The sequence below is a fragment of the Lissotriton helveticus genome, chromosome 5_1, assembly GCF_964261635.1.
Source record: "Lissotriton helveticus chromosome 5_1, aLisHel1.1, whole genome shotgun sequence".
Taxonomy (NCBI): domain Eukaryota; kingdom Metazoa; phylum Chordata; class Amphibia; order Caudata; family Salamandridae; genus Lissotriton; species Lissotriton helveticus.
This window is the reverse complement of record NC_136065.1, coordinates 1,318,811,618-1,318,883,706: the sequence shown is the minus strand read 5'-3', so window position 1 is coordinate 1,318,883,706 and position 72,089 is coordinate 1,318,811,618.

Below are 72,089 nucleotides of genomic sequence, written 5' to 3'. Positions count from 1 at the left end.
TCACGAAAGCAAGTGTACCAAATTCAAAGGCTTTGCACCCTCGGTGGATTCAGTGGGCTGCGTCATTGTCATCCACGGATGTCATGTTTATTTTTGACGCTTCCTTACGGTCGCAGGAGTACTTGCAGTATGAATTCGTTCACCCTGCTCCTCTGGCGATGCGACCTTTGGAGGACTTCCATTGCATCATTTACACTGATGGGTCGGCGCAGGTTGCGCATGGCTCTAAACATGCCTACGTTTCCGCATGCGCCATTGTGGTCGGTGCTATGTTGAATGATGAGTTCATTTCCAGGGAGGTACACACGTTGCCCCTGGGCGATTGCACCGCACAATTGGCAGAGCTTCGTGCTCTCTTACTAGCTTTGGAGTACGCAGATCCAAGTGTTACTACTCTAATTGTAAGTGATTCTTACTACTGTGTCCAGTCTTACAATGAAAACTTGTTCTTTTGGATTCAAAATGATTTTCATGATTCCAAGGGTAGCACAATAAAACATAAAATGATCTGGGTTCGAGTGGCAGAGCTTAAGGCTATGTTGCCACTCGTTTATGTGATTCATACTCTCGGTCATCAGCGCGTGGGAGTACACGCTGTTGGCAACTCGCTTGCTGATGAAGCGGCGAAATCAGCAGTATCTACATACTTAGTTGCAGCAGTTACTAGGTCTAAAACCAAGATTGATAGCGACATCTTGGCAGCGATTGCTGCCTCTGAGAAGGGAAGTAAACATCCTTCGGGATTCCCTTCGAAGTATAAATACCACTTAAGTCCCGAAAAGGTTCCTTTTGTGACAATTCCTGATGTTGGGGAACGGCTGATTCCCAACTCGGATCGCAGAACAGACTTGATTACAGCGGCTCATGAAGGTGTGGCGTCTGCGCATGCGGGCGTCTCAGCCACTGTAACGCAACTACAACAACGTTTCTGGTGGCGGGGACTGTACAAACAGACGCGTGATTATGTCCTTCTTTGTGACATATGCCAGCAGATTAAACCTTCAACTGCTACGCGTCCGCCTCAGACTCAGTTGTACATTTCTAATAAACCACTAGGCTGTGTTTATTTAGATCACTGCGGTCCATTTTCATCTGATACTGCGTATAAATACATCTTAGTAGCAGTTGACTCATGCACACGCTTTGTGTGGGTATGGCCACATCGCAGCGCTGATTCCCGGACTGTCATCAGAGATTTGCGTATCTTTATAGGGATTTTTGCCTGTGGTGCCTTCCATTCGGATCAGGGTCCGGCTTTCGCCTCTAAGGCGTATAAGGATGCCATGACTTCGATGGGGGTCCAAGTCAAGTTTTCGTCACCCTACAGACCTGAGGGTAATAGTGTAGTTGAACGAATGAACCGTGATTTAAAGCAATCTTTGACAGCCCGAGTTATAGGCACTGGCAGAAACTGGCTGGCTCACCTCTATGGCGTGCAGCGTGCTCTTAATAATCTCCCTAGAAGGTCTCTGGGTGGGCGAACCCCATACGAAATGCTCTTTGGCATCAAGATGTTCGTCCCTGACCTTGACGGTCTAGACTCAGTGGTTCGCGCCACTTCCTTTGACGCAGATGAACATTGCAATGTTTTACAGAATCTACAAAAGACCAGAGACACTCTTGCAAAGGAACATTTGCCCTCCGCTTCGGATGATGCGTTGCAGATCCCGGTAGTTGGCTGGCTACCCCAAGTTGGAGAACTGGTTCGAGAGAAGATCGACAACAAGAAAGAGTTTGGTCCCTCCTATCGAGCTCCAGTCCCAGTGCTTGGAGTGAAGGGCACAAGAACAGTCATTTTACCACCACTCCCAGGTCGTAAGGAAAACAGGTTTATTTCTATTGACAATGTCAAGATACACAGAGTGGCCGATTCTTCTTAGCATGACACCGGCTGTTTCCTGTCCTTCCATTGTGAGAAATTCAATTATGCCCACTGCTTCTAATAATGAACCTGAGGTGGCCATCGAATTACCTGCTGTTTCCAGTCCATTATTGAATAATTTACCAGGAACTAACCTTGATGAGACAGACTATACATACCCCACTGATTTGTCCATGCCTGACCTGCAAGCTCGTTTAGCCACGGAATCCAGATTTTCATTTGACTCTGCTTCCCTTGCCTCGAAAAAACCCTCTAAAATTGCAGTATATGCTAGCCTGTTTAAAAAACATTTTTTGATATCTCCGTGGATATACATTTGGCTGGTCCTTTTTTCAGTTTACCTTTTTATGTCAATTGGTTTTGTGTTTTATTTTTTTCGAATTATGAATGGACACTATGTCGAGGAGAGAACTTGCATTACTCATTTAAATGGAACATTGGCCCCACTTTCCTCTTCACATTCTACACACAGATTAAAAAGAGATTTGACTTTGGTTAACATCACAGCATGGCCTGTTCTGGATGGAATCGCGTGGGATGCAGTTCGTTTTCAAATTCATGGTCCAACGGAAGTCGTTAATGTTCCTAATGTACTGAGAGTTAATATGGGGGATGTGGTGAAACAAAACATTCGTTCTGATGATTGGGATGTTAATGCTGTGGAAAGTTTGTTTTCTGATTTGAAATACTATGCTGCCTTTGATGCTGAGGATTTATATTTAGAATCTGCTAATTATGGTGAATTGTTCTGTTACCAACATTATGGCAATCACTTCTTACACAAGACATCTTCCCGAAGGGATGCGGTTAATTTTACTCAGTGGGAACATTGCCCAGCACCTACACAAGGGAGTTCAGAAACGTTTCTTAAAAAGTATACCTATTTCACTGACTTTAATCAGTCCAATCCCGAGTCCTTTTATTTTAAATTTCAAAAACAGCCACTGTCCAAGGTTCGACTTACAAATACAAAATTGTTGTATTCGAAGGCCTTCCTAGATCAATTAGTTACTGGGGGGTATGAGTTATGGAAGGATGCCATAGACCTTAAATCAGTTTGGGGCTCAAGGGCCTGGCAGGTACGAGGCACTGAGGCTTTGCACCGTGCATGTCTCATCCCACATCATATGTGGTTTTTAAATGAAACCATTTCCCAGACAACATGCTTTGGATTGGCTACATCTAAAAGGTTAAACACCCCGTCTTTCCCGGAGTTGGAGGAATATGAGAATTGGAGTAATTTTACTAAATTGTCCATTAGAGATATACAGGCTCTGCTTCTGAATTCCTCCTTTAACATTTCCAGTATGAATCCCAAGGGTTGGCTGCTTTGGCACCGTAGTGCTGATTCTTGCCAAAAGAGATTTTTAAATATAACTGACGGTTTTAAGGCTGTTAGATCTGATCCCCGTTTTGATTTGAGTCATACTGTCACCTCTTACTCTGTGGGCAAGTTGTGTCAAGCTTGGCTGAAACATTCAACTTTACCTGCGGTTAAGTATCACCTTTCTAAACTGAATGCAGACGTGGATTTGAATGATTTCATTAAAGGCCCAGCTAGTGGCAGGTCGAAAAGGTGGTTATATGGTGTTTACAATGAAATTTGGAAACTCTCACAGATTGAGGCTGCTTCACACCTTAGGGCTATTGATCAGGCAAATCTTGAGAAAGTGCTTGCAGTGGTTGACAATAGCATTAACGTGCTTTCCTCTAGAATTTACACATTAGATAATATTGTGTCGTCTGTTGTTGATATTGTGCATGATGAAGTGTCTGTATTATACCATGGTCAAAATCAATTACGTTCAATCATGCAGTTTGCATGGACACTTCAGACTCTGAAAATGGGTAAAGTTCCCTGGGGATACATGAATGTTTCTTCTTTATTTGCACCGTTTAATTTGACAGACAAACAACGCTTGCTTTCAATGCGTGATGCTTCCTTTTCTATGCTCCATATTGAAAGGTTGGAATCTTTACCTTTTTCTGTGGCAGAAGCCACTGCTGCTACGTGGCTTATCCACGGTTTAATAACGCTGCCTTTTGCTTTATATAAGTTTTCAAATTGTATGAAGTATGTGCCAATAGGTCGTTTTGAACCCTTAGGTAGCGGTTTTCTTCATGAAGTCTGGTCACTCCCATACACATACAGATGTTTCAAGGATGAACAAGAGGTTTATCTAACAGGGGATGAGTGTACTGAGACGCCAGATCATTCTTTAATGTGCAGACACATACAGTTACACGGTTCATGTAACAAGGACCGACCGAATATGGCTTGCGTTTTACAGGGCACGCCAGTTCCTGCTATCATCCCCACGTTTAAATTGTTAGAGAATGGTAGTTATTTAATGCTCAATAATGAAAACTGCTGTGGTTTAATTAAAGGTATAGCTTTCATAGTAACGGTTAGTGAGCGAGTTATTTGCTGCAGAAATGTTCTTTATCCTCCCACACGTGAACATAGGGAGTCTTCCATTTGGCCACAGATACCGACCTTGGGAGCAGAATTCAGCGGCATGGCTAGAATAAGAGCTCAATTGTCCCAGAAAGAGGTGGCCTTGAGCTCGGCCCGTGAAACTTTCGTGCTTCACATTGCTAACACCCGTACGGAGGTTCAGGCTCTATTAAACACTGATTTGCCTTTGCATTTCGGAGCCATGGTCCGTTCTATCTTTAACGCATCCTCCACAACGGGCCTAGCACATTTTTTTAAAGTTGTTAGCGGTGGTCTCGTGACTTCCTTTGAGAAGATATTTGGAGTCATCCCTGCCTTCTTCCATTCTATTTTTTCATCCTTATTTGGAGGGTTCCCGTTTTTGCTTGCATTAGCGGCTGGCGCGTTGGTGGTTTTCTGCCTTTTTAAATATGGATGCCCTTCCTGTGCAAGACCACGCACAGCTACTACTGACGCGGTTTCGCAACCGCATGCTTGATTACTATAGCACACTGCCGTTAGCGACTCTAAGCACGGCGTTTGGATTATCTTTTCGGTTCTCCTATTTCACCTGTGTCCAGCCTGTATTTCGCTGTCTGACCTGCGATTTCCTTTGGGCCATTGATTTGTGTCTCTGCGGACCAGCATCTTCTGACGTCGATTTTGATCAACTGATGAGTCCTATCATTGCTCACGAGTTGGTTTGTTCTGACGAAAGGATTATGGCCTTGGCGGTGGCACATGGACTAATGGGTCCCTGGGATGTGTTGTCGGCAGCGCAAAATTTCTTGGAACTAAGTTTTCTTGAGAACCCACCGAGCTGTCCTCTGATGGTTATAGAGGATCCGGTGCTGGAAGATCACGTATGTTCCTTTCATCTTTTAAATTGGATGGCTGAACTGTTTTCTGATGAGGACAGTGACTTCCTCCTGGAGGCTGTTGCGGCTTACTTTTCATATACTGTCTTATCATAGACACTGCCTCAAATTGACATGCTGATTGATAGCATTTCCTTGATTTTATTGACTTTTTGGTCAAGACATTTTATTTTTTGCTTGCCTATTGGCTTGAGCCACATTATACTTGTGGGCTATTTTTTAGCATTAGTTTTTATAATTGAATTTTTATTCATGCTCGTTTATATTTGGATTCTGCTCTCATGTGATGGCACTTCTGTTATCTTATTTAGTCCGTTCTCGGATCATGGGGGGGTGTTGTATAGCTCCTATATATCCTTATATCGTGTTAAGTTAGCATAGGTACATTTGAGATTTAAACGCCATTTTTCCTTTCTTGCAACTTCTGCACACGACCCTTAATTGTTGACTTAGCTTTCAACCTAGTGGTTTGCCGTGGTGTATGTGAGAATAATATGTTATTGCTCTGATATCAGTCTTGTTTAATAAACCATGTCTGCACGGAGAGTGCTGAAGTTTCAGGAGCAACACGATATGGAATTGTTATGAGGTCTGATCTCCACGCTTTCATAGTCATAACACAAGTGCAGCCTTTGCCAACTTGGGCTTGAGGCGGGATTGATATTGCTTTGCACGAGAATTGTTAACACACTTGATGCGGTGCACATGCAGAGAGAGCTGGTGTATGCTGATGTGATTCCTTCATGCTAGGACACTAAGGTATGGGCCCGCCCTAAAACAACCCAAAGAGACCTTCTTAGCTAATAATATAATATATGTGTTAGGGAGGGTGAGATATAAGTGTTGTTAACTCTTATTCATTACAGCATGTTAACATGCTGTCACCATTCGCTTTTTATGTCTTAGTAACTATGCTGATAATTTTGCTACTGATAATAAGTATACTTGTATTATCTAAGATACTGCGCCTGAGAAGACGGCATTAGTAAATAAACATTTCAAATGCACATGTGTCTTCTTTACTCCATGTTCTGGTTTGTAATGATAATATAACGAAAGAGTGTTCATGAGTCCCACGTACCCTGAGGTACTGTAAGTTCATGTTCTGGTTTGTCTAAACATTGGGTGTTTGATATGTCCAATGAGACACTGTAGCTAGCTCGGTAAGGGGTGAGTTGGTTGCTAAGGTAAGTTTTGGGACATCCTAATTTGCCGAGGTTCCACTCCTCTGTGCACAGTTCTGTGTGAGTACAGAAACCCTGCAACAGAACTGTAATACTGTATCTGTATCTGCTCTATCAACAATCCTTACAAAAGGCCATCTAGAGAAAAGATCCATCAATACCAGAATATACTTTTGATCATTTCCAATGGGACCCATTATATCAATAGCTGTGTGCTCCCATGGTGAGTTAGGTTCTACCATAGTGCCCATAGGAGGTTTACACAAAACCAAGGATTTATCAGCAGCTTGACATGATTTACAATTCCTCACAAATTTATCTATATCTGCATCCATTCTAGGCCACCAAAATGAAGTTTTCACAGTGCATTTGGAACGTACTATGCCAAAATGACCTTCATGGCATAAAGCCATGATAGATGAACGCAACGTTTTGGGAGGAATGACCCTTTCACCAAACCAAATATTACTTTCCCTGATACTTAGATCAAATCTGACCTCCCAAAAAGACTTCAAAGGATGTTCGCTATCCACTTTCTTTGGCCAGGAACCAGCTAGATATGATCTGACAGATGTTAATTCATCATCTTTAAGATATTCTTCATCCCACTTATCTTTCACTATACCAGTACCTTCCAGGTCTTGCACATATGCAACTTGAAAAGAATTCCACAACTCATCTTCACATTCTACAAGTTGTTTGGGCATTCTAGACAAAAAATCAGCTATGCAATTCTCTTTCCCAGGTACAAATTCCATCTTATAACAGAAATCTTGTAACTTGATGGCAAGTCTGGCTACCCTTGCAGAAGTATTAATGGTTCCTTCAGTGGTTAAGACTCTGAGTAACGGCTTGTGATCACATCGTAAAATAAATTTTGTCCCCCACACAAAAGCTCTAAAATGATTCACAGCCCACACACATGCTAAGGTTTCTTTTTCGATGGTCGAATACTTTTCCTCAGTAGGTGATAAAGACCTAGACGCATAAGCTACTATTTGTTCTTTTCCATTCACTCCAACTTGAGACAAGACAGAACCCAAACCCTTGATGCTGGCATCAGTAGTAATAAAGGTTTGTGCTTCAGGATTAAAACTTTTCAAAGAAGCAATGTTTGTTATGCAGCTCTTTATGTCCTCAAAATCCTGTTCACACTCCACAGACCATACAAACTTAGTCTTATTTTTTAAAAGTTGTCTAATATTATACGTTCTGGTCGCAACATTTGGAATGTATTTAGAACAAAATTCAGCTAAACCAATGAAAGATCTAACATCATCTTTCCCTTTAGGAGATGGAGCGCATTTGATAGCATCAATGAGATTAGGCTTAGGTTTAATCCCTTCACAGTTAATAACATGACCTAAATATGTAACATGATCACTGGCAAATGTACATTTTGAAAACTCAATTGTCAGACCCTTTTCCTCCAAAATGCTCATAACGTCTTCTAGAGTTTTATCATGCTCCTCCTTGTGTTTCCCAAAAATAAGAATATCATCTTGGAAAAATGTTGTGTTCTTTACAGTGGAGAAAAACCTGTGCATTAAACCCTGAAAAACAGCAGCTGCTGAAGCTAAGCCGAAAGGCATTCTCTTAAACTGAAAACAACCTTGTGGAGTTATAAAAGTGGTGTATTGCTTGCTGTCTTTAAATAAAGGAATCTGGTGGTATGCGGCAGATAAATCAATTGTGGTGAACCACTTAGCCCAATCGAGCAAAGCTAACATCTCATTTATTTTTGGTAAGGGAAACTGATCCACCACTATATTATCATTCAAATGGCGCAAATCTACACAGAGTCTCAATTTTTCGTTTGCATGTTTCACTACAACCAAAGGAGAAATCCAAGCAGATGTCTCAATAGGCTCAATGATGTCAGAGGAGACTAATTTGTCGAGTTCAGATGCCACATCTTGTCTTAAAGCAATGGGGACACTTCTGACCTTATGAATTTTTGGAACAGCTTTATCCTTTAAAATTATTTTATGTTCAAAATCCTTTAATTTGCCAATTGCCTTCTGAAAGACAGAAGGGAATTTCTTTAGCAGTACATCACCAGTTTTGGTCCCTTCATCCATTACAAGAACCTTTTCTACAGAATTTGGATCAAGGATTATGTGTAAATCACCTTGATCTTTCCATCCTAAAACTGATGGTCCTTTTTTTTAAATGTATAATTTACCATACGATTTGTGATTCTTGAATTCAAATTTCAACCAACGATGACCTATGATATCAATCTTCCCCCCATTATAACCTTCTGGGTCAATATCAGGAGATGATTTAGGTCAACAAAATTGCTACGCCAAAAAATCCTCATTTATGATTGCGTAAGGCGAGCCAGAGTCCGCGTAAACTTTAACATTCACACCTCCTATGTGCATCCAACATTCAGGTTTATTGTCAACTAATAAACATCCATCCCGAATATTGAGAAGGAGTTTCTTTTTTAGGACTACTGCACGTTCAGAGGCTTGATCATCACCACTGGAAGAGCTGTTATCAGAGTCAACATCCTCTTAAATACATTTGACAGTCTTAGTCCTTCTTCTAAATGCCTTGGTATAATGGCCATACAGACCACACGCACCACATTTACTCTTCTTAGCCGGACACGATTTAGCGAAAGATAAATGTTCAGAACTCCCACACCTGTAACATTTAGGAGTCTTGCCACTCATTTTAGGTTTTGTCCAAGTTTCATTCTTTTGTTTGAAATTATTGAATTTTTTATAATTGGAGCTAACTTTGGCAACTATATCTTTTGTAGTGCTATCGGATTTCAAGGCACTGGCACACCTGCTAGAGGTTTCAGCTTTACGAACTAAAGCTAAAATGTCATCTAGACAGGCGTCACCATTCATCCATAAACGTTCCTGAATTGCAGGATTGTTTGCGTGCATGACTACCTGATCACGAATTAAATCATCAAGTAACACACCAAACGCACAATCATTCCCCATCTTTTTTAACTCACCCACATAGTCATCAACACTTTCATTCTTGGATTGCTTCCTCTGAAAAAATGTATACCGCGTAATGCCTATACAAACCTTGGGGGCAAAATACTTATCTAAATTTGACAGAGCAATAGTAAAAACATTACTGTCTCCAGCCCCAACAATAGGTTTGTTCATCTGATTATAGCACTTAAGACCTTGTGGACCTAAAGAGTGCAAAAGGATGCGTTTCTTCTGTTCTGCTGACATTTTGCCATCTGAGTCCACAGTCTCCATGTAATTCAGAAAGTAGTCTTTCCACTCCAACCATTTCAAATCTGGTGAAGAACCTTTGGACCAAAAGTCTTGTGGATTACTCAAAGAGAAAGTTTGTTGACTCATTTCCAAAAATTAAATGTAAAAATGTTGATGAATTTCCGGTGGAATTGTTCAGTGAAAGAAATAGTTAATAATTATTTACTTGAGAAACAAGAAAAATTGAATAGTCTTTCCTTCACTGTCCTTTCTTCACCACCAGTGAGTTTAAAATCCAGGAAATGTAACTGTTTGTAAAAACCAAAAGAAAAGCCAAGAGCTAAAAGTAGAATTTCTTAAATTATATAAGAAATACTTGTAAATACCTTAAAACGTTTCCAATAGCCACTTCCCAGTGTGACTGAATCAGCTGAATTCACTCGTGTCAGTAATACAGTTTTCTGACTACGAGTAGGCTAGCCCAATCCAAAATGGCCGCCGCGTATGACGCACACGTTCACGTTCACGTTGAACGTCTGACGTAGGAGCAACAACGCTGGAGATAGCCGGAAAACTTGTGAGCGTGCAGATGAGAAGAGCATCAGAGGCAGCCACGCGCGGAGACTTCTATCTGCATCATTCAAAGTGTAACGGTAAGGGCTCTGAATGATGATGCGTGTTTGCTCCAACAAGTTTTATAACCAAATAATTTCTATGTTAGTAGTGCCACAAAACACTAAAAACGTGCTCACCACTAATCGACTCGAAGTATTTTTCGGTTTCTCCAAAGGCGCTTCCAAATGCTCCGTAACGTCGTCTCTGCTTGCTATTTCACAAGGAAGAAAATTCTTCTCTCTTTTTTTTTTTTTTTTAATTTTCGAAGAGTAGAGGTAGAGTATCCCGATCGTCGCCACTTGTGTATTGAAGACAGACACTTCAATATAAGTTAAAGTAGGTTTATTCCTCAAGCAAGCAGGTACACAGCTGACAGATAGTCAGTCAGTGTCAACTGAATCAAAGTGGAACATACAGAGGATAGTGGAATACTGTACACTACATTCTAAAGAATGTGGAATGTGTAAGGTTAAAGATACATTATGAATTACACAACATAACAAGAAGTTATCAGCTTGAAGCCACATTTAAAAGAGGCAGATCTATCTAGCCTTGTTGGCATTGTAACATTTGAGTATTCTATTCTAGAGCTTTGCTTTGTGATGTATTAACTTTAAGATGGCGGCTTGAAGTTGCATTATTATACGAATAATGCATAATGGTAGCCTCCGATCTTGTAATGAAATCCCAGGACTGTCCCTGCTTGTCAGATTCCTGAAACTGAATTTTAGCACAGACACTGCACAAACATAATGCTGTACTACGATCCAGTGAGAATATAACTCCGGACCACAGTGAACAGCACTCCTTCATTAAACATATACTTATCAGGCAACTTCTACCCAAAGGCAGTTTCATTGCCATCTTTTTACAAAGGACCCGGCAGCTGCAGACTAAGGGCCTGATTACAAATTTAGGTGTCATTTATTGCAACAGATAAATAACGATCCCATGTCATATTTATTTATCGGGTGCCATAAATTACACCCAGTTACGAGTTGTTGGGGAATAACATTCAGATTTTGGTGATTAATGCACCGAAATCCACATGATAGAATAAATATTGTATGCTTTTTCCAATTAAATTTCAGCAGGTTTGACCTGTCAAAATTTAACAAAAGTTGAGGATTTTAATGCCCCTGATAACGATCAGATGCCTTAATCTTATATTAGTACTGCAATAAGTCGTGTGTCACCACGTGACTTATGATGTTATGTCCGCCACTCATGCATTGTTATTGTTATTGTTAATTTAGATTTATATCGCGCCAATCACCTACAGGTCTCTAGGCGCTCGGAAATCGATGGATTCATACAATACCTATGTGTCCCACTAGAAGGTGATACAGCAGCCAGACTACATTGTACACAGAGCCCTCCCAAACAGTAATGTCTTTAGACATTTTCTGAATCGCAGGAGATTCCCCTCTCTGCGTAGTTCCTCAGGCAACTTATTCCATAATTGAGGAGCCAACACGGAGAAAGTTCTCCCTCCTTTGGTTACAAGCCTAAACCGAGGGCAGGTCAACAGCTGAGATTCAGAAGATCTAAGATTTCTTTTTGGACAATATACCTCCAGCCGATCTCTGATATATGCCGGGGCATTGCCATAAATAGCTTTATGAGTCGTACACATGCTCTTAAACTCTACTCTCTCCTTTATAGGGAGCCAATGTAGGTTCCGTAACAAAGGAGATGCTCTAGTCCTTCTGGGGAGTCTAAAAATCAATCGCGCTGCGTCATTCATGAGGACCTGCAGTCGGTTCATAAACGTTTTTGGAAGGCCCAAAAAGAGGACATTTCCATAGTCTATTCTTGACATAATTGTTGCTGCCACAACTGTTCGCAACATAGACTGGGAAAGGATGGGCGCTAATTTACGTAGCTGCCTGATAATATTTGTGCAGCTCCCGACAACGGCAGAAATTTGACTGCCCATTGACAAGTCGCAGTCCAATTTGATCCCCAGACTCTTTACATTTGCCTTTGGAATCGGAGTTGGGCCTAACTCCTGAGGCCAGTAGAGATCATTCCAAGGTGAGGTGGCTGAAGAAATTACCAAAACCTCAGTCTTGTCTGGATTGATCTTTAACAGATTTCTCGTCATCCAGCCAACCGTGAACCTCAAGATCTTCTGCGCTTGCTGCTGCGCCGCCTCGGTATTATCGATGCTCAGCAAAAGCTGAGTATCGTCCGCGTAGTTATTAACTCTACAGCCCATATTAGCCAAAGATGCAATCAGGGGTTGAAGATACAGGTTGAACAATAGTGGAGACAGTGCGGAGCCTTGGGGCACCCCACATTTTAAAGTCCCCACATCTGATATCAAATCCCCCAACTATGTCCTCTGAGTTCTTCCCAGAAGAAAGGACCTCAGCCAGTCAAAGGCCTCGCCTTTGACCCCGATGTTATCTAGTTTTCCCAGGAGCAGGTCATGGCTGACCGTGTCGAACGCCGCCGACAGATCTAAAAGAATCAGGGGGCTCGGTTTCTTAATGTCAGCCAAGCCTCTTAACTCGTCCAACACCGATAGCATCACCATCTCAGTACTATGGTGTGCTCGAAACCCTGCCTGTCGCTCATGGAGTAAAGAGTGGGACTCCACATAAAGGGACAAATACTTCAGAACATGCTGTTCTAAAATTTTCGCGAGAAAGGGCAATTGAGAAATCGGTCTATAGTTCTTCAAGACGGCGGGGTCCGCGCTGGGTTTCTTCAGCAGGGGCCTGACTCGCGCTTCTTTAAACTCGACAGGGAGAAAGCCCGTTTCTAGGGACCTATTTAAAAGAGAGATAAAACGCTCCTCCAGAATAGGGCGGGCCATGCGGAATACACTGGGGGGGCATGGGTCTGCAGGGGAACCAGACTTAGTTCTACCCATCAGATGCTCCAGGCTCAGTGCATCAATCTCAGGGAACTTCATGATAGTACAATCTGTGGAGTTATGGGAGTCAGTATATAAAGCGGATCCGTTTAATGTATTATTTTTTATCTCCAAGATGATATTCTCCACCTTTTCCAAGAAGTACCCTTGAAAGGTGTTACAATCTATGGTGATTCCTGAGCATTCTGATTTTTTGCTCAGTTCGGATAGGATTTTAAAAGTCTCCTTCTGAACATTCCCTGCCTTATTTAGCCGGTCCTCATAATATACTGCCTTTGCTTGCAATATAAACTTTTTATAGATATGAAGGGAAGCTTTATACTGATCCCTAGCTGTATCACTTTTTGTTTCCCTCCAGGATCTCTCCATGGTCCGGAGTTTCCGTTTATGCTCTCTCAAGAGTGAGGTGAACCAAGGAGCACCTTTACCTAAACCCTTGATGGGTTTAATCTTTTCAGGCGCTATTTGGTCAATAGCTTGACGCAGGCTCCACATTAAGTCAGTGTGTTCACGATCCAAATTGCATCCAGCATCAAGAGGTCGAATCACTTCAGGAAGAGTCTCAGCCAGAGATTTTAAATCAACCTTGTCCCAATTACGGGTTTTCCTGACTTCCCTAGATAGAGCCTTTAAATGTCCATTTATATGAACCTCACAATTCACCAAATAGTGATCAGTCCATATACATGGTAGAACCCCACTAAAGATAACATTTGGATCTGAAGTCCATGCAAGGTCAAGAATATGACCCTTAATATGCGTGGGTACTTCCACAAGCTGTCTAAAGTTCAATGAAGACAATATAGAGTTCAGTTGACGTGAAGCCGGGTCTTTGTAAGGGTTCTCCCAGTGTAAATTAAAGTCTCCAACTACCGCAATTCTTTTATATCTCGTGCAGAGGTCGGATATAATAGGAGCAACGAGATCATTGAATAACGGCGTGGAGTTCGGTGGGCGATAAACCGACAAAACAACCAAACAAGAGTCATTCAAGGTGATTTTTACCCCCAATAGATCAGAAAGGTCTACGGTTTCTGACAATAGTTTTACTACCGACAGATTCTTTTTATACAGGATCGCAACCCCCCCTCCCCGTGCGCCTCCAGCACGGTTTTGCCATATTGCATCATAATTAGCAGGGAGAGCTGCAATTATATCTGGCATGGAATTATCATTCATCCAGGTCTCTGATAGATTCAGGATGTCGATATCATTGTCCTGAAGCAAGGTAAAGATCTCCACCTGATGTTTATGGAGTGACCTCGTATTTAAGCTGGCTAGTTTTAACAAGGAGGACTTAATGGCGGGATTATTCCAGAGCGTGGTCATTCAGTTGTGGAGAATTCCAATCAACGCCATTCCTGGCATTGGTTTCGACACAGCTGGATGGCTCCAGTCGTGGGTGCAAGTTTCTTGAAATAAACTTGCTTTCTACATCATCATCTTTCTCGTACCTCATTTAACAACTTGGCAATGAGTGGGAAACCCTCCACACCCACCGCCAAGAGCCGAAATCACTAAGTTACAACGATTGTAGAGAAACATTGACCGTCTGCGGGCAAAATCAACTGTCAATCTACAGGTTCCAGATCCTGTACAACGTCTATGCACCTACAAAGAAGCTGTAATAAGGTCGTACATTTATTTACCTTATTTCTCTTTTAATTATACTTTGGCAGTTTGTTCCCAACGCCATTCCTGTTCTCCCAGCGCGTCATTTGAATGCCAATGCACAAGATTCTGCGTGTCGCAGTACGTGCTCACGCTTAAAGCACAACATCCAAACAAGCCAATTTCCTTTGAAAAACTACGCTCAACCGTAACCTTGGTTACAGCATCAGGTGGCCATCTTGAAGAAGGAGTCTTCACGTCCACAGCGATCGGCACGATTCATCTCAAGCCTTTGCCTGTTGTGTGTAGATTTCTCAGCGATAGGCACGCTTTCTTTAATATTTATTCAAGGCACTTATGTTCATATTTGCAGTGATAGGCACACTTTCATTCATTTTTTATTTATTTATTTACTTGTATAGCGCCTGAATCACCCCCATAGGAGTATCTCTGCGCTTGCGGACGAATAAGAAAGTGCTGATACTGTATGAGACGTCTAGAACAAGAATGTTTTCAAGGACTTTCTAAATTGGAAATGGTCCGTACACTGCCTGATGAGTGTAAGCGGGAGCGAATACCAGTTCCGTGGGGCAAGGTAGGAAAAAGCCTTCCCCCCTGTCCTTGTTAATGCACAGGACTTTAAGAAGGGATTTCGAGCTAGATCGCAAGTCTCTAAGGGGAGGGTATTGACTAAGCTTCTCCGCCAGATATGTTGGCCCAATGTCATGCACTGCCTTATGGGTGATGCAGCAAATCTTGAATGGTATTCGTTTGTGCACCGGGAGCCAGTGCAGCTGCCGCAATAGCGGGTTCGACGGGGGTCTATAGGGAGCATTCAGTACCAGACACGCTGCTGTGTTTTGCACCACCTGCAAGCGATCCAATATGGCCTCATTGGTAGATATTAGTAAAGCATTGTAGTAGTCAAAACGACTAAAGACTAATGTCTGAATGAGAGTCTTCCATGTGTGGTCTGGAAGGAATGGAAATACTCGTCTCAGCAGACTTTATACATGAAAGCATGAACTTACCGTTTGAGACGGTGTACAACCTTTACAACGCAACTTTTACCACGCAGTGCCTTTACGACGCAACTTTTACAACGCAAACCATTACAACGCATTGCGCTGGGGGGCGCTCTAGGATAGGGAATGTATTTAATTTACTATCCAACACCTTCCCTACCATCCACGGGGACTGGAGTTGGAATAGTAAATTAAATAAATCACTATCCAGCGCCTAAAAGCACTATGCGTTGTAATGGTATTCATTGTAAATACCGCGTTGTAAAGGCATGCGATGTAAAAGTATGCGTTGTAACGTCATACATCCGTTTGAGACACCTGCTCCTTCATGTTTATACTCTGCTCAATGCACACCCCCAGATTCTTTAAAGATGCCTTTGAGGCGGGGGGCACACAACTCCCCAGGCCACCACTTTGGTGTCTACAGCAGAGTGGCTTCTCCAAAGAGCAAAATCTCTGTTTTCCCGGATTTTAATTGGAGATAGTTGGTACACATCCATTGAGATGTTGCTAGCATGCTGGTCGAGAAGTTGGTCTGGGCTGTTGTGGAGTGTTTATCTAAGGAGAAGCTGAGCTGGGTATCATCGGCATAGGATATTGGTACAAATCCGTATGTCCTCATAAGAGTTGCCAAGGGAGCTATATAGATGTTGAATAAGGTAGGGCTTAAAAAGAATCCCTGCGGGACTACCTTGGACAACTTGCTGGACTTAGACATATCAGGACCCAGACTGACTGTCTGGGAGCGGTCAGAAAGGAAGCTGGTCATCCACTGCAAGGCCTTTCCTTTTAACCCAGATTCCTCTAATCTTCTAAGCAGAATTTGATGGTTGACGGTGTCGAATGCCGCCGAAAGATCTAATAGTACCAGTAGAGTGATTGACTTCTGTCTAGTGCTAGCCTAATATTGTCCGTGACTACCACTAGGGCTGTCTCCGTACTATATTTCGGTCTGAAGCCTGATTGTGACACATCCAGGCAGTCTGACGCTTCGACATGAGCTGATAAATGCTTGTTGATAAGTTTTTACAACAATTTGCTCAGGAGCGGAAGGAGGGATATTGGTCGCAAATTAGAGGAAAGTGTTGAAGACTACATTGCTTAGCTTAGAATACTAGCATCTACATGTGAATTTGGCTCAAGTACAGACGCTTCCATAAGAGATCAATGTATTTTTTCATTGTATTAAAAAAAAATTCAATACAACTTGTTGAGTTGCAAAAATCTCAGTTTGGCAGAAACTATAGACATTGCCAAAAGCATTGAACGAGCAACAATATCTTCAAAATTTTTATTACAGGAAAGTCTCTCACAACCTAGTGTTCATAAGGTTGATGAAGGATCTTCCTCTGCTTGTTCCGTAAATTTGATGAATAAGCCATCTAGACAATTTTCCAAGAAACCAACCATCTGCTACAGATGCGGTTCAAAAAGTCATAATGGCCATTCCCCTAATTGGCCTACCTCTGGTAAAAGATGGTCTTTTTGCAAAAAAATCGGACATCTTCAAACTGTATGCAGAGGTGGCAAAAGGTTCACCACGGTTAAAAACATTGAATTTAACGATAACTTGGAGTCGTGCTCTACAAAGCTCAATGATGTATTGTTATCCATCAAATATGATTCTGTGTATATTTGTAAAGTCAAGGCTCCTTGATGTGAACTTTTGTTTGGAACAATACCATTACAAGAGAACGCCGACTCAGGTTCTCCAATCACCATTTTGTCAGACTCAACATTTGATGCAAATTGGGATTGCAAGGTGACGCTTATCAAATCTCATGTCAACCCTAAGGCTCACGGTGAAAAGTATATAGAAATTTTAGGGTACTTTTATTCCAGGATTGAATGCCTTGGCAGATGCACCTTCACCAAAGTTTACATCGCTTTAAAGGGTAGAGACATTTTTGGGTGGTTGGATCTAGCCAAAATGGGCTTGCTCCTCAAACCTGGTTCAAATCAACATGTTACTCTAGTAGATATTCCAAATGTGTGCCTACTTGCGCTCTTTGAATTACAACATCATTGTGGATTGCCATCCATTACCCAAAATACATGATCTGTTAGCTAATGTGGGTGGGGCAAAGATTTTCTCTCTATTAGACCTTACGTCTGCATACCACCAGATCCCACTTTCTCCCAAGTCTCAAGAGTTAATCACATTTGTTACCCCATTAGGGGCTTACAAATATCTGAGACTTCCCTTTGGCCTAGCCTCTGCAGCTAGTGTTTTCCAGAAGTTAATGGACACCCTGTTAAAGGAGATTGCAGGCGTACAAGCCTATCAGAGAGATATACTAATATTTGCTGGTGACACTCCTGAGCATGATAAAATTCTGTTTAAGTTATTAGGAGTCCCGGAGAAGGCTGGAATTACTCTTTTTAACATGATAAATTCAAATTTGCAGTTAAAGAATTCGACTACTTAGAGCAGACTCTTTCACCCAATGGCATAGAACCCAAGTTCTCCCTCATAAAAGCCATTAAAGATGCCACTCCTCCCAATGATAGAGATTCCTTGCGCTCATTTCTTGGTTTAGCGGAATACTACGGCAGATTTGTGCAAAGCTATCCTCAAATTGTTGAGCCACTAAGAGCTCTATTAAGGAAGGGAGTAACGTTTGTCTGGTCAGACAACCTACAAAAAGTCTTTGAGCAAGTTACAAAAAAAACGTATTGAAGACTCTCCAGCCTTACACCCTTTCTTGGATGGTTTTAAGTGCTTTATTACTGTTGATGCAAGCCTTACTGGTTTACGAGCTGTCCTGGGACAATGGGTGGCAGGAAAAGAACACACCGTTGCTTTTGCATATAGAACTCTTCAATGCACTGAAACTAGGTATAACACTATCGAGAGAGAGGCCGTAGCCTGCATTTGGGCTATTCGGAAATTTAAGTCATGTCGTGTCGTGAATTTGAAATTTACATGGATCACAAACCACATGCACATGTTGTCCAATCAAACTTGGAAACAAAGCCTTTGCCAGAATTGTTCGATTACTTTCGAAGCTTCATGAATTTCACTTCATCATCAAACACATTTCTGGGGGAATTTTTTTAGGGCTGATGATGATGTTGAATCGGTAGTTGCTGTTATTGATGCTATTACTGAATGTCCACCTATTTATGAAGGTGAGTGGAGTGCAGCATATAACATGGATGACACACTTACCAAGGTTAAATCTTTTATTTCAAACAAATGGCCTGAGTGTAGAGTGTTATCCCCTGCTTTGAGATCATTTGCAAATGTCTCCGAAGAACTTTCTATAGTCAGTGAGATGGTCATGCGCCATGACTTATTTGTTTGACCCAAATCTTTACGTGATCTCATCATTAGGACAGCACATCAAGAACATTTAGACATAACCAAAACATGTCAATGGATCAAACAATTTTACTGGTGACCTTCCATGGATGCCCAAATGAGAAAAATGATTGACAATTGCACAGAATTACTTCTATCCGACAAACATTGCAAGACTCTTTCCACTCCTTTACATCCTGTACCACTGTACCACTTCCAGAGGGCCCCTGGGATAAATTGGGGCTAGAGTTTTCAGGTCATATGACGTTTTATCCAGTGAAAATAAATATCCTATTTTATAAGCTGATTACCACGCTAAGTGGCTGTACTATTGTTTCTGCAATGGAGCTACAACTGATAATGCTATCAATTTTTTGCAAACTGTATTTGATGTGGAAAGTTTTCCAAAAATTATTGTGACTGATAACGGGGCACATTTTGTTTCACCAAAGATGTGTTCCTTTCTCAAGATGCATGACATTTCTCACTTTAAAGTTGCTTTGTATTCCCCCTCCTCTAATGGTCTGGTTGAGAGAGGAAACTGGATCATTAAGGAGGGTATACAAACTGCAATTTCAAGAAGACTTGACCCTTAGCTTTTGTACATGACAAAGTTTGGGCATACAACACCACTCCACATGCTACCACTGGTATTGCACCATTTACTCTTCTCAGGAAAAGAAAAGTCCATACACACCTGATTCCCAGTTGATTGCATAAAAATTGTAGCTCAACTGACAGGTCTACACCTCTTCAAGAATGTGTAAAATCTAAGCAAAATTCCATGAAAGCATGTTTTGATGCTGGTAAACTTTTCTGGACCAACCTTTACAAAAAGGGGATTGGGTTCTCATTAAAAACCAGAGAAAGGTGCCTGAAGGCAATTCAAAGCTTTCTTCTCCAACTTTAGTAACACAGGTGAGTAGAGGTTTTGTTCTTCTTGATAACAAGGGATGGTGGAACAAGAGGGCACTCGTCAAGGTTCTCCTTTTTAGGCCAATATTATCAATGATCATTCCACATTGGAAACAGAACATTGTGACTGGTTTGATTTGTGTCATGAGGAAGAGTCAACCTCTAGCTGTGTTTCATATCCAGTTGTTTTGCAAACTACTCAACCCATTATTACTGATAAAAGTGATTTGTCTGAGGCGTCTGTAAAGAGGGCCTCACATCTTAGACAAATTTCTTGTAAGTTGAGAGATTATGTATTAGAATAGTAGCACGTTTTCTTTTCTTTTCTTTCCATTGAATTGTAATTGCAGTTCCCTGCTCTTTCACTCAAAATGTTTATCTAACTATATTTGTGTTTCATTCACTCATTTATTATTTCTTTGCTGCCCTTCTATGAGGGGAAGATGTTGTTATATTAGTACTGCAATAAGTCGCGTGTCACCACCGACTTATGATGTTATGGCCTCCACTCATGCATTCCAGAGCATGGTCATTCAGTTGTGGAGAAATCCAATCAATGCTATTCCTGTATACAAGAGCACCACTTGCGTTACAGATGGACACATTAATTTTTAGATCGAGCTGGCGTAAGCAGCGCAAAGCGCTGCTGTCTCCAGCAAGCTCTATTGTTAGGGACTTGCTTTGGAAGTGGGACAGGAGATGGACACGGGCAGAGCGCAAGTGCATTGGCGGCCCTCCTTACGTCTGCCGCCACCGTGGGGCTCTCTTTCAGGCATGGGAGCCCCGCGTCACCAATGCTCCTCTCGGCCATAGGCTCGGGCTTCCCGCAGAAGACGGAAGTCCCGCCCCACAACAGGCGTGACGCTGCCAAACTTCCGCTTTTCAGGCCGTCTCTTGTTTATTTTACTACCTGTTTTAGCCTTGTCCGTATGTTCAGTCCCAAATTACCCTACTGACTTCAGTGAAGTAGGCTTTGTAAGGATTTTTATTATTTAAAAAGCCAAACCTGTGGTCTCTCTACACGATTTCCTTCTTTTTGCTGCCAGCATGGAGTTCTTACCTCAACACTGTCTGCTCTTCGGCGAGAGTGAGCGGGTTCGTCCGAACGGATGGTGTCTTTGCGCACCTTGGCCATTAGACTGCAGTTAGGTGGCATCACCGCCATCATCTCCAGGGAGGTGAAAACCAAGGGGTTGGTTCTTTGATGGCGCAATGAGCCCAGATGCTCCTAAAGTTCATTTTACCATATCGTGTTGTTGATTCTCTGTTACACTCCAGGCTCTTGGAGTCCAAATGTACCATGATACCGCGCGTCAGTCGTTTCACATTTAGACCACTGTGTGGTAATCTTTCTATCTAGCATGTAAGAAGATTTTGGGCTGCCTACAGAAGATTCAAAATTATGCGGTTAGAGTAGAGACCGGACACAGAGCCCCCATGCCCACCTAAATCGATCCACCGAAAATCCATTGGTTGATATTTGTCAATTTCGGTGAATGTTAACTTACAAGTCCATCTAGTCGGATGGCCGGGTTCAGTGGAAGTGAATGCCCAGGGTCCACCTTCCTAGCAGAGCACCAAGGACATCGGAGACAGGCCAGTTAAAGATGCATGTTCTGTTTTCAGTCTGATTAAGATGTGAACATTTGGAATTCCCAGGCGCTAGGCTGAGGTGTTTGAGGGCAGGTCTGAAATCTCATTTGAGGGGTGTTGATTAAGCAGTTTTCGCCCCTCCTGTAGGCTCTGAAAGGACTGCGACCCCCCCATAAAATACTATGAAGTGGGTGTGCAAAGTAACTTGTGCGTGGGGGTAGGGACCCCCCCCCCGACGTTCTCACAGTCATCCTGGCATCTCTAAACACTTGCAGCCCGCTTTGTTTGAAGTGAGGAAGGTGGTGTATGCAGTATCGATTGGGGCAGGGGTCTCGATGCAGATCCCCCTGTGAACCTTCAGGGCCATAAATCTACTCACTGGGGCATTTTATTTCCTGAAAAGTTCGCCCCCAAGTGTGATTGCTGTGGCAACCTGAGCCCAATGTCTGAGCCGAAAAGTAAATCAACCCCCCCTCCCCCGTTTGTGTACGCCCATTCATAAATCTGCGAACTGGAGCCCCCTCTTGCTAAGGAGATGCACAGTTAGTAATGCGTTTAATTGCACTGCTCACCGAAACTCATTTATGGGGCCGCTTTTAGGGCGATTGTCATTCCCTTTCTCAACCTTCACAGTGCTAATGGGATGTGCCACGGGTAAAGCTCCTTTGTCACTTCCACTGTTCATCAGCACCCCCTACATTGCGTGATGTTCCAGGAAGTGCAGGTAAGAGCAGTTTAACCCCTTCCTAGCAGCTTACCATGGACGCCTAGTTTAGGTTATGTTTTATTATCCTGCGGAAAAGCTTTGTTATAACAATGGCTGTGTGCTTATGTTCTTCTATGTCTTATGTTTCATGTCTTTGTTTATTATTAAATTACCTGAATTCTTCCACGTACACTCAATAGTGAATGCATTTTCTGCTCTAGGTCTGACTAGTCAAAACATTAAATCTAATCTCGGCCTTTTGGGCCCTGGAGCCTCATTGAGACGCGTCGTTCTCGTGTGAATTTTTGTGTTGGTTATCTATTGCATTTTATGTTCACAACAGTTTACACTATTTGGGTAGGTTTTCAAATGAAACCAGCGTAATGTATTTCTGCAGTGTTCCGCTAATCCGTTTATTACATTTTTGCTGTTATTTCAACTCAAAATATTGAGTGTATAGCACACACCACAAACCCAGGTGTTGCCTTAGGTAGAAAGTGCAAGATACCTTGGTGGGTTAAACGCTTGCTGCTGACATCTGCTGCTGCCTACACGTCTTAAGTTTGCATCTTAATTTGGTCAGATAACCCATCCGTCCAAATGAAATATTTGATTTGGTAATAGTAACACCAGTTATTTATAATGCTTCAAGGTGATCAGTGTGTAGTTCAGAGCGCTATATAAAAGTTATTGATGCTGTCTTTCAATGTGCACCCAATCTGACCTTTGTTTCCTTTTTTCCTTGCTCATAGATAACGTGACATGGTCACCCTCACCCTGTCACCCTCACCCCCACACCCCCTCACCCTCACCCTTACCCCCCTCACACACCCTCACTCCCCCTCCACCTCACATCCCCTCACCCTCACACCCCCCTCACCCTCACACCCCCCTCACCCTCACACCCCTTCACCCTCACACCTCCTAACACACCCTCACACATCCTCACCTCCTCACCCTCACCCCCTTCAGCCTCACACCCCCCTCGCCCTCACACCCCTTCACCCTCACACACCCTCACACCCCCCTCACCCTCACACCCCCTCACCCTCACACCCCTTCACCCTCACACCCCCTCACACACCCTCACACCCCCTCACCTCCTCACCCTCATCCTCACACGCCCTCACCCTCACACACCCTCACTCACCCTCACACACCCTCACTCACCCTCACACCCCCTCACCCTCACTCCCCCTCACCCTCATACACCCTCATCAGCATAGAATAACAAAACATAGAATAGCATAACAAAACATAGCATAGCATAACAAAATACAGCATAGCATAACAAAAAAGCATAGAATAGCAAAACATAGCATAACAAAAGAAAGCATAGGATATACAAACAAAACATAGCATAACAAAACATAGCATAGCAGAAACTCAACAAAGCATAGCATAGCATAACAAAACACAACAAAACATAGCATAGCATAACTAAACAAAGCATAGCATAACATGACAAAGCATAGCAACACAAAACATAGCATAGTATAACAAAACCTAGCATAGCATGACAAAACACAACAAAACATAGGAGAACAAAACATAGCATAACATAACAAAACATAGCATAGCATAACACAACATAGCATAACAAAAATAGCAAAACACAACAAAACATAGCATAACATAACAAAACACAACAAAACATAGCATACATAGCAAAACAGCATCGCAAAGCATAGCAAAACATAGCATAGCATAACAAAACACAACAAAACATAGCATAGCAAAGCATAGAAAAACATAGCATAACATAACAAAACACAACAAAACATAGGAACCCATAGCATAGCATTACAAAACACAACAAAACATAGCATAACAAAACACAACATAGCATAACATAACCAAACAAAGCTTAGCATAGCATAACAAAACATAGCATAACAAAGCATAGCATAGCATAACAAAGCATAGCAAAACAAAGCATAGCATAATAAAACACAACAAAGCATAGCATAGCATAACAAAGCATAGCATAGCATAACAAAACACAACAAAACAAAGCATGGGATAGCAAAACTAAACAAACCATAGGATAGCAAAACACAAAAACACATAGCATAACAAAACATAGCAAAACACAACAAAACATAGCATAGCTTAACAAAACACAACAGAACATAGCAAAACAAAACATATAATAGCATAGCAAAACATAGCATAGCATACCAAACACAACAAAACATAGCATAGCATAACAAAACATAGCATAGCAAAACAAAGCATAGCATAATAAAACACAACAAAACATAGCATATCATAACAAAGCATAGCATAGCAAAATATAGCATAACAAAACATAGCATAGCATAACAAAGCATAGCATAGCACAACAAATCAAAATATAGGATAGCAAAACATAGCATAGCATAACATAACAAAACAAAACATAGGATAGCAAAACATAGCATAGCATACAGCAGCACTCAGCCCCACCACAGCACAACCTAGGGGCACCACAACCTCAATATGCCCTACCACAGCATCACTGAATGCCACAGCATCACTCGTTCGCCATCACATCACTCAGCGCCACCACTGCATCAATCTGTGCAACTATTCAACAACAACTGGTTCAAATATGTTCTCTCAATGTTTCAAGCTTTATTACAAATGTAACAAAAAGATGTTAATTTTTCACTTCTGTTCTTGGATTTTCGTCACAATAAAATACACTGAACATAATCTTCACAAAAGTTATTTACAAAAGTTTAGGCTATTGCCATTACAAATTACAATAACTTTTATTTAAGTATTAATTACAAAAAAAATTAAAAGCCATTTGTAATATCAATACATGTAAGTCACGTAAATACATCACATATTGCATTACAAATGCTATAGGTGTCACATTTGCGAAAGTTATAACTATTGGCATTGTAAATGACAAAGCTATTAATTTCGCTATTTTCAAAAACAAAATATAAATAAAACATTTGTCATTTACAATACCAATAGCTCAAACTTTCCAGTAGGCAGAATAATCGTGTCCAAGATGGCGGAGTGAGGACACCGTAGAGCAGCAGCCCGCTCAAGCTCCATCGACCCACCTCACCTGATGACTCTATCGTCGGAGAGAATAGGGAGATTGACCAAGATACCAGCATTGTAATACCGGGCGCGAAAAGTAAAAACTGAACCGATTACCTGGCGGTCCTGATCACCGTTGCAGTTCTCCACCCGGGCTTCACCGGCTCACCGGCTTCACCGGCTCTGTTTTCTCTCTTTTCCCTTGTCCCTAGGCTGTTCCCGGTCCTGTTGTCACGGCGGCCCAGAGTATTGGAGAGACAACGGGAAAGTTCGCGGCGTAGCGAATGCTGTGGTTTCTACTATATCAGCGCCCCTTCCAGCTCGCGCAGCTTGTGAGATACGCGATACCGCGCTTGGTCCGTGGATCGGCGCGCAGCTGGTCAGGGCTGAGAGCAGGGTTGGGTCAGCCGACTCCCTCCCCGACACAAGACTCCAGGCATTTGGAACCGGGATCTACAGGGAGAATGGCTCGAAAAAATGTGCCTAGATCTACGCGAGCAGCTAAGGCAGCAGTGGTAGAGTCTGGGATGATTACCACTGCACCAGGCGCCCCTGCTGTACCTGCATCCGTCCTAGTAGTTTCACCTGCCGGGGCTTTACCTACTGCCTCCATTACCGTCACTACTTCTGTTATAGCCCCAGTAGTGACCCCAGCAAAATCACCTGCGGGGGACCCAGCAGTAAACAGGCAAATTCTTCGCCCCTCTAATTTTACCATAACGGAGATAACTGATTCACTTAATACTTTGAAGTTTTTAAAAAAAAAGGGCGTTGTGGACAGCACCGGGACCAATACAAAACTGCCTGTTGGGAACAATGTTAACCCTACCGAAGCTGAGGATAACGCTGATATCCCGGTTAATAATAGTGGTATTAGCAGTAATGATGGCACCGTTGACTCTGGGACCCTTGTCACAGGTATGGCTGCTGTATCTAAAGATCCACCTATGGAACATGCGGATGAAGGGAGTCTTAATGCGGATAAAGATGCAGAGGCACAGGCCATTGAGTCTGGGTGTCTCGAGAGCATGATGATTGGGGACTGTGTAGCTGCTCCTATTCCCCTCGATGGGGGGATTGAAGAACTAGAAAGGGACTGCTCAAATGAGGAATACGAGGAGACAGATGAGGCTGAGGAGGGAGAAATGGGCAATAACGCTACTGGGATTCCTCCAGACGAGGCAAAACTTCAGATTAGCCGAAAAGCTAAATTGAGAGTCAAAATGAAGACGAAGACGAAGAGTAAGAAAGGGAAAGTGGGTATAGCAGAGGGCCTGCCGGGCAACATCACTGCTCCCGCCCCCAGAAAAACTCTCCTCACTGACAAAAGTCCTCTAAGGAAATGGATACAGGCTAAAGGACTTGTTAAGAGCATGACCTTACAGTTATCAGGTACTAGTCCCCCAATATCTGAAACTGAAAAAAGCTGCTCCGAACCCAGCCTGCTCCCACCAGCTTTGGGGGTCGATCCAGTGCTTCCTTCTGATGACTTTAACCTTGCTTCCCAGAAGTTGCCAGCAGTATCTTTAGATCCAACCCCAACAGCTATTACGGATTCTGCCACTCCTTCGGATTTATCTGGTCACCCAGCTGTTCCACCAGTATTGGTAACCTCGGATTTAACAACATCAATCTGCCCAACTCCACCTCAAATTGATATCCGCGGAGAGCAAGATTCTATCTCTTCGCCTTTTGATATTATCTTGCAAACCTTAACTAATCATAGAGTGGAAGCGCAAGGGCACTTTCTGCAACTTCGTGAGGACAATATAAGGCTACATAATTCACTATCGGAGATGGCTTCCAAACTAGGAGGGATCTCTCAGGACATTGAGGACCTTCAACAAAGGGTGGTTAACGTTGGAGAGGGATCTGCCCGGGTTGAATCTTCTTTGACCCAGCATGATGAACAGATAATCGCCCTGCAACTTAAGGTGGAAGATTTAGAAAATCGCCAAAGGCGATCTAACCTAAGACTTTTTGGCATTCCTGAGGGCTCAGAAGGATCAGACGCTAGGGCGTATATAGTTAAGTTATTACAGAAAGCTTTCCCTGACCTGGCTGACTGGGACTGGGATTCTCAGGTTCAAAGAGCCCACCGTCTCCCTTTAGTTCAAAGAAATAAGGAGGGTACATTTCCTAGACCCTTTTTAATTTGTTTTGCCAACTTTCTCTTAAGACAGGCCGTTTCTTTGAAAGCACGCCCCAACTCTCCCGTAGTTTTTGAGAATCTGTCTTTATTCGTACGCTCTGATTTGAGCAAAGCTACCATGGACAGGAGATTTATTGATCCCTTTAAATCTACTGGAGCGCAAGCATTCTTGCAGGAACCAGCCCGCCTTAAAATTATCAAAGGAGGTCACACCTACTTTTTTTCTGATTAGAAGGAAGCCGAAAGTGTGCTCTCTAAGTTCGGTTAGGGGCTATGTCTGTAATATTGAGAAGCCAGGTTAGGTTCTGGTTTTTTTTTTTTCTGCACCTCTGCTTTTATTATCTATCTCTGGCTGGTCTCTCCTTTTATTTGATTCTTTTCTCTTTCACTTCTCTCTTCTTTTTCCTCCTTTCTTTTCAGGAAAGAAGTGGGGTGGTTAGGTGGTCCTTGAACTGCTCCTCTCTGAGCTGCCTCTCCAGCGGCAGCAGTTGCTGGGGGGGTTTTCCTTCGCTTGGGGGTGAGGGAGAGGGGGTGGTGGGTGGGTGTAGCTTCTCCAAAATTGGGTAGGTGTGGGGGGGATGTACATGATAAAAGTAACAGCACAAGTGGGGTATTGTGGTTAATGGATCAAGATGAAGGGAAGAAATTGTTTTGGTTCTTTTTGTGTGCAGAATGGTAGAATTGTTGTAATCTATGTGCCTAAATGTACAAATTAAAAAGTCTAGCTTGGAATGTTTCGGGTCTTAATAGTAGGAACAAAAGACGTTTAGTTTCTGAAGAACTTAGACTTTATGACCCTCAGCTTGTCTTTTTATCAGAGACACATATCGCTTATAAAGACAGGAAGTTATTAAGTCATCTGGGTTATAATACTATAGTGTGTTCTACTCAACAAACACTAATCAGAGGAGTTGCTATTCTTAGGGATAAACGATTTATAATTGAAACACATAAAACTGCTACAGATAAAAATGGTCGGTGGGCCATTGCACAAGTATCTATAGGGAATAGTAAATATTTGCTTTGTGTCATTTATGGATCAAATTTCGATGATGATTCTGTTTTTGATCAATTGAACGCTTTTGGCGTGGGAAGGGGAACTGATCATCATGGGGGATTTTAACTGTATTAGGAACTACCAACAGGACACTACTAGGCAGGGCACCTTTCAGCATATGCATAAAGTCCGTGCTGCAATTCTTGACATTAGTCGGATACACAATGTTAAAGATGTATGGCGTACTCTTTATCCGAACATACTGGTATTATTCGGCGCCCCACAAACTTTGTTCTCACATTAATATGGCTTGGGCCACTGAAAATATAATACAATCTAGCTCTATGGGGATCGGCCCTCAGATCTCCTCGGACCATAATCCAATCCTATTGATATTTAATAATCCCTAAATTCAAACTGCCCCAAGAAGTTTCTCCTGCCCCCGCTATCTTTTCTCTGACACAGATTATATTTTACAGCTTAAATCACACCTTATGGAATTCATTAAAATTAATCTTCATTCTGCATCTCATATAAATGTTCGGGATACTCTGAAAGCTAGTATGAGGGGGTTCACCCAGCAATATATCTTCAAACAGAATTCGGAGCGACGAAACATTAATGCAAAACTGATTTCTAACATTTCAGCTCAAGAACTACTTTTGGCAAATTCGGTACGAACTGGCTCCCCCAATGTGGTAGAATTGGGATTGACACTTGGAACTTAAAAATAATATTTATTAAAAAAAGCAGTGCCAAATTACATAAATTAAATATTTCTCAATATGAAGGGGGGGATACAATCGGGAAAATCTTTGCCTATAAAGTGGCGGATGATAGAGCTCAGACTTTAATAAAGAACATTAGTGGCCTTAATAACGTTAAATATAATCAGCCAGCGCAGATTTTGGCTCAATTCGTTGAATTTTCCAAAACCTTATACACTCCTGAGAATAAACCTAGCTCACTGGATATCTCAGAATATTTGTATAATAACATTAAGGATAAATATAACACTTAAGGATTGGATTGGAGCAATTATCGGAAGAGATCACTCTGCTCGAGATTAGACAAGCTATATTATCTTTACCATCTGGCAAAGCAGTAGGGGAAGATACTCTTCCAATTGAACTTTACAAAATATGCATTGAGGAACTAATTCCCCTTTTCTCCCAAGTAGTTCAATCTATTGGGGCTACAGGGCAGGCCCCTAAATCATGGAATATAGCAAAAATTGTCTTTTTTTTAAAAAGGGCAAACCAGGAGATGAGTGTGGGTCCTATAGACCCATCTCACTTATTAATACTGATGCCAAGGTTTTTGCAAAAATCTTGACAAACAGACTTGCTCCGTTTATCCCTGAGATTGTCAACCCACAACAGCATGAATTCGTATTGGGTAGGGACACAACGACCCACATTAATACAGCTATTACCGTTTTTGATATGGCTGAGAGAGAGTCCATCCCACTCGGCATGATTTTATTAGATGCTGAAAAAGCTTTTGGCCGAGTGGGGTGGGACTATCTCTGGTCAGTAATGTCCTTACTAGGATTTAAGGGTCAATTGGTTAGGTGGATAAGAGCCTTATATGATAGACCTACTGCTAGTATTAGTTATGCTGGCCTGTCTTCATCTATTTTTTCTATCTCTCGGGGCACCAGGCAGGGGTGCCCGCTTTCACCCCTATTGTTTGCCCTGTCAATGGAACCTTTTCTATCTGCTCTTCAGTCTCAGGCTCGAATAATCTTATTTAGATCTGGACCGCATACTTTGAAAATTACTGCTTATGCGGATGCCATAGCCATATATTCTACTAATGTCATAGAAGCGTTGGCGGGTATAGCTGATGAAGCCGAAGGATTTAGCATTGTCTCAGGCTATAAGCTTAACATTAACAAAACACAAATAGTGGTTAATTATAAACTACTGACCTCGGTTTCTGGAATTTGTAAAGCCGCCAACTATTTGGGGTTAAAATTTCCGCCAAAATTGGTGATATCATTACAATAAATGATGATGCTTGAGTGAAATCAACAGCTCTGTTATTCAAAAAATGGCACAAACTACCTTAAACATTATAAGCAGAATTAACCTGATAAAATGAAAGTACTACCAAAGTTCCTCTATCTTTTTCGATCTATACCTCTGGCTCTAAATAATTCTTTTTTTAAGAAGCTTGAAGGAATGTTCAGCAGCTTCATCTGGGGCTATAGGAAGGCACATAGATCTTTAACGCTACTTAAAAGCTCTTTAGATACAGGAGGTCTTAATTTTCCAGACTTTAAATTATACTTTTGGGCTACTTTTATTGGCCGTTTGCGCTCTTTGCTAAATCCAGAAATGCATCTTTTCTATCATACTATTATGTTGAAATCAGACGCCAGAACTTTTTTGCTAAGATTGAACGACCCTAACTATTTTAAAAGGGTCAAATTTAAGACCGCAAGGGATATTGCGAAAATATGGTTTAATATTCTCTCCTTCTGTAAAACCTCTTTTTTTCACTCTAAATTAGCGCTTTTTTAATGATGGTCAACCAAAATTATGGTCTGTTTTTGGAGGATTAGGGGATCTCTACGGTGTTCAGGGCTTTCTAGACTTTGTCGCACTTAAAAATTTATACAATTTGACCGAGGAAATGAGGTTTAAATATATGCAAATCTATGACTTTCTGATATGCAAGATGAAAATCTTCCAGGTTGTAGATTCGGATATATGGAACCATATATACTCATCTAAAACAAAATCTTTGATCAGTGAAGGGTATAGGTGTTTTGTCTCATACAAGATTGATGACTGCTCCAAACTGGCTGAGAAATGGAGCTTGAAGTTGAGACTTCCGATTAATTCCGATCAGATCGCTCATTCTCTCTCAAATTTAAATAACTTGGTGCAGTCAACAAGTCTTAGATTGCAACAATTCAAAACACCCTGTATGCTATACTATACTCCCGAAGTGATCCTCAAATGGTCGGCAAATATCTCATTTAGTGATCGTACGAGATGCCCAAAATGTGATCTAGTAGGTGCTAATATAGAGCATATGTTGTTTTCTTGCTCCGTGCTTAATGAGTTTTGGCTTGCTTTTGATCAAGTTTTGAAACTGAAATTGGCTAGACCACCCTCCCTCTCGTCTCCTTCAATCTTATTAGACATACATGATGTCTCTCTTCCTCAACAGGCCTTAATTACCATCTTATTATCCTGTGCGAAATTACCCATTGCTCGTGCTTGGATCTCCCCTCAGCCTCCACATATAATGGAGTGGTGGGCCTTGGTCAACGAAATTCATAACACGGAGGCGGCCCTGGCTAGGCTTAGAGGGGCTCGATCTATATCTAAATATGAAAACATTTGGGGAAACTCTATTTAGAATATCAAGGTATTGTTAATTTATCTCAGATCGACAATGCAATAAGTTAATCTGGCATCTTCTGTAATGTTCTTCCTCTCTGATTGTCTCTAATGAATGTAATATGATTTTGAAATAATTGTTAACATACTCATTCTGCCATATTATGTTTAAGATGACGCTTTCCTTCTGTGATATGATGTGTTTTATATTTGTTTATTATTATTTTTTTCTTCCTCTCTTGCTGTTAATAAAAAAATATTTAAAAAAAAAATCAAAACTAAACAAACCATAGGATAGCAAAACACAACAACACATAGCATAACAAAACATAGCAAAACACAACAAAACATAGCATAGCTTGACAAAACATAGCAAAACAAAACATATAATAGCATAGCAAAACATAGCATAGCATACCAAACACAACAAAACATACCATAGCATAGCATAACAAAACATAGCATAGCAAAATAAAGCATAGCATAATAAAACACAACAAAACATAGCATATCATAACAAAGCATAGCATAGCAAAACATAGCATAACAAAACATAGCATAGCATAACAAAGTATAGAATAGCATAACAAATCAAAATATAGGATAGCAAAACATAGCATAACATAACAAAACAAAACATAGGATAGCAAAACAAAACATAGCATAGCATACAGCATCACTCAGCACCACCACAGCATCACTCAGGGGCACCACATCATCAATATGCCCTACCACAGCATCACTGAACGCCACAGCATCACTCGTTTGCCATCACATCACTCAGCGCCACCACAGCATCAATCTGTGCAACCATTCAACAACAACTGGTTCAAATATGTTCTCTCAATGTTTCAAGCTTTATTACAAATGTAACAAAAAGAGGTTAATATTTCACTTCTGTTCTTGGATTTTCGTCACATTAAAATACACTGAACATAATCTTCACAAAAGTTATTTACAAAAGTTTAGGCTATTGCCATTATAAATTACAATAATTTTTATTTAAGTATTAATTATTAAAAAAAATTAAAAGCCATTGTTATTTGTAATATCAATACATGTAAGTCACGTAAATACATCACATATTGCATTACAAATGCTATAGGTGTCACATTTGTGAAAGTTAAAACTATTGGCATTGTAAATGACAAAGCTATTAATTTCGCTATTTTCAAAAACAAAATATAAATAAAAAATGTGTCATTTACAATACCAATAGCTCAAACTTTCCTAATGCGAGACCTATTGTATTCCAAATAATTGTTTTATTGGGCACGGGGAGATTAAGTGATCTGCTCAGAATCACAGGATGTTGAGCTGTTGCTGCCGAGACTCGAACTCGGTTCCCTAGGTTTGAGACCGACTGCGCCACGCATAAGGCCACATCCTCTCCCTAAATGCTTAATGACTGGCAATTCTGACCTGTGTCTAAACAGGGATTTACATACGGGTCCGACTTTAGAGACCAAGTCATAATCAAAGCCTATGTGGGACCTGCCACATCTTGTCATACTGACTTCGCCATGTTTTTGAGAGCCCCATGTACACTAGTGAAGGACGAAGGGGCACTCTATAATTCATGCACCCTAACTTCTTATGGGTATTCCCAGTAAGCGCAATGAATGGCGTACTTTGAAAATAATGGGCCAATTTTTTGCAAATACGATATGTATTCATTATAGGAATACCGAAGGAACTTAGCGCCCACAGAACTTTGCGGTATCTCTAAACTTTGCAATGGGCGCATTCATCCATTTTGAAATCAAATTATTTAGATGTGAAAGCCTTTTTTTCTCTTTCTTCTTGTAAGTGTATGTAATCTGTTTCATTTTGCAGTAATGCGTGTGTTTAGTAGCATTCTTTCACAGTGGCGGCTGGTGACTTTTGAAAGTAGTAGGGCGTAAAAGTTGGGGTGAGTGTTGTGCTGCGAGCGAGCCTGACTCTCATAAGGGATCTTTGGAGGGGTTCTCACCCCAGGAAAATATTGACAAAAGCGTGGGCAAATCGTGCATTTTAAAGCTAATGTATGAAAGCAAGAACGGATGTCGCCTCCCCCAGGCCCCTGTCCATGGCCCTATTTGCCCCTGCGGGTCGGCCCTGGGCGGAAGTGAATACTGTGGAGACTATGCGCTGGGCATGGTCACAGCTGCGCTACCTTGCGGGTCTTTCTCTTTTGTCCACCAACGCCGTACCCATTGTTGACCACCCGGATTTTCCGGCCCTGCAGTCCTCTGCTATGTCTCGTCACGGGGCATCACGGGACCTTAAGACCATCGCGGATCTGTACCCGGATGACTCCTTCTACTCCCTCCCGGAGTCCCCGTCCCTGATGGCCACTCTCCTGTGCTATCAGCTGCATGCCACCTGCCGGAAACTACACCCGACCTTCCCGCACCCCCCGCCAACCTTCCCGGCATTGGATTACGTGTACACCTCGGCATCCCCACGCAAACTTGTCACCAGATTGTACGCCCTTACTCTGCTGGCCTCTCCTATCTCCTCAAACCATGCGCGCGACGCTTGGAGCGTGGATCTCCGCGTGGAGATTTCGGACGCCGATTGGCTTTACTGTTGCAACCAAACTACCAAACTTTCCCTGAACTATCGGCTTCGCTTGATCCACTTCAAGTTTGTACATAGGTTTTATCGCACTTCGGTGCATCTTCTCCGCTTGGGGCTTAGCCCCGAGGACTCCTGCAGGCGCTGTTCGGCGCCGGCCGCGAACTTTGCTCACCTGTCCCGGCTCTGTCCTAGGGTGCAGGGGTTCTGGATAGAGGTCTGTTCCATTATTTCTGCCATTACCGATGCGGACGTACGCCCGGACCCCTCCGTTTGTCTTCTTGGTTTCGTGAAGCCTTGTCCCGATGCCTCCCGCTGGCTGATCGCCATGCTCCTGGTGCTGGCGAGGTGCAGGATAGCTATGTGCTGGGGCCATCGTCCCGCTCCTGAGCTTGCGGCCTGGCTGGAGGATGCCTCCCGTTGTCAAACGCTCCTCTCTGAGTTTTGGGACCTGATGCCGGCCAGATCGCGGCCAGTTGATATTTGGGGCCCTCTGGTTGCCTATCTTCTTTCCTGTGCCCCTCCTGGTGGAGCTGCCTCCCCTGCGCTCCCCACTGGCCCTGGGTCCGCAGCGGCCGCTGCTGTGGACGATGCCTGATCGCCTTTTCCTACCCCACCCTTTGACGTGCTGCCAGCTGATTCCTCCCCGGGTTGCCTCTCCCGCGCTCCCCGCCGGCCCCGGGTCTGCGGCGGTCGCTGTTGGGGTCGATGCCTGATCATCTTTCCAAACCCCACCCTCTGTATGCGCTGTATGTAGACTCCTCTCGGGGTTGCCTCTCCTGCGCTCCCCGCCGGCCCCTGGTCCGCAGAGGCCGCTGGTGCTGGTTCCCTTCTGACCCCCGTCGGTCGTAGCCATGACCGTCCCTATGCCTTTGTCGCTGGAGTTCCTGCCCTTCTTGCTATTAGTCCAGGTGGTTTTTCCTTTTTTTACTTACCAGGGAGCACCGCACTGTTAAGCCAAGGATTCAAGATTTGATTGCTGAGTATTCGCTATCTACTGTAATGGACATGGTTCTGTTAATCTGTGATCTGCCGCCCTGCATGATGTAATGATATGGAGCTTTCTCTTGCACTGTGTTGTTGTACTGAGTCTGCATTAAGAAAATGATAAATACAAAATAAAAAATAAAAAATAAAAATGTATGAAAGCAAGAAGATTCATAAAGCAATTGTTAAAGTGCAGACTTGAAATATTTAAAGAAAAAAATGCTCCATATTTTACAGAATTCATATTGTTCAGCAGTTACTAAAGTGTGCAAATTGAACAGTTGAACAAGCAAGGTTTTCAATCTTCTTACCTGCACATAGGGCTGTCTCTGCACTGCATTTGGTTGCTAAAGCTGAAAATCTTCATGAAAAATCACTATGAGGTTAGTATACCACGTTATTTTATTAACCTCGGATACTGACTTGTGAGACGGAAGTATGCAGGGCTGGCTGCTAGCTAAGTGGGGGGCCCACAGCCAGGACCTAGAGCTTGTTGTCAGCTACTAATGTACCCACCGAGTAAGCCATGTCCCATGAGTAAGAAAGGTGCCTCGCCTGCTACGGGGGAACAAAACCAGCACATCACCAAGAGGCCCTTTGACTCCTTGGAGCACACTGCCTGTGCAACCCCTTTGAAAGCACTACTGTTAAGCAGAGCAGGTTCAATGTGCACCAGCCCTGTTCACACACCTTAGAATAGACCACTTGAAGGATTACAGCTAAAGGAACACCTATTGCCACGTAATAAAATATAGACAATGCTAAAACCCCTCGCAGTTCAGGAGGCACAGAGAAAGGGCAGAGCGATTGTTCGAGAAGTGTCTGTGCCGACAGAAATGAGATTTAAGAAGCAGCGAGCTGCCAAAGTCACTGACAGATCCAACCAACAGCCTGCACTGCCTCATACACGTGCCAGGGACCCCAAACAACTACTACTGCACCTCTAGTCACCGTCGACAACAACTCTATCGGCAGAGGAGCAGAGAGCCAAGGCCCGAGAGCTATGTTGATCTCGGGCTCATGATAAAGCAAACCTCTGGCCAGGCGAACTCAGCCCCAGCCACACGCCAAGCCCACCCCGGCCAAAGGAATACACTGCAGACCTTCAGCCGTGCGAAAAAGAAAGCATCCCTCCATGTAAAAAAAAATTAAGTCTGCCACACTGTGTGCGGACGTCCCACGGGCCCCAGAAAAGGGACTGGCACAAGAAGTACCAACAACGCTCCAGGCCAAGGCCAAGAAGCCCACATAGTAACTCGGGGACAGGCCAGACCAGGACAGAACAGGGAACTACTGACACGAAAGGATCAACCTGACAACACCGTGCCTTCACTGGTGGAACTTGAACCCTTAAATCTGATGGCTGCTTAGATTGGGCACCAATCACCGGACGCCTTTCATGCCAGCAGCTCCCACACGCAGGCAAACAGATTAGCTCAAAATCACCTCGGCCCTAAATGGCTTTAGGTGACGTGAGCGTTTTCCTTGATTAGTTCATATTTGCATTTCTCATTCGTAATTCGTATGCCATCCACTGAGCTCGCTGTGTTCTGTGGCTCTCTTTTTAACACTGCAGAAGAGCAGATAACTGGCGGGTGATTGTATGGCTCATTGGTAACAAATACAAACCCTACATTTAAATGCATGTAGTTCACAGTGGATCAGTGCTGGTTAGTTAGAAGACACCTACGTTTAAGGTTTCCTGCTTTCAAAATGTTCAGTACAGACAAGGCCTTGATGTATCTCAGAGATCAGGAAATTTAAAAGATAACCTTGTTAAATCAGACCTTGGGATGCAGTTTAGAAATGTGGGCCTCAATGCCTCACTGCTCCTGACTGTGCCTCGCTGCTCCTGACTGTGCCTTGCTGCTCCTGACTGTGCCACGCTGCTCCTCGCTGCACCTGACTGTGCCTCACTGCACCTGACTGTGCCTCACTGCACCTGACTGTGCATCACTGCACCTGACTGTGCCTCGCTGTGCCTCACTGCTCCAGACTGTGCATCACTGAGCCCGACTGTGCCTGAATGTGCCTGACAGCGCCTGCCTCTGTGGGTTCATCATTAGGTGAGAGAGCATGGGTGGGTGCACGGCATAGGGGCTGTCATCTCAGGTCTGTGTTTAATCCCCCGGAGGAACTACAGATTCGGTGGGTGAAAGCCCCGCCGAACCCTGCAAGAGGTGGTGAAACACTTCTCACGTGGGCCTCACTGCATTCACCCACCTCCCCATCCTCACAAAAGGGCCCATCTCTCCCTCCTTACGTTTACTTACACACCACAGGTGCGGCAACACAAACGTGACAAAGCCACTACTACGTTAACTCCAATCATGGCCGGCATTACGGGCTGGTGGGGAGAGGGGGGGGGGTGGAAATGGGGTCATGGGGTTATCGTGCTGCGGAAGGGATGGTGGGGAGGCGGGAGGGGTTTAATGAAAAAAAAAAAGTAAACTTACCGTCCCGAGACTCCCGCCGTCCTGGTTTTCAATTCCTGCAGCACTGTGCACGTCATCAGGAAGGTGGTGATGGAGCAAGGTGGCAAAACAAAATTTTGTGTACCCCTTGTAAAATCAATGTTCCATAACGTTAACATTTACTAATGGTGTGTTGTGGTGAACTAATCAACAATAGTATTAGATGCACACACATGCACACGTGGGAATACTAATTTTGCCTGCATGAAGCAATATAATTAACTAATTTGTACTGTTATTGTGATGTGAATTAATGCACAGCTTAAATATAAATAAATGCAGCATGAATGTGCTTATTGTACATGTTATTGTGCCAGAAAGTCGTCGGATATGTAAGTATGAAATGCATTTATGTGGCTTATTTGCTAGGTAATAACTAATGGGGAAACATTAGTACGGTGGGAGGTAAACAGAAGGGCTTTAGTTTCATATTTAACATGAATTTGTGTTTGTTTCTATGATAGTTCCAAAAGGGGCCACTGAGGCCTAGTGAAAACATGGCTGCTCTGGTAAACTGCGAGCAAGTGCTGGACTGCGCATGCGCACCCGAAGCCTGCAAGTGAGAGTGAACTGACTGTGCTCGGATGGGAAGTTCAAGGCTTCTGTGCCCTGGTAGTCAGGATGGTTGCCAAAATATGGACAGTCGAGTGTTCTGAACGTGGGAAAGAAACGTGAAGTTACCAGTCAAGGAAGTGGCTAGGCCAAAGACTGTTCTAAACAATACCCTTTTATTAAATTGCTGATTCACCGTGAATATGACGTTGTAATGGTGAGGAGATGCTCACCCATCCCAAATTTGTCCAATCAGAACCCGAGTTGGTGATGTTAGATACTTTTTAGATAGATTAAGTTAGGAAATTAGGGGCCGATTATGATGGCGGACGGACCTGAGTCCGTCCGCCAACCATAGAGTAGGAGGGACTGTCCGCAGGGGCCACGGCGGTCCCTCCATACAGATTAGGATGGGACCGCCAGGGTGGCGGTCACATCCTCTATTTTTAACATTGCGGCGGGTGCAACCTACTCCCCATTAGGAGGCTTTATAATAACAGAAAACGGTAAGACACCGGGGGGAAAGTAGATATATGGATCTAACAAAGATGCCGATTTAATGTAGGAAAGGCGGCTATATTAAAGTAATGTTTATGATCTATCTCCAGGAACACTCTTGGGGCATATGTTCAGAATGGAAAATAATAACAATACCTAGAGTCCGTCAAAACAACAGCTGAAACTGCCACCTACACGGAACAAAGGTAATAACGTGAGCTGGGCAACTGGAATAATCAAGGTGCAAGCGCAAATAAAGTAAAGGATTTTAATGGTTATAATGGCAAAATATATATACATATCTTGCAGGCATCAAGTTTATAAGAAACAGATAGACGGATAAGAAATAGATAGATGGACTTGAGGCAACAAATCACGTGTCTAAAGGTAATCCTCCGATATACTTTCCTAATAACCACATACTCAGTTAGAGGATGCCAGTGAATTAACATGCTGACTCTTTGTTTATAAAGACTAGAAGAACACGAAAAAAAAATGCCTGAAGCTCTAGCAGTATGATCAAATCGCTCAGGACCTGAAGTAATATGTAAACAGGTAAAAAATAGAGACAATTAGTAAGTGAGCAAGATGTTCTGTCCCATATAGAAATCGTTTTCTCAAAAAAGATTATGAATATTTTTAAAGAAAAAACAAGGAGGGGTGCCCTATCTAGAGACCAGGTACAAACAGGTGCTGGAAACACATACCGTATGGCCGATATAATATCACTATTTATGGTCATTCTCCTTCTTTTCAACATTTTCTACACACATACATAGATATAAATGCCTCTTTAAATGAGTTAAAGGTTTTTGAAAGGTAGATGAAAATCCAATGACTGGGTATCACCTAATCAGAAAGATAGGCGTAAAAAGATATGGAGGTGCAGAAGTGAGATGGACCCCATATAAACATCTAAATGTGTCCAACTACAGGTGATAGTGCAGATATTATCATGACCATGTTAATGAAATGTTGCTCTTTATCAGAAATTTGACTGCATGCATGTAAAGAAAATGTGGATTGTGATTCTGTGATTTAGGACTGAAACAAACAAACAAACAACATCTCCATGATAGAACTTTGACAGTGCATTGTCTATTCCTAGGAGTATCACTGAAATTGGCAACCATCCAGTGCCCAGAATATAGGAGAGACTGAATCTTAGAGTCTTGATAAAGATGGCAGAGTATCAATTTTAAGCCATCGAAACGAGTCGACGCCGCTGAAACACAATCGCGAGATAAATCACTTCCCTGGAGTCCAGAAAATAACGGGCCTAGGTTTAGTTGGTGACAATTATTTGAATCTCTGATGTGTAACTCCTAATGACAAATTGTTGGTGTCTTGTATATGTCTCTCCTTTGTTGTGATTTTTCTCCTTTTTTATAAATTCAGTGCAATTGACTAGCATTGCTCTTTTTAATTATTGTAGTGTATGTTTCTTGTAAACCTTTTTATGTAACATTGTGATATTGCTCTGTGATTTTAAATCAGTTGTGCAAAAAATTAACTTTTTTTTAATAAATGGTCCAAAACTATACAAGTGTGTGGATAAGATTGTAATGTATACATTGTGTGTATAGGATTGATTTGGGATCAATATGTAAGTAGAAGTGCATGAGCCAAGGGACAATACATCTGTTACTAGTTTAGTACCCTAATCCCCTGGTGTTCATAGGGGGTCTCTCTCATATATCTGAACTCTGATAGACACCGCCAGCCATGTTAATGCGTTTCCGCCGCGGTCGGAATGCGACCGCGGCGGAAAAGCGGCGGACTGATTTTAAGACCCACCAGCCATCCTAATTTGGCGGTGGGTCTTTAAAGCATCCGCTGCGGTTTTCCCGCATCGTCCGGGCCGGCGGTGGCTTCCGCCGGCCCGGAGGATGCGGGAAATACGCGATCCTAATGAGCCCCTGTGTGTATAAAAACCCGTGATTTTACTTAGAGAGGGTTGCTCTTTCTGATTTCATCTCGAAGTGCTGTCGGATTGCAGATCGATTCCTGGATGTAAGATACTTTGATTTATTTTCTTGCTTGCTTTGCAGGACTGAAAGGATAAGATGAGGGCGTTAGTTAGGGATGTTAGGAGAGAATGAATTTGGAACTATCTATTTTTTGCTAAACTTTTAACTGATCTATAAAATAAATGACTGTTTTTCCGAGCTCAAACAAAAATGATTATTCTGAATTAAAGTACAAGATTTTTACTGAATAAAGAATTAATAAATGCTTAAAAGTCGGACATACTAAAAGTTTGCTTTTAATAAAATTGAGAAAATTGAATATTAAAGCTGGTCTTGTAGTTTTTCCTACTTCCTAATTTTCTTTCCAGCAGATCCATTGCCACTATGGTGGTGTGTCTGAATAAAATTAATTGTTTGTTAAAACCATGGTAAATTGCTTAAACTGCAGATGTAAATAAATGACTAGTTAAATAGGTTTAGACACTCCGCCAATGTTACAGCGGTACTCCTTTGTATTTCACCAATCCCTGAAGTTGAATTAAAAGAGACAGAGAGAGTGTGCAGTGTTATGGGCCCCACTGGAGAATAAATGTGTGTTCGGAGGTTTCAGGGAAATGGTGAAGCTGATTTAGATTTATTTTTGGAGTCCCGCTGTAGAAGTGGCAGGCAGCCTCCTTCCCCCTCCACCACATCAGCGCTGTGATTGGTGAGGCCGCTGCCCCACCAGCGTCATTTTCTCTCTGTATGCTGCAGCATACTGAGAGAACAGGGAGAGTGGGCGGTGATGCTCGAGGGCAGGGGGGAGTGGCTTGTCCACTGTTGTTCATAATGACTCTTTGGGAGGCCTTAGGCTGCCCAAGCAGTCAGTATTAACAACAGGGGGCAAGCCACTCCCCCCTGCCTTCGAGCAACTCCGCCCACCCCCAACCAGGAACTTCTGCTTTCTTGCCGTGCGAGAAGGCAGAAACAAATGGTAGTTATTACAGCAATAACTACCATTTGTTTCTGCCTTCTCGCACGGCGAGAAAGCAGGGAGGCGGCGCCCAAACGCCCCATAGAGGACCCGCCACTGTTCTTTTATGTGAAGTAGCACCGCTTTGTAAACTGTTGCACAGAATGCATATATAGAACTTGTATTTTAACACAGTAGCAATATTTTAATTACGAGTACAAAATGCTAAATTGTGTACACCCATATTTATTTCTACAGTAGCATTGGGGTTTGTTCACCAAAAGAACAATGTATACACCTAAATGGGTATAGTAAAACAATATTGTGTTTGTCACTTGTACATACTAACACTACCTCATTTATGGTAATGTTATTGTGTGTAAATTTCATAATACTACATTATTCTGCTTAATGTAACTCAGTGTCTGCAAAAGACTTTGAGCATATGGTAAAGGAAATAGTGTAAAACTAATGTGACAGAATAACACGCCCGTACACTCTTTTAAGAAAAGAGAATTACCTGATTATAAAGTGTATTTCAGATATATAAAATTCTAAGCGACGGAAGAGCCTACAAAACACTAAGTAGCTCTTAGGGATGTCCCACTTCATTGGAACATTGAAGACGTTGACACAAGGGAATTCAGCCTGTGCTTAGCACAGTTGGGATAGAGAGGAACATCACAGAGTTGAATACCATTTCATCCTGGGAGCTGTGGTACTGGGATAACTTCAGTCTTTCGAAACGGGCTTCGCTACCAAAGGACAGTGGTTTATAACTACAAGCGAGGGAAGGAGAGACTATGTATTAGACTCACATACACACTTCCCTCTAGCCCTGGAGTGCTATCTGGCAAGACCGGAAATAGACATGCTAATCATAACAAAAGGAAACATTAATTCATTTCAGAATATCTTTCTTCCAAAAAGAGTGATTGTCCTTTAAACGGTGCCCTGACGACCCCGTAAATATCTACATAGCAACACTTGTGGAATGTTTGCTTTATTATCTCAAACACTTAGAACCTATCTTAACTGTATCCTGGTAACAAACCAAAGAGAACATTCTGTGTCTGGAAGCAGGTTGAAGAAATTAGTTGGAAGCTGCCAAGCTTTACTCCTGCCGACACACAGACCGTCTCCTTTGAAGTCCAGCATGCAGACAGTTGTGCCTGGGTCACACACTGGCTCATCCTTCCAACCACTCGCCTTTTGCTGCAGACCTTCCTCATCATCACCACAAAGCTTTTTTAGGAGACAAGGTAAACTAAGAGATAACACATCAAAAGGGTGATGTGATGAAATTAATTTCTCAATTTTAGAGTGTGTATATGGGGCATAACGCTGATTTTATTCTTGAATTTATCCTGGTTCATGATAGGTTTATGGAGAGTGTGAACTGTTGTGTGCACATTGTGCGCTATGTATGCAGGGGTTCGGCACTCATATGATGTTGCTTACAGTTCCGTAAGTTTTAGGAGGTTTCTTAAAGATATTACTATGCATATTAAACCCAATGCAAAAAAATTAATATTGGGTTTGTCCAAGAGAGGAAACGATAGTTCAGCCAATATTAATTTTCATTTGTTATTTAACAGCTCCGGTTTTGCTGCTATCTGCATATGTGGCTTTATGACTTCATTAACTCATTGACAGACGAATGATTCACTATTTATCTCCAGGTTTCTTCTATCAATCCAAAAAGATCTCTGATTCTTACGTTTTCTGTCACCTGATCACACACATCTTCTAGGTGTTAAACCCCCTCTCCTCAAGTTTGATAGGAGGGTGGAAGGGAGCTCACGTGCTGGTGCTTATAAAGGGGGCAGCTCAAGTGTGGAAATAGAATTCAGTGAATAATTGTCTCTACGACCCACTTTTTGGAAACTGGAAAAATGGAGTATTATCTACATAGGAGTATTGGAAATGGCATGTCTAAACATGGTAGTCAGAAAAAAGATTATCCCTGAATGCGTCTAGAGACAATGCACCTGGAAAAAGTGAATTAAAAGAATTGATGTTGAGTTATTTTCTATACATTTTTATCATTATTTTATTGGCACAGTTGTATTTCAACACATTTATAATCTACAGATATATATATATGATTCTTTGTTAGGGCATTGTGATGAGGATGATGATGTGAACCTTTGGCTCTATTGTTGATTCCAGAGATTTTAAAGTAATCGTTACTATTGTGAGTAGATTTTTAGAATACTCTGTGAAGTATAACTCATTTATACATATCTTTAATGAGTCAGGAGTCCGGCACTAAGCAGGGAAGTTGGCCTGCGGGTCATGGGCCCTAGTGCAAGCAATGAAACTAGACCCAACAGTCTGTATGAAAATACTGCGATAAATGAGGTGTAGCACAACCAACACACCCCAGGACACCGATATCACTGCACCTGTTACACAAAAGAAAGTTCCTCATGCTACTCTTCTTTATATCTTGCCTCCCTCTCTCCACCGACTCTCTTCCCATATCTTTCATCCATTTAATACTTTTCTCTCAATCACCTTCCTAAGTCTCTGTCTTCTATCTCTTACTCATCCTCTTCTCCTTCCTCCCTTCTCTCATTATTTCTGGTTCATTCTTATCTCCTTTTTCTTCCTTTCTCAGCCTTATTTACTCCATCCATTCTGTCACCTTTTCCTGCCCTCCTCTGTGTTTTTACACCCTCTTCTTTTCTTTCATACCTTTCCTCTGTTTTAGATCGAAGCCTACCAGACAGCACAGCTGTCTGGTTTGCTAAAGACATCTTGAGGACATTCAGAAAGCTTCCTTGGGAATAACTTCCGCTCATTGCTTACCATTGGCTTTTTGGTTTGTACTCATATTTTCTGGCTTTCTGTTTGCTGGCTTTATTTGTTTTAGTCTGTCCAGGGCAGTTTGTGCCTCCCAAGGATCGAAGCCTTTTCATACCACCTCTCCTAGTATTCTTTCATGAGGGCTCCTTTCTGTAAACAGGCCTGTAAATCTTATTCCTATCTTGACACATTTACTGTGCATTCAAAGATAGAGGATAAATGTCGGTCTCTGTCTTTGTGGGAGCTTGGTGTTTACTTTTCTTTCTCTTACTGCAAAGTGAGATGATTTATGTGACAATCTTGCTGGATACTGGTGGTAGGAAAGGTTGTTGTTCTAGCACACAACAACATTTAAATGAACTGTGAAAGTATTCCAGAATATATCATAATTACCAAAGCACAGATGAAGCACATCTTTTGTTAATTCTGAAGTTTGTTGGAAAACAATACTTTAATATGATCAAAACAAATCAATATAATATTTTATGCCATTTCCACACATTATCTTTTGTGTGCTGTATAGTTTTGTCAGTAAAACTGTTAGTCTGAGCAAATGTAATGATCATTTCAACTGAAAATGTGTTTTCTGTAAAGGCAGTGTGCTATCACACAATGCATACTCCACCCTGCACCACTCCACTGCACTGTACTCTGAATCACTTTACACCATGTCACTGCACTCTACTCCACTCTGCACCACTTCACTGCACTCTGTGACACTTTACTCTATGCCCCTCTATTCAACTCTGCACCACTCCAACTCTATGCCAATGCACTCTATGCTACTCCACTCTACACCACTGAACTCTTTGCCACTCCAGTCTAGGCCATTCCAACCTAAACCACGTGTTTATATGCCACTCTGCAGCACTGCAATCTACGCCTCTGCACTCTATCCCAATGCACTCTACTTTTTACCACTCCACTCTCCGCCCCTACACTCTATGTCAATCCACTGGATGCCATTCTAATCTACTTTGCCTCACCCACTGCACTCAACACCACTGTGCTTTACACCACTTTACACAATAACCCTACGCCACTCTACTCTATGCTACTCTACTCTGCACCACTTCACTCTACACCACTACATGCTAACCTGCACCACTTCACTCCTCTTCACCTTACTCAGAAACAATCTACTCTATGCCACTGCACTCTGTGCCACTATACTCCACTTTGTGCCACTGCATTCTGTGCCATTGCACTCTACACTACTGCACCACAGCTCTCTATGCCACTGCACCCTACACCACTACATTCTATGACAATATACTCGACTCTGCACCACCGTCTTCACTATGGCACTCTACGCTACTGCACTCTATGCCACTCTGCTCTACACTGCTGCCCTCTATGCTACTGTATTCTACGCCACTGCACTCTACTATGTACCACTCTAATCCGCACCACTGCATTCTACGATGCTGTATGTAAACTGCTGAATTCTATGCTGCTACACTCTACTCCACTATATTCTGCAACCCTCTACGGCAAATCGGCAATGCACTTTGCACCAGTCCCCTCTACACCACTCCACTCCACTCCACTCTACACCACCCCACTTTACTCTACACCACTCTATGTCACTGCACTGTACTCTGCACCTCGGTCCTCAATGCCACTGCACTCTACGCTATGTAAAGGACTGTATGCCAATCTGCACCACTGCACTGTACAACACTCTACTCTGAAGCACTGCACTCTACACCATTGAACTCTGTCACTCTACTCTTCACTACTGAATTCACTGCCAATGCACTCTACCCCACTCCTCTGTACATCACTGCACTCTGCAGCACTCTACTCTACGCCACTGCCCTCTATGGCACTATACTCTACTCTGCACCACTCTACACACTCTACTCTGCACCACTCTACACTACTCTGCTGTACTCTACACCGCTGAACTCTACTATTCAAAATTCTATTCTACACCACTGCATTCTATGATGATGCATTGCACAATGTACTTATGATGGCCTCATGCCCTACCCTGCCTACGGCTACTCCATTTGTCGCCCTACCAAGATATATGACAGTTTATTTACCTTACAACATATGAAGAAATGTAGTGAATCCCACAAACACCCCCCAACTTTATTCATGGAAACAGTGACAGAATGAAAAGGAAACTAGGGTGCTAAAGAGCACTGTGTTTGGACAAAAAAAGCTACGTTGAGGCACCATCACTGCAATTTTGTTGAACACGATAAATTGACAATTAGCAAATGTGATTTTGTGCATGCCAGAAAATCTCCAAAGTCTACCAATGGGGAAAACTTGTACCAGTCAAGCCAGCCTGGCTGGTTTACTCCCTCTTATCTGTGGGTCCCTCCCCCTTTCACTAGAGCATGCAGGACTACCTGAGACTAGGCCATGTTTACAATTCTTTAGACAAAAGACACACAATTGATGGACGGAAAGCAGAACAAATCAAAACATTCACCCCCAGTCAAGAGATCTGGGTTAAATCAATCATTCTTTTGCTTCACATGCCACCCCAGTTCAGACCTGGCCATAGACAAATCAGTCTTGACCCTGTGCCTCATGGGAACAGACCAGGCCGCAACTGCCAAGCCAGGTCCTCCCTGGACTGAAAACAAGCATCTTAGGGCCTGTTTCTGGGTTTCACCTCTCATCAGCCAGGATAGCTTGAGTCAAGTGGCACAGTGAGCCCGGGACCCATGTCTGGGCATACACAACGCACTCAGGGCGAGAAAGCAAAAGACACACATTTGATGGACGGAATGCAGAACCAATCAAAACATTCACCCCAAGTCAATAGATCTGGGATAAATCCATCATTCTTTTGCTCACCATGCCACCCCAGTTCAGACCTGGCAATATGCAAATCAGTCTTGACTCTGTACCTCGTGGTAACAGTCCAGGCCGAACTACCCAGTCAGGTCCTCCCTGGACCAGAAACAAGCATCCTAGGAACCAGTTTCAGTCACTTTGAAAGGGACATGGTGAATCTGTGTTTATAGTATAGTGTGTATTTCTTTACTGTCAAAGGGTTCATGTGTGCGGTTGCCCATGAAGCCTCAGTTCCAAAGAAGACTGTGAGTTGTGCAGTATAATCACTGCGTCAAGGCAGACAGGGCCACTTCTAACCTCTGGGCCCCAGTGCATTGCACCGGCTGCACCAGTGGTGCCACTAAGGACAGTTAAATAGCTTAATATGCAACACTCATTGGTTGCATACTCTGATGACAGTGAAGTAAAATGCAAAAAGAAACTAACAGAAATAAAATTGTGTCAATTGTCCAGTAGTTATTTTCAGTTACTGCCCTAAAATAAAATATTTTAGAAAATGGGAGCTTGCCATGGAATTCCATAACCTTACATGGAAATTTGGCCTCCAGTATCATTCTCTCTATGTCATGCAATTCCTTGGATACTTGCAACATCCACTAATGTGGGGGTGGGACCTTTACCCAATACTTAATAAGGGCCAATTGATGCCTACGTTCAGCTAAAAGCCTTTCGCATGGTAAGAACTGGGACTGAGCATAGGTACACCCTACTGCTGGCAAATAGATATTAGTGTAACTTCTGCAGTGTCACTTGGGCCCATGGGTGTGAATGGCCCTCTCCACTCCAATTATGGCTTATTTTACTAGCCAACAAAGCATCTTCTTTGCTTATATTACTGCCAATGGCAACTTGGCTATGTGTTGAGGTACCTTCACTTTCGGAAATTTTCATTCTGAAGTGTTCTCTTAGGCTGGAGCTGAGTAGCAACATTCTGATGAGCTCCTTCAACTTTCCTGGTGTCCCATCTGGTCTGTAAATTTGTGAGACCTGAAAGCTGATGATTGTGGGACCGGAAAACTCATGGCTGCATGGGCTTCTGAATTGGGCAAATTGTCCCTCGCTGTGCTCCAGGTAATGCTCACATTCAGCCTTCACAATTCCTTAGAGGTTTTTTTTGCATTTCAAGTTTTGATTATTGTTTTCAAATAGAATGGCTTTTGTGAACCGTATGTACGGAGCTGTAACAAATATTTTTTCTTTAGAATGTTCTTATTTGTATTCCCCAAGACAATCATATTACGCCACTACCTCTGCCTGTGCAGGTATCCTGGAAAATGTGGCTCATGTCAGGCCTCTGATTTGATGGTGAAAGAATTCCTCAGTTGCTTAAGTTGAAAAGCATGAAAAAGTTTATGCCTTGAGCTGCTTCAGCAACAACAATGGGTGATGAGAACTTGTTCAACTATGCTTCATGGTCATCACTTCAAAGTCTTTTTAGAAAGAACTGTATTACTTTGTCATCAATATGCTGGTAACATTTAAAGCAACGGTGGCCAACCTTTTCTGTATTGAGAGCTACTTGTGAACAGTGGTAATCGTCATGAGATACTAAAGGCCAAGTAACCATTCTTACCAGACACCCCCCCCCCCAGTGTCATTGACTTTAAACCTAATACCCATGGAGCCCGATATTAGGGTTTGAACAAAATACTGTGACTGGGGTACTATGATAGGGCTGCCATGTGCGTCAGTGAGTGCATGGTAGGTGGCGATGTATGAACAAGTGTTTGAATGAATGGGATATATGTGTATGGGTGACTGAGAGCCTATGTCATATGTACTTGTGAAACAGAAAATAACTTTCACCGCCACAGTTATACACACAAAAAAAGCACACAACCATTTTGTTTTAAATGAGAGAAAGTTAAAGTGTGGACAAATTTCCTGCAAAAACGTTCATAATAAGAAACATTTTTTCTGCACTCTAATCTTCGCCCATTTTACAGTAGAAATTCTGTCTTTTTCAGTTATAAAAATGGCAGGTGTGCTCTAGGGAAATGAGGAACACTCCCTTCAAACCAGTTCTGGGACAGGTTCCTCCCCCACCGGTATGCGGGCAATGGAAGAGACAGGCTTATGTGTGAGTTACATCTGGCTGCTACAGTTGATGCCGCTTGGAAGCGTGCGCATTTTTGGGCACATCTCCCCGGCCATCCTGTTAAGAGGAGGTTATGCCTCCTCCCAGCCAAGGCCCTTTTGCTCCCTTTTCTGGAACACATTCATGCCTCCCAGGAGGCTGGCAGGTGGTAATTTGCAATTAACTCTGAAAAGTCAGAAAAATTCCACCTTTCTAAAAGTGACATTTTCAAAATAGTAATTGAAAATCGGACTTGACTATTGGATTGAATTTTATTTTACCTTTTCTCTGAGCCCTTGAAACATGATTCTGGCTAGTCCCAAAATTAATTTATGCATTATGAGGTGTTACAACATAACCTAGTGCTTTGCTATGGGAGACCCAGCCTTGTCACAGGGAACAATGACTTTGGTGTTTTTCTACTGCCAAGACATGTGAAACTAAAGTACACATGTCCTACTTTTTAAATATCATGCACCTTGGCCTAATTGCATTTAGAGCCTATCTTAGGGGTGAGTAATAGGTAGTGATATTTTTCCAGGTGACATTTTTAGTTTTTTAAATGTTACATTCAGGCAGCAGGGGCAGGCCTGAATACATGCTCTATATTGTCACTTTAGTGGTGACACAATAGATACTGCAAAAACCATCAGCATCAGTTTAAAAAATATGGAGGTGATCATGAAAAAGAGGCACTTTCTCTCACTCTCTTCATAAAAATCCAACCTGTTTATCCAGTCATGAATTGATTCCGGTATTGTATACCGGATCAGATTGTGCATAATGCCAGATCTGTAGGTTACATTCTCTACAACAGATTTAACCTGCGAGTACAAATCTTTGCTCTGGCCACGAGAATTTTTTACCAACACAGATTAACTTCAGGTATCATGCTGCTTATTCTTGAGCAAGAGGCTATGTTTTGTGATGTGCAAAATTGTACCATATTTTTCCTGCTGTTATAAGAATATAATGGCTTCCCACTGTCACCGTTTTAGCAGCTTTCTCCAAAATACAGCACAGTTTTAGATCCCCTAAACCATCTGGCCAAGCACAACTTGAGAGAGGAAACCTGGTGATTGTAACCCGCAAGCCACCTGCGCACAACATGAAGAAGGTGCATTCTGTGTAACAATCAGTCCTGTGAAACTTCAGGATTATGTATTTGTTAGTGAGTTCTGTAAACTTCTTTCACCATGGATGGGCACACGCAAGGTTCCACACTATATATGGAAAGACGTCATTCAAATCAACGTTCTAATCTAGTGAGTACATTATCTATAGATGTACCTATGAAAACAAACAACATAGTGGCTATGAAAGCAATTCATAAGCAAATTATTAAAAAGAATAAACACTGTGGTTGTGATTTAGTTATTCATTGCATTGATTGAAGGAACCACTCTTTGTTCACCAACCACTCTGTTCTAGCCCTAGCTAATCTTTCTTTGGATACAAAATAACTATGTTTCTTGAAATGGCCTCTAGCTGACATACCTTAGCTTGAGAAACAAGCCTACAGTTGTGTTCTTTAAGAGGGTTGCTGTTAGAAATGGGGTCTCTAGTTGGGAGAGGTGTGCCCCCTGTCCAAGTAAGGACCACCACTCTAGTCAGGGTAAGTTAGATACACACAATAAATTAGCCTGTGCTCACCCTCTGGTAGCTCTGCACAGAACAGTCAGGCGTAACTTAAGAAGCAATTTGTAAAGTATTTGTGCACCACTTAATACAGTAAAACAGTGAAAAATACCACAATAAAATCCACATCAGGTTAGAAAATAGAGCTTAATTTAATGAACAAATACATAAAAACAACAAAAATCCTATAAGTAAAACAGGAGTTATGAATTTTCAAATAATAAGTCTATTATAGTGCTTTGAGTCATAAAGCACCAACCGGGACCATCTGGTGAAGCTAGACCAGGTCAAATCCGAAAAGTCAAGCTGGCTGCGATGGAGAGCTGGTTCGATACAAAAGCCACGTGGGCTTCTCTTAAACAGTACCTTCATGGAGAAAAGAGTTGATGTCGAGGAGCCGCTGCGTGGAGTGGAGGAGGTGATGCGTGGTCATCGATCCAAAAGATTGTAGGTGATGCGTTGGTTCTGAGTTGTGTAGTCAAATGCTACATCGTTACCGTTCTCTGGGCAATGAAGGCAATGCATCGTAATTGAACCTCAAAGTTGGGTCCCACTTTGTCAAGCTCCGAGCACTGAAGGCACTGCATTGTCTGCCTGTCGATGCGGTGGAGCCCTCACGGCGGCATCAAGGGTTAATGCATCTATTCTGACCAGTGCAAAGCAGCCGATGCATGAATCTTTACAGAACAGCAGGGAAAACCCACCTCCAAGGGCCCAGGACTGAATTGGCACCAGTTGGCAGGGCAGTACTCAGGGGTGAGAGAGTCTAGAGGCTGTAGCAGGATTAAATGTAGTCTTTGATGTCCCTGAGACTTCAGAACAGGAGGAAAGCCAGCAAGGCCTTGTAGTAAAGTGGTTCTGTAGAGATTCAGGTCCAGTCCTTCTCACTACCAAGCAAGGAGGGCATCAGGCAGCAGGGCAAACACTGCGAAGCAGAAGTCAACAAAGTCCAGCAGAGTCCCAGTAGAGTGACAGTCTTTTTAGCAGCACAACAGTCCTTTTTCTTGGAAGAATGCCCTCAGGTCCAGAAGTGCACTGAGTTGGTGGTGTCAAGGGTCCGATACTTATACCCAGTTGCACCTTTAAAGTGGGGGTACTTCAAAGAGTGGACTTTGAAGTAAGCAGGGTCTCTGCATTTCCTGCCCTGGCTCCAGACTCACTAAAGGGGGGTATGCAGATCTTTGTGTGGGGACACGCGCAGCCCTATTCAGGTGCAAGAGTCCCTAGGCTTGGAGTTTGGTATTAATCCAGCCATCATCACTTGTTTTTCTGTCAAGGCTGTGAAGATCCTTTTTTGGGATTATGAGGAGAGGGAACTGTTCTACATAGCCAATTCAAGCTCACTAATAGACAGATTCATAGAACGTAAACCAATTTCCCAATTCGAGCAATACATGGATGATATTGACCCACCCTATGCTAAAGCCCTCTACATAAGATTCAGGCTTGCCACCTTACCAGTAGCTACCTTCACTGCCTAGTTTTAAGGTCCAAAGAACGGGATCAAGTTATGCCCAGTGTGTAATGAAGCAGAAGAAACTGTAGAACCTCTCCTATTCTTCTGTGCGAGGTGCTCTGCGCAGCGTAAACACATGGATCATCCATCTCTGCATACCATGGACACGTGCCAACACCAGATCTCATCAAGAATTTGCAGATCAGACACCACACCCTACATAGAATTTTCTTTTTATTTATTTATTTATTTTTTTTTATTCACCAAACTGAGCACAGTTAAACTTACAATGAGTACATTTTGACAATTACAGTATTTTGCTTGATTTCTGATATGTAAATTCCATCCTTGAAGTATACCATACAAATATTAATTTCTACCAACATAATTTAACGCCTTGTTTTAAACAGTGAGGGAATCTAACACAAACAATAAAGGAGGAGACGAGAAAACAGAAAAAATAAAGGGATATTAAACAATCCCCTCATTCTTCCCAACCCCCCCTAGTCATCCTTTCTTTGCATCTCTTTCCATTTACTTATTGGCTCCCATATTCTTCTCCCCAAGCGTCTTCCTCTCCTCCCTTTTCGAGCATAGATATTTTTCTATATGTTAGATGCGTGCAGCGTGTTAGCCAGCCAGTTTTGCAGTTTTGGGGGGTTTTTATCTAGCCAAGCTCTGGCTATTGTCAATCTATAAACAGCCATTATTACAAACAAAAATTCTGCATACTGCTCCTGCTCCCGTTCAGTCACTCCCTCCTAACATAATCCAAGATGGTGTAAGGGAAATCACAATACCCAAGGACCTTGCTAAAAACCCCTCTATCTCTTTAATCAGTGTTTGCAGTTGGGGACAAGTTGCAAAAATATGTATGCTATCTGCTTTCAGTGCATCGCAGCGGGGGCAATTAATTCCTGTATTCCCACCCCATTTTGCTATCCTTGCGGGAGTAAAATAAAGAAAATATAATGTTTTGTAATGCTGCGACTGCAGAGGGGCTGCTCTTAATATTGTACAGCCTAAATTTAAGGAATCGTGAAACAAATTGCTTTCAACTCCCAGTTTGTCTGCCCATTTCTTGCTGAATTTCTCTAGGTCATCCTGCTTTTCTTTCAGCAGACTTGCGTAAAAGGACCTAATTGTGCAGTCCCCCATCAGCTTTATTTTCTCCATTATTTCTATTTTATTAAAGCCTACTGGACCTCCCACTTTGTTTTTTAAAAAACTTCTAATTTGCAAGTACTTGAAAAAAACCCTATTGTGTATACCATATGTATCTCGCAAATCTGAGAATTGCTTAAAACCTTCCTGAGAGAACAAATCTCCTATTTACGTAATCCCACATACTGCCCACTCTGCCATTGTCTGATCGGCAAATATTTCCGCTGGGAGTGATCTATTATTAATCAGGGAGACATACCTATTATACCTCCCCATCTTAACTTTCTTTGAGAAGGCATTCCATACCGTAACTGCCGCCATAACAGTTTTGAACTTGGTTCTCTTAAAGTAACTGAAATCTATACATTTTAGAAAACAATTATAGGCATTTGCCCCTAATGCAACAGCATAGACTCCAGTAGACATATTGTGCGTTCTTATATCATCAGTATTCCCCCCAATAAGTCCTTGTATATATTGTAAAACAGTAGCCATATAATATAGACGGAAATCTGGTGCACCCCAGCCCCCTTTTTCCCTAGGAAGAGTCATATATCTATAGGCCCTCCGGGTCTTACCATGTGCCCAGATGAACCTATTACATAGAGCCTCTATAGTGTTGAACCAGCTAGCTTCAAACAACAAAGGTACAGCCCTAAAAAAATACAAAAATTTGGGTAGAATCATCATCTTGATAATATTTGTACAGCCGACCAATGACAAGTGTAAATTGTTCATTTTTTCCAGATCCTTTTTAACTTGAGCTATCAAAGGGCCCATATTGCTTTTAACAATCTTATCTACTTCTGCTGTGATTTGCACCCCTAGATACGTTGCTGTTGCCGCCACTCTATCATCATTACATATGACCCACTGGTTTTTAACAATCTGAGTTTTAGTGTTGTTCAGACTATATCCTGAAAACTGTCCAAATCGCACGGCTTCATCTTCAATTGCCCTGATTGCAACTGTAGGTTTTGCAGTCAGAACGGCCACGTCGTACGCATAAGCTAGCGCCTTAAGTCTACAGCCATTTAAAACTAGCGGTGGAATCTGATCATTACTTTCCATCCTACGTATATAGGGATCAAGGTATAAAGCGAAAAGGAGCGGAGAAGAGGGACATCCCTGCCTTGTCCCTCTCTGTATATTAACTGCAGATGACTGTCCTCTATTAACCCTTATCTTGGCCGTCGGGTTTATGTATAGAGTCTGGAGGGCTTTTAGAAATCCTGCACCTATACCATTCCATCTCAAAACTTCCCACAGGTATCTCCAGGAGACCCTGTCAAATGCTTTTTCAGCGTCCAGGAACAGAGCTGCCATCGGATATTTTAAAGTGCTTGCTACATCGAATGCCGTAATTACCAGTCTGGTATGTTGAGTTGTTCCCTTGCCCGGAATAAACCCATGCTGAGACGATATTACCAATTTTTCGATTACCCTGGATAACCTTTTCGCCAAAATTTTGGAAAATACCTTAATGTCTGCATTCATTAGAGTAATGGGGCGATAAGACCCCGGGACGTCTATGGGTTTGCCTTTTTTTGGTATTACAATAATATCTGCGCCTCCCCATGACTCTGGAACAAACTCGCCCTTTTGCGCTAGTATCATCACATTAAACATTTCTTTTAAGAGAGAAGGTTGAAAGATTTTGTAAAATTCTACCGGAATCTGGTCCGGACCAGCTGCTTTCCCAGATGGTAAATCCCTCAAAGCCTCAACCAGTTCATCTAACTGCAGAATCTCTTCCAACCCCTTTCTGTCCGCCTCTGCTAAGACTGAGGGCTCTATCTCACTTAGATAAGTCCTTATATCCTGCTCTCTTTCCTGACCATCTACTGTATATAGTTCCGTATAAAATTGCTTGAATACCTCTCTGATCTGTTCCGCTTCCTTGACCCTAACTCCCTGAGAGTTTATAATCTCCTTAATCTCAGTCATCCCATCCCTTTGCCTGGCTCGCACAGCCAATATGTGACCCACTCTTTCACTGAGTTCGTAAACCTTTTCTTTATTTGCAATATACCTCTCAACAGTCTTTTCCGCCATCCCCTCCATAGCTTCGGTTTTAAGGGCAACTATTTTCAATAATATCTGATCAATTGAAGACCGTGTGCGTATGGCTATCATAAGTGCTTCCTCTGCTTCCATGATAAGTTTATTAATTTGTTCAACTTTTACCTTCAGCATTTTTTGAGCCTTAATAACATAACTCAGTGTTTCCCCTCTTATTCGAGCTTTAAAAGCGTCCCACACTATCCCTGGTGCTGATGTACCTTTATTTATCTCCCAGTATTCCTTAATCCACTTACTCATTCTTTCCCTATAGCACGGATCCTGGAGCAGTGTTCTATCAAAAGTCCATTGTCTTGGCTCTTTATTTGTTCTTTGCCCAACAGTTACAGTTAATACTAACGGGCTATGGTCTGAAATGATCCTTGGCTCTCTACGTATTCTTGCTCTTTCTATCAGCCCTCTTGTAATTAAAAAATAATCCAACCTAACCAATGTCTGATGAGGGGCTGAAAAAAAGGTACTCCCATCTAGGTTTGGATGACAATTTAACCATGGATCTTCAAGCGAGTTATTCATTACCATATCTGCTAAGGCTCTATAGGTCCTTTTTTTCCTTCCTGAATAATTCCTACCAGGATCTAAAAAGCTACTATCTGCGTCATGTATATTCAAATCACCGCAAAGTATAATGGGCTCCGGCCACTGCGCTAATTCTGTATCTAAAAATTGAAAAATATCTGGATCATCTCCTGTGGATCCATAGACCGAGACAATCGTAATAGTTTCCCCCCTGAAGATTAGTTCTACTATGACCCATCTACCCTACAAATCCTCCATCTTCCTCTTAACCTGCGTGTCCTGTCTCCTACCCAGAATCGCCACCCCTCTCGTCTTTGTGTTTTGATTAGTTTTCGCAAGTACATTGAAGCCAAGCTGGTCCAGTAGATAAGCCTTAGTGCCTTCAATGTGTGTTTCCTGGAGGCACACTAGGTCGTGATTTAGCGATTTTAGCAGAGCAGCAGTTTTAAGCCTTTTATGTAGCTCATTAAGGCCACAGATATTTACTGAAACTATTCTACATGTCATTACACTTCGTGATTTTTCCTACATTTTGTACATACCTATGCCAATGGCATTCAATAAACTTCAGTGTTTCATTACCTATATTTTTTATTACTGCATTGTTGTATACCATGTACCACACATCATCTTTTACGTGTACTGTGCTTGTAACCACCTCCTACGTGCGTGCCTTCCCCACCCCGCACCCCCCTCCTACCCCCCCCTGCCCCCCTCCCTTTTAGACCCCCCCCTCCCTACTACAGGCAAATAGGCCAATCCTGGCCTATGTGTGACCCCTGTAGTCTGCAGTGTCGCTACTCTCTCCTATCCTGCTCTCTCATCTGTTAGATATATCCATATATACTTTTATTGATATTCTCATTTATGGGGTTTTTGGTGGGCTATTTGTTGGAGTTTTTGGTGAAGTTCTATCTCTACTTTCCTTTCCTTTGTCTGACTCCGTAATCTCTGCTAGATACTCCGCTGCTCTTATTTCAGACGTGAACATCTTGGTATACCCTTTCCTGATGACCTTCAATCTTGACGGAAATAACAGATAAGCTTCTGCACCTTGCTTTTGGAAGGGAACTATCATCTGCCTTAGCTTCCACCTTCTTTCCACGGTGATGTGGCAAAAATCTGGTCTGGCAAAGAAAGTATTTCCGTCAGCTGACTTTCTGGAATCAGGCCTAGCTTTATCGATTATTTCTTGCCTTGCTAAAAAGTTCCCTAGAAAGACCAGCATTGCTCTTGGTAGTACATTCTCTTGCCCTCCCCGGTTTTTTCTGATGAAGAGAGGATACCTATGGGCTCTTTGCACTTCCAGTTCCCAGTGCCATTTTGATTCTGGAAAGGCCTCTTTTAATACTTTAACCACATATCCTCTGGGGTCCTGCCCTTCCCGCCCTTCCTCAAGTCCCAGAAGTCTTACATTGTTTCGCCTTTGGCAGTTTTCAAACCCTTCTAGCTTCCATTGTATATCCTCGACCACCTTTTCTTGTTCCGTTTTGAAAGTCTGCCATTCTGTAACCTCATCTTCCACTCTGCTAGTCCTTTCTTCCACTTGAGTTACTCTCACCTCGACTTCTTCCTGCTTTCTATTTACTCTTCTCAGTGAAGCTTGCAGTTATTTTGTATCTCTTTTTGCTCTTCGGCTTTCTGCCCTTGCCTCGGACTGCATCTGCTTCAAAGTTCCAAATAGCATTTCAAGGGTTACATTTTGAGGTTTTGACCTTCCGACATTTTCTCTGTCATCCTGATCGTTTTCTTGGTAAGTCTCTGATGTAGCAGAATAATCCCACGACAATTTCTTATTCATACTACTTCTAGACCCTGTCCCATCTCTTCTGACTCCATCTCTCTTTTTCTTCTTGGTTGCTAAATCCCCTGAGTCCTTGCTTGTGTCTGAGCCGGAAGACTGATCTGCGGAGCTCCCCCTTTCCTCAATTTCAGGGTCGCTAATATCTGTTGTGTCGGAGCCCTCATTAACGGAAAAAAATTCAGGGGAGCCTCCCCTCATGCCTCTGTCTTCTCTCCCACCCTTATCATTGTCCCTAGCATACACAAGCTCTTGCTTATCTCCCAGGCTCTGGGTACTGCCCCAGCTCGGGTTGGGTTGTTGCAGAGTTTTGATATTTAGGCCTGTCTCCACACTTAGCAGCGCGTCTAACATTAAGTTATTGTTATGCCTCTCAAGCTGCTCTAGTGCATTACCCTCTGAGCTGGCCTTCTCCGCTCTCCCTTCGCTCACCGTCTCCGCTCCAGTGCTCTGCGCCGCCTGCTGCGTGCTGTCTCCCGCAGCCTTCGTTGGTTGCTCAGCAACCAGGATTTCGACGCTTGCGTCCTCGCGGTCTGCTGGTTCCTCGGCACCCGCGTTCAGCTCGGATGAGAGCCGCTGAGCTCCTGCTTCAATCTGTGGTGCCGTCGGGTGTCCGCTCGCTGCCCCAGACTGCCGAGGGTCAGCCACCTGTAAGTGGACCAGCGGGGATGCTTTGGAGGTGAAGGATTCCGGTAAGGTTGATTGCCGCATCTGCTCCTTTGCAGACACAATTTGCGCGCGTTGGGTCTTCCCTTCTGAGTCCACTGCTAACTCCCTCGCCTTGGTTGCTGCTGAGCGGGTCTCTAGCTTTGCTTCGATTTTCTTTTCTTGTCTTTCCGTTTTCTTAAGCAGGGTACTTTTAGAGGATCGGTTAGACAACTCCGATTGCTTTTTTGTGACGGTGCCTGGGATTTTTGGAACAGCGCCTTCTCTTGCTGCTGCTGAGCCTTTGGTCGACCCAGATACCACCGGTCTGTCTTTTTCCTTGTCTTTATCTTTGTCCTTATCTGGCTTACTTCTTTGCGACATGTTGCGGGGTACTTTGACGCCGTTGATTAATCTTCTCCAACAGCAAATCCAAATTTCCCCCGTTTTAGTTGAAAAGCTCCTTAGGAAGCCTGGCCTCGAAACTCCTGTCGTGATGCGCGATATCAAATCAGCCAAGACCCACATCCCCGTATTCACAAATCCATTCGCATCCTTAGGATAGGAGAGAGGAGAGTAAGCGACTGGCTTCTACAGAGCTACAGCGGCCATCTTGCCTCCAGACCTCAGGGATCTCCCTACATAGTATTTTCTACAGCTAAATTCTTAGAGTGCATCTGGTCCTTTTGAGTCAAGACCATGCTCTCATTGCCCTCTTCTGAGTTATTATGATTGATGCTCCCAAACTTATTAAATGTGGACAATGATGGACAAGCGTAACCCTTGTTGTAGCAATTGTGCTATTGTCTTTCTGCGCATCTAAGTGCATCCCATTAGTATTCCTGCTTTGAGATTGTACTATGATTTCACAGGGCAGAAGAATCCGATACTTGATCTTTTATAACAATTTTATTAAAGGGCACCCAAGTTTAATGATTAATCTTTCTTACCATGATTGTTCATATCAAAGCTTTTATTATACATACTATGTGTATTTTTTATTGGCCATCTGAAAGTTTTGTTGATTTTTATGTATCTATTGATGTTATTTGGCGTGAACTATGAATTTCTGACGCTTGGCATATTGTGTTTGTGTACAGGTTGAAATTACATATGCATATGCCCTGTTTGGAACTGCAAATTGTTTTACATTGTGCTTTTAAGATCTTTGACCAAAATAAAGTGTTTTTATGAGGTGCAAATGTGAGCATTTCCCTCTCATCTAGCCCAGGAAGACCCATCAGCCTGGTGATGGGCCATCAGGATGTGAATGGCACACTTCAGCTTCCTTTGTGTGTGACTGGCTTTAGGCAATGCACAAAGTTCAGCTGTCACCCACCCCAAACGTGTATTCAGCGAGTGGCAGTGGAACAGAATGGTTAAAGTAAGAAAATGCCAACTTTCTAAAAGTAGCAAATAGACTTCACCATAAGTCGAGATTTTAAATTGTGAGTCTAGCGACACCAAACTCGAAATATCCATCTTGTCACAATTGTAAATTTCACTTATAAGATGTGATAAGGCAATCCCAATGTTACCCTATAGGAAAGACAGGGTTTCTCACTACCTTGACGTAAATCTTGGAGAGGATGTGGCCTAAGGGCTAGATCTGTCGACCACAAAGCTGGGTAACCAGGTTCGAGTCTTGACAAGGATGCTCAACATCCTGTGATTCTGGGCAAATCACTTAATCTCCCCTTGCCTAACAAATAATGAAAGTGCCCATCTTTAACGCAACTGGGGCTCATGTAAAGTGCTCTGATACCTTCAGGTCTAGTTTGCGCTATATTAAACTCCCCACCCCTCCCCCCCAAAAAAAACTTAGAAGTACTTATCCAACATTTCAAATACCCTGCACCCAGCCCTTGGGGCTTTATAGGGCCTACCTTTGGGGCACCTATATGCATTAAAAAGGGAGGTTTGGGGCCTGGCAAGTGGGTTAACTTGCCAGGTCGAAATGGCAGTTTAAACTGCACACATAGGCTCTGCAATAGCAGGACTGAGACAGGTTTAAAGGGCTACTGAAGTGGATGGCACAATCAGTGCTGCAGGCCCACCCTTAGCATTTAATGTACAGGCCCTGGGCACATGTCATGTGATTTACTAGGGACTTATAAATAAATTAAATATTTTAATTGTGGATATACTAATGTTACCATGTTTTAGGGAAACAGCACATGCACGTTAGCACTGGTCAGCAGTGGTAAAGTGCCCAGAATCCTAAAACCGGTTAATAATGAAGTCAGCAAAACAGCAGGTCAAAAGGCAAAAAGTCAGGGGGAACCCCACCAAGGAAGCCAGGTCTAACAGTCGCTGACTATCCCTGTCTGTAGGTTTTACTTTCCCAAGTGAACTGATAGCCAATGCCCTTCACTAGGATGTTTTAGCTCATCTCACACAAACCAATCTCCCATTAAAAACGCTGAAGTTTCTTCTCTCCCAAATACTTGCCTGTATCAGGATTACATACACTTTCCTGATTATTTGGAAAAGGGTGTATCTCATGATAAATGAGGTAGAATGCAAGAATTTATAGAGGAATCGTGTTGCATATTCACAAACTTCAATCTTATGTACTAAAATATATGAATGCATATTTATGAATAGTTGATGTATCAAACTACAGCAGGGCAAATGCTGTATATTGCATGTGTGAATTTAATACTGAAGCACACGTTTTCAAATGAAAAATGTGCAGTCATGAATATATGAGTACATGAAATACACTCGGGTACTTAATCAGAAAAACACAAATATTGCATCACCAGTGAAGCTCGAGTGGAATTTAAGACGGCCTGCATCACAAATAACACTGTACAAATGTCTATACACTCCAATGTGGCTGACAAATTGAACATATTTGGGTGTAAAGGAGGGTTGTGAAATGTAGAATATTTCTCCTTGTGCTTTTTACATTTAAACAAAAGTACAAGTTATAAAGCAATCTCTCTGTGGGAGTGCCACTAGATTTTCGAAATTCACTTCCTCCATCTCTCCATATAATTCCCTGTCTTGCTACTTTTAAAAAAAGGAGCTTTAAATCATTCTGGTACGAAGACATTTTGGTTAAGAATAATATATACTCCACTAATATCCAAGCTGTTTCTGTAGCTCATCTGCAGTTTGGCTCCATCTGATAGCTCTAAACTTTGGTAGCCCAACCTTATCACTGCTTTCTGAGTACCCTAGGCTTTTCTTTAAACTTTGAATATCTTACTTTGGTTCCACTCTGGCTTTTTCTTGTTCTATTTCAAGGTCCTTACCTTTTCTGACCTTCTGTACATCTCATATCATCTAGTACGTCTCTCACTTGCTGTCCACTATTCTATTTGTTGGTCATGGACTCATTGCATTATGCATGAGCCAGTATTTGATGCCTTTTCGGTCACTGTTCCACTAATCCTACTATCTGATCTTATTCATCCTTGCTTTTCTTCTTGACATGCTTAGTTGTCCCACTGTAGTTCCTATTTGGCTGATAACCTATTGTGTTCTTGTTTTCCAGTGATGGTTGATTTTACTGTTGTGTTGGATGTACAATATGTTGTTTATTATTAGCATCTGTGGCCTTTTTGTGTTCCTTTTTATACTCCTCTAATGTCCTTGGTCACCTTTTTAACTACAGAAAAAGGTTCAAACATAATAGCTGACAATCTGAGCTTATATAATGGCCAGAAGGACCTCCATCCTACACAGGTATGCTTTTTCTTAAAAGTGGCTCACGGTCCTCTGTAAATAAACTAGCACCAGAACACCAACAATCTTACAAGTATTTTGGAATGTACCTGCCCACCAAGTCTAGATAGCAGTCCACACTATTTTATTTTCTGATTGATACAGACTTCAACACATTAAGGTAACCAATCAAGATTCTCCAATAAATCGTCCAAACTACCAGTGAACGGAGGGAATTAACACAATTAGTTCTACAATGTGCTAACCATTGACTTTGCGGTTTCATCTTAGTTTCAGACTGGGAGAGTTGGGTGCCATGCAATGACACATGTAAATTGTATATCATGTATTTCTGCGGGGCCACTACTTTCCATGCTACAGGTCACAGGTCTTGTTGTGCTCTGTACTTGCTTTGGAAAGGCCTTAGCAGATGCCCAGGACCACCATATCTGTGCCTTGTGCTGCATCTTTAGTTTCCCTTGGGAGATGATCAATAATAAGTCCAGAAACTGTTTTGTAACTACTCAGGAGGATGTAGGAGCTAGAGGGCCCCATTGAAGAACAAGTGGTCTGGTACAATATCGTATTAATGGGTAAAATTTTAAGGAAATACAAAATAATCGAAAATTAAAGGAAACATTTTATAGGAAAAGCAATTTTAAGGAAAAATCCAAAATTACATTAAACTTGGGTGGAGTTTGGGACTACTGTGGGGTTTTTGGTTTCAGGGATGGGTAACGTTTAGGGTAATGAATGGTTTAAAGGGTGAGGAATAATTGGTGCTAGGTCATAGACAGTGGTTTTTAGGGTTCACGGTTGGGTGGAGTAAAGGCGTGTGAGCTATTTTTAGGTTTTGGGATGGGTGAGAGTGTAAGGGTGTTAAGAGGTTTTAGGGTTCATGGATTGTTGAAGTTTAGGGCTGGTGAGGGTTTGTAAGGTTCAATTATGGGTAATGACTGGGTGGTAAATAGTTTTTAGTGTTCAGGGGCTTTGGAGTTTAGGATGGTGAGTGGTTTTAATGATTCAATGATTGGTGCAGTTTAGATGTAGAAAGGGTTTTTTAAGGCTCAGGGATGAGTAGTTTAGGCTGATGAAGAGTTCTTATGGGCCATGATCGGCAGGTGTTTAAAGGAAGTGAGGGTTTTTTAGGGTTCAGGGATTACCGGAGCTTGGGAGTGCTGCGTTGTTTTAAGTGGTGTAGGATGGGTGGGGTTATGCATAGGATGTTTTTTTTTTAGTGTTCAGGAATGGATGAAGTTAGGGGTAGTCAATGATTTTATGATTCAGGATGGGGGATTTTTGTGGTAGAAAGGACTTTTAGGCTTCAGGGATGAGTGTAGTTTAGGTGTGGAGAGGGGCTTTGGAGGCAGGGATTATTGGTGTTTAGGGATTGGGAGTGGTCAGCGATGGATGCTGTTTATGGGTGGTGATGGGTCAGCGAATTAAAAGCATCTGAAGTAATTGTCTAACAGAGTAAAAGATATAAATATGAAATAATGTCCCCTGAGGTAAAGCACTGAAATGAATATCTCTGACAAAACATTTTCTTAAAGTAAGACCTGCAACCATTGCATTTACACTTAAAAAATAAGCTTTCAAAAGCAGCTTTTGAGCATAAAGACATTCTATGAATTGGTTTCTATGAAAAGGTAAATGCCACACATTCTGAAATTTTCCATTAAACAATTTCAATGAAATGGTTTCTCTGTAATGGTATTCCATGAAATCGTTTTTCTATAAAATCACATCCTTCTTCTTTCTTTCCCTTTCTGATGGTGCTGCAACCATTTTATCCATGGCATTGTAACTAGTTCCGGCTGCAGAAAGGACTTAGGTAAACAGGTTAAGTAATCTCTCAAACATGGGAAGGATTCAACTCTGGTAGTCTGTGTTTTTGCTATATGTGCTAAGAGGTCTGCATGGGAGGCTCCATAAACCTCAGAACCAAAGTTGGCACAGGTCTTGCTTGTGGTTTTGGAAGAAGAGTATAAAGAGGGGGGAGATTACTTCAATGATGAGCCTCTTTACTGTTGGTAATCTTGTAGAAAGTGAACATGTCATTGAAAAAGACACCTGATCAAGAGGAGAATCTTGAGCTCTAGCTGAATCTGTGTTCTTGACCATATTAGAATTGGAATACGATGCTGAAATGGTGGGTCTTCATAAATGAGATGGAGAAACGCTCTCTGTCCACCTCTGATTTTCTGGAGGAAGAGGTGTTTTTTTTCTCCATCCCTCTCATTTCCTTTTTTTGATGATGTGATAGTGATGTTTTTTCATTTTCTTTTTTCGAGGAGGTTTATCAGCTCTTCTACCTCTATGGTTACTTTAGTCATCCATCTAGTCTAAAGAGGAAGGACATTGGGACAGAGGTCCAGAAGGAATTGGCAGTACTAGAGGAAAGCTGGGCACTTTAGCAGTTCATAGTGCCACTTCCAAGATTGTTCTAATTTCTGGGGAAGTTTAGAGGCACCTTCTGCTATTGGGGTGGGCAGAAGTTCTGACTTATAAAAAAGTTGACATTTATTAATCACTTCAAAATCCTTATTTTTTGACACCATGCAAGGTTACCCTCCCCAGACCTAGCCAAACCAAGTATGGATGAGCCGGGTGAACACTCCTTCACCCTGCTGGAGCTGGTGCATTGTAAATACACTTGTCCTACTTCCACTTGTTTCCCTCTGAGGCACACTCGCTCCCTGTCCCAAAGCTTCTTCTAAGGCAAACACATTTCTATCATTATGTTTTCACATATATAATTTTTTTTTTCTCATAAAAAAATTATATTACAAAATACATGTGCATGGACATATTCTAGTGTTTATGGACATCACACTGTTTATGGACATCACAGTGTTTATGACTTAGCATATGTGAACATTTTGGGTTATCTCTGGAGAAGACCAACAAAGTCTGAGAAATAGGCGTAATCACTTTCAGTAAGTCTACATAAAATATAGGCATTTCTGCGCCATCCATTTTCAGGTCCAGATGGTTGAATAGAGGAAGTTACGTGCCTTGTGGGTGATTTATATTTAAGTGGATAGCCCACCCTCCCTTTATGGGGATGGAGTAAAATACAGTTACAGTGGTTCCTGGAAATGCATTTTACTCTGAGCTTAGAGGCTGCATCAGCAGGACACAGTCCTGTAGCAAAGAGTATTTCTTTTTTCTTTACAAAAAAAAAATCCTGAAATTTGTAAAGAAAAAATATAATGCTCCCCTCGCCATGGGAGTTCTTCCCCATGGCGGGTGAAGCATTATTACAATTTTACTGTTCATTACTGCCAGGTTTTACCTGACAGTAAGAAACAGTAACAAGCATTGCTAAAAGCATTAGGTTTCACCTATGAGATTACTAATAAGCTGTTTATTGTTGTAAGTTGTAGCTTGCTGTGTAGTTGTACAATATAAGTTACAGAAAGTCTGTTAAAGTTTTATGACTTGTTTATGTACTAAAAAGCAACATTGTGCAGTTACTAGTGATATGGTTCAGGTAAATAATAGCAACATTTTGAAAAATGAAATGAAAGAGGGATAGTAATGGAATCAATTGATGTAATAGCAATATTATGTATTTAGAGGAGTTATGGCAACTTTTGCACCCTTCAGATCATGACTCTAATGACTGTAAGATAACTGCACTTGTGACTGCCTGTTTAATAGTAGATTATAGCAGTATTTGTGGTTTAGAGGGGTTCCTAGAGCTGTGGGCCCTGGTGTCACTGCTCCTTTTCACAACTGAAATTATGACCCTAGTTACTGCATGGTTACTGCACTTGATGCTTATTTAGTAGATAAATATAGCAATATTTGGTGTTTGGGGGAGTTCTGACAACTTTTGGCCCCTGTGCCATTGCACCTACAGCACCATTGAAATCATGGCACTAGTGCCTGCTAGATACCTGCACTTGTGACTGCCTGTTTAGTAGTAAAATTAAGTCATTTTCACCATTTAGCAGGGCCCCTAGAGCTTCTGCCCTGTTGTCACTGCACCTGTTGCACCATTGAAATCAAGCCGCTTTTAACTACAAGATAAATGTAATTGTGTCTGCCTGCCTGAGTAGCAGTAAAATATAGCAATATTAGGTGTTTAGAGGATTCTGACAACGTTTGGTCCAGATTCCACTGCACCTGCTTCACCATTCAAATCAGGACCTTGTTGTCTGCAAGGTAACTGCACGTGTGGCTGCCTGTTTAGTAGAAAAATATAGCATAGCTCTTGTATATCAACTTTATTTTTAACACAAAATGTTTATTACAACATTTAGAATTTGATCATAATGACCAAATAGATTACATTGAAAAAATCAACCTGATAATGCCTACAAAGTGCAAAGAAATATACTGAGGCATGAATAGGAAATATCACAAACATTCTAAGGCTAAAGCATCTGCTTTACACAACTTAGGGCTTCATTACGATATTGGTCGGAAATCAAACCGACCGACTCCTTGTCGGAATCGGTTTGGACCGACCTGCGTTTGTTTAGTCCGACCGATGATTATGATACTTCCGAACACCATTCGGAAAGTCTCCCATTGACTTCAATGGGAGCCTGTGTTCCGACCTCAACATAGGCTCCTATTGAAAAAAAGGGGTGGTTGCGGAAAACCTTTCACTTTGTGGAAAGCACCCCATGGTTTCTGTCACACTGTGCATGGTCCTACAAGGGGGTCCCTTGGGTACCCCCACATTCCCCAACCGGAGGCCTCAGGATGATGGGGGGCCAGATAGGGGCCCCTACAGTCATTTCGTGTCTAACGGACCAGGTCGGAAAGGCTGTCCAAATCCAACATCGTAATACGTTGGTCGGAAACGCGGCCCCTAGAGCAGTACGATTCAGCTTTGACCGACTCGAAGTTTCTGATCAGAAGCGATTCCAACTGACCGAACGGTTTGCTTTACGAACAAGACCATCGTAATCGGTCGGAAATGTTTCCGACTTGGTCGGAAACATAGGGGCCAACGCAGTTTATGGGAATCCGACGGCTATTCGGAGCCTTTCCGACCGACATCTTAATGAGGCCCTAAGCAATAAAAAGCTAGCATTCCAGCATACTGTTAGAAGCTGTCTGCATTTTCTGTGGGAATAGATCTTATCTTGATAGTGAATGGGGCTGAAACAGTGTGAACAGCTTTAGAGGAAGTATTGTAAATGCGTGCAGACAGGGGAAGTAAAAATAAAAAGTTCCACACAAAAGCGAATTTAAACAGTTATTCAGCATTGGGAACTGATAAGAGCCCCATTTTAAGATATATTAAATACAAGAGATTTCAAAAGCACAGCACATGATCTGCGCAGACGAAACCTAAAACTGACTACATCTGATCATCAAAATTGAGCAGGCGCTCTCCAACAGCCCTTACTCGCCAGTGTCAGAGGAGAAGATGAACGCGGTGGAGACAGAGTAGTCTTGGCCATGGCCAAACTGAATGTCCACTGCATTTAAATCAGGTGGGTGGGCCTTCATGCTGGCGATATGTATACTCTGTCACCATTGCGATGAAGTATACTTACCGCCTACATATAAATCACTGCCTAAGTCTCTAGTTCTAGATAAAGGACAGTGAAAAAAGAAAGTCTAAAAATGAAAACTAATCTTGGCTATACTTTTATTCATTCAGCCCTACAGAAGACTAATCGATTTCACTAACAGTAATGACCCTTAGCCGGAAATGGCAAAAAACAGAGAACACATTTTTCTTTCAGACTTGTGGTCTTGAGCAATTCTTATGTCCTGGTTAAGCCTTCTGAGAAACCTTAGCAGAGGGATGATTCTTCTCAGAGTAAGGGTCCAAGGCATGGAATGAACTATGATTTGAAACCAGTTAAAAACCTGACGAGGTGCAGGATCTTCAGGGGAAGTGAATTTAAACAGGTTTATGTGCGAGAGGTGTGGAACAGCGGTCACAGCAGCTGACTCTGGAGCGTGGGGCTTATGGTTCGATCCGTGGCCCGAGTGGCAGCATAGCTCAGCATCATGTGACTCTGAGCAATAGCTTACTTAATCTCCCCAGTGCCTTAGGGGTGATAACTGTGTTCTTTACAAACATGGAATTATTATTATTGTTATCAGTATTGTTATTATTATTATTATGTGTACCCTTGCAAGATCAAAGCAATAGAAATAGTGCAGGTAATCTGAACATGGTTTGACTATTCATGGCTGCTTTACAGTAATTTGCTTGTATGTTTCATGAGGTTTGTTTGTATACATTCAGCTTTAACATCATGTTTGTTTCATTTTCCCTTTCTTTGCCAGAACCCTATACGGACCCTCACATTACTTTGCGCAGCCCAGAAGAATTCTATAGAGAAAGGCAGAGCTTCATTCTAGATCAAACCCATCATAAAGGGGAAACTGGCAAAAAAAATATACCAGTTTCATCAGTATATAAGGGCAGCAATGCCAGCTTTCTTCATCATGAGTGTTCCCCTGGCACAAAGGGACAGAAAGGTTACTGGAAGCAGAACAGCTACAATCGGATTCCTGTACCACCAAAAGGTGGTTCTTCCTCTGTCCCCTTTATTCATTCGGGGTATAGTGAAGGATACAACATGATGTTTGCCCAGGACACATTCCGTTATCATTTTGTCTCTGTCCTCAATCAGTTGCCTCCAGTCCCAAATAGCTCCCTGCTGCACAATAGGATACCAGATGTTTTTAAAAGTTCACCTTGCTTCCCTTACCACAGCCAGAAAATTCCACTGGACCATCAAAAGTGGGTGGACCCACACAATCATAGGATCTCATGCACGTCAGAAGCTAACAGCATTTATGGTACAAAACCTATTCACACCAGTAACACTGACCTGCAGTATGGATCTGAAAGGCCACAGCCAATTATTTCAATTATCCTCCATGAAAGAGACTTCCAATTTGCTCCTGTTGGTGGAACAGTTGGCCCTCTGCAGGCTCATGACCAAACATTAAGACCTATTGTGTTTCAGACCCAAAATCTCTCTTCAGACCAAAAACCTGTAAAACAACGGTATGGACCTCCAAGAAGTGACAGAGGGTTTCCAAACCTCTTTGACATAACTGCACATGGCTCATGTGTTTTGGAGGAGCCTACATCTCCAGAAATCTTATCTCTAACCACTAACGGGAATATATTCCAAAAGAACCAGATGTGTTTTTCAAAGAAGGTCCAGGTAGAGCCTTTTGAAAATGTAACTAAACATGATGACGTGTACCTTCAGAGCATTGTTCCACTTCAGCCTCTGGACAAAGTGACTGTGGACAGTCAATCTCATTGTTCACAGAATGTTCTGATAGCTTCTGAGAAGAAGTCTCAAAAAGCTCAACCACGACTCACTGAAAAAATTCCCCTTGAAGCAGCTTTTAATTTCTTTGAATGCGAGGATCTAAGTTATAACGTTGTCTTCCGGGATGACAGTGTAAATTTCCATACTTCTAATGCTCTGAAGGGCATCGGCACTGAAGTGAGTCATTCTTCCTCAGCTTATTACCCAGATATGTTCTCACCCCAACATACCAAGCAGTGGAATGAACCTGGATCCAGCACCAATGCAACATTTGAAGATGCTCCTTTTGGGGCAGTTCCAAGCTCAACGGGTTTCTTATTTAAAACACCTTCTTGTTCAAGAGAAGATGGCATTTTTGCCAATCGCACAGCTTTGATGGGCTCACCAGTGCTAATGAATGCTACATATGGTATGACTTCCAATAGTAGTGACTCCAATAGAACCTTGGACAATATGTCTCCATGTGCCCTTCCAGAAGATATTACTTCTTGCGATTACGAGGACCCTGCCATCCATTGTGTGCTGTCCTCCATGGATTACTTCTACAGTGTCAGCACATATGGTGTAGTTTTCCAAGAGTCTGAAACATATGATGGTGGACAGAAGGAGCAGACACTAGACCATAGCAGCAGCTTGGAGGGAGAACTAGATGCCATGGTTAATGATTTCCAGTGGACAACAGAAAAAGACAATTACAAGACATCTCCAGGTGCAACTAAGCGTAAATGCGAGCTTTCAGATGAGCACGTCCCTCCCAGAAAACACAGAGCTGGAGACTCCTCCGTTCTTGAGGCTGTGAAAGAGTTCTGCATCTCTTCCATGTCCCCAGCAATGAAGAAACAGCTTGGGTTTGGAGATCAGTAAAGCTGAGAGAAGGCAGAATAGAGAAGTGAGCTCTTTAGTGATGGTGCACAAGAACAGCGTTTTGGCAAACGTCAGGTTCAGGAAATCCATTTGATGCGAGATCATAGATTTGAATTTTCCCAAAACTTATTCCAGCGCACGGACCAGCTCAAAACAATCAGTCTGGAGCGATATTTCTTTGGAGAGCGCCATTTTGATAGAGTCAGTTTACAAAAGTGTGCTCACCTTCATCAGTTAAAGTTAAGTCTCGTATGAGTTTAATACATATACAAAATCAGCCCCTGGGGAACTGTGAAATCAACCAATGATGGTTTGTGTCTACAACCTTATCAGAACCATGTTGTCAGGTATTTTGTCGTCCAGCACACCGCTTTGCTTTCACTACATTCTGGAATTAGGGAGTAGCTGCAGTGGGGTTTGCTGTCCCGGGCGGTCTACACACGTAGTATAGACAAATGCTGGTGAACACAGTGAATCAAATTCTATTTTCGATGGCGACTTGTGCTGCTCATTTGTTTTATTAGTAAAAACACTGTTGGGTCAGAAACAGCAAACTGTAAAGTATACGCAATAAAATGTCTCATTGACAAGCAAGCTTGTATGGTGCATAATTTTAACTCCTTGCAATCTAGTCTGATTCACACAGAATCTATTTGTTTCTTTGAGAAGTGTGAGAAAATTGCATATTTTCGCAAATGCTTCCTAATTTTGAGTGCAATATGTTACAAAAGTGGATAATTCATTCCAGAAAAGAAAACAACTGGATCCAGTAAATAAGGTAAAGCAGGACTTTATTATACAAGTCTGCGCTAACACGGTCCATAACTGAATGCTGCTAAACGGTCCGTTCACCACACATAACTCCCCCGCTCTCCATTCAAAACACAACACCCACGCGGGACACATAATCTACATTCATACAGCACGCGAATAACAACAGGCGACACTCACACTTTCAAACCACAACATAATAGGATATTGTTTGTGGATGACGCACGTGTGGTCACGCGCGTCATTACAAACAATAACATACCACACACCTCCCTCATTTTCTTTTTCTTTTTTAAGAGAGAACAAAATCTCTGAACCTATTTGGAGCCCTGCGACTCCTTGAGCTTCTCAATAATTCTTGTGTAGCAGAACTACAAGAATTACCTGAAACAACAGTAGATTCAGACAACCCTAAACCATCAGTAGTGACATCCAAAAACACATTAGATGAATCATCCTCAGAAATTTGTCTGCTCTTATTAAATTTTGAGACTCTACTAAAATGCCAAACACTTACATCCATTACTCTTACAGCATTCCTAAATACCTCAACTACCTCAATTGGGTCAGACTATTTTGCCAACCCTTTATGTACAAAACCTCCCTTTTTTAATCTCACAAAATCCCCTACCTGAATAGAAACACAACATCCTGTCCCCTTTTTTGACAAATCATTCCTCATTTTCTCCTTATATGCATCAACTTTCTTGCGAATTTCTTTA